The sequence below is a fragment of the Zingiber officinale genome, chromosome 7A, assembly GCF_018446385.1.
Source record: "Zingiber officinale cultivar Zhangliang chromosome 7A, Zo_v1.1, whole genome shotgun sequence".
NCBI classification, from domain to species: domain Eukaryota; kingdom Viridiplantae; phylum Streptophyta; class Magnoliopsida; order Zingiberales; family Zingiberaceae; genus Zingiber; species Zingiber officinale.
This window is the reverse complement of record NC_055998.1, coordinates 131,487,611-131,546,435: the sequence shown is the minus strand read 5'-3', so window position 1 is coordinate 131,546,435 and position 58,825 is coordinate 131,487,611. Positions and strand designations below refer to the sequence as shown.

General features: G+C 38.1%; 5 protein-coding genes across 5 annotated transcripts; 1 reads left to right on the top strand and 4 right to left on the bottom strand.

Moving 5' to 3' along the window:
- Positions 1–3,534: 3,534 nt before the first annotated feature.
- On the bottom strand, positions 3,535–8,457 carry LOC121999730 (CDP-diacylglycerol--serine O-phosphatidyltransferase 1-like). The gene is made up of 9 exons (XM_042554371.1): positions 8,447–8,457; positions 7,018–7,245; positions 6,799–6,858; positions 6,507–6,597; positions 6,066–6,120; positions 5,869–5,948; positions 5,637–5,753; positions 5,066–5,530; positions 3,535–3,695 (listed from the first exon to the last, which is right to left on the bottom strand). Exons 1-8 carry the CDS (start codon positions 8,455–8,457, stop codon positions 5,378–5,380), a joined length of 795 nt encoding a protein of 264 aa, XP_042410305.1. The 3' UTR covers positions 3,535–3,695; positions 5,066–5,377.
- A 3,469-nt stretch (positions 8,458–11,926) lies between these two features.
- LOC122002602 (E3 SUMO-protein ligase MMS21-like) lies at positions 11,927–17,885 on the top strand. The gene is made up of 7 exons (XM_042557827.1): positions 11,927–12,117; positions 12,233–12,304; positions 12,387–12,497; positions 12,601–12,711; positions 16,739–16,878; positions 17,458–17,543; positions 17,616–17,885. The coding sequence occupies exons 1-7, from the start codon at positions 12,019–12,021 to the stop codon at positions 17,747–17,749; spliced, it is 753 nt and encodes a 250-aa protein (XP_042413761.1). The 5' UTR covers positions 11,927–12,018; the 3' UTR covers positions 17,750–17,885.
- Positions 17,886–19,498: 1,613 nt separating this feature from the next.
- LOC122000508 (pentatricopeptide repeat-containing protein At5g46100-like) lies at positions 19,499–21,437 on the bottom strand. Its single transcript, XM_042554892.1, has one exon. The coding sequence runs from the start codon at positions 21,408–21,410 to the stop codon at positions 19,950–19,952; it is 1,461 nt and encodes a 486-aa protein (XP_042410826.1). The 5' UTR covers positions 21,411–21,437; the 3' UTR covers positions 19,499–19,949.
- Positions 21,438–22,327: 890 nt separating this feature from the next.
- Positions 22,328–22,734, bottom strand: LOC122000507 (signaling peptide TAXIMIN 2-like). Its single transcript, XM_042554891.1, has 2 exons — positions 22,634–22,734; positions 22,328–22,507 (listed from the first exon to the last, which is right to left on the bottom strand). Exons 1-2 carry the CDS (start codon positions 22,732–22,734, stop codon positions 22,384–22,386), a joined length of 225 nt encoding a protein of 74 aa, XP_042410825.1. The 3' UTR covers positions 22,328–22,383.
- A 1,793-nt stretch (positions 22,735–24,527) lies between these two features.
- On the bottom strand, positions 24,528–27,095 carry LOC122002601 (uncharacterized protein At4g28440-like). The gene is made up of 2 exons (XM_042557826.1): positions 26,765–27,095; positions 24,528–24,924 (listed from the first exon to the last, which is right to left on the bottom strand). The coding sequence occupies exons 1-2, from the start codon at positions 27,006–27,008 to the stop codon at positions 24,734–24,736; spliced, it is 435 nt and encodes a 144-aa protein (XP_042413760.1). The 5' UTR covers positions 27,009–27,095; the 3' UTR covers positions 24,528–24,733.
- Between the last annotated feature and the right edge of the window lie 31,730 nt (positions 27,096–58,825).

Genomic DNA, 58,825 nt, shown 5'->3' with positions numbered 1-58,825 from the left:
TGGCTTGAGATACTGTTTTACCACTTTTGGCACATCCAAAACAAAAATATTTTTGCTTTCCATCATCTCCCTTTTTACCACCTAATTTGGAAATACCAAAACCAACATTCTGAGCATATAATTTATAAAAATTACGAACTTCATCTTCATATATAAAAGTCATGCCAATCTTAGGAATCATGACTTCATTTAAACTAGATGGAGATAGATCTGTGCTCACATGGTCGTTGTTATCGTTTACCTCATTTGAATCACTTTTTCCTTGATCCATGATTATTTTTCGCCTACATTTATTCAAAAATGGAAGGCAGGTAAGTATTCAACTACATTTATTTGTTTAAAAAATAGAAAACAGATCCAAAAAGTTAAGTATCCAAATGAAAAGTAAGGAATTCCATAAAAGAAAGAAGAATATACATCCAAACACAAAAGTTATAAGAGATGTTTGTCAGCACAGAGCTGTGTTGATATCATGTTTTATTTTAAAAAATTAATAAACCAAACACACAAAACTCTAAAACAAAAACCAAAATCCAAATAGCAAATAGCAAATATCAACCGGATCCATTGTAATAGTCATATCACGGCAGATAGCTTATGAGCTTAGGAAGCACTAATGTTATTGTCACACAAGGAAAAACTAATGGCTGGTTATCTCCATGATACACAGGCAAACAAATTAACGTACAAAGCAAGAATCTTCATCACAATGAATTTTGAATGTATAGAACAATCCCTAATGTCAGCATAGCTCTGCAATGACATACAACAACAACAACAAAAAAACACACAAGGAGAGCCGAGCAGCTAAACAGCAGGAAGGTCCGAATAGCAGAAAATCGAGTCGATTTGGACAAAAATCAGCTAAGGAAAACACCTCATACCTGATTCAGGGCAGATTTAGGGCAGGGGAGAGTTTTCTGCCGAGCGCCGAGAGATTTAGGGCACGGAGCCGGAGAGAAAATGCGACGGCAAGAGGCTTTGCGCCGAGAGCAGAGAGCGGAGGGAAAGAGCGACGGCAAGGAGTCGGAGAGAAAATGCTAGGGCAGGAGGGCCGAGAGCAGCGAGCGGAGGGAAAGAGCGACGGCAGGGAGCGGGGAGAGGAGAAAACCAATTAGGGCAGGAGGGGGAGAGAAAGCGCGAGCCGGGCGAGAAAAGAAACGAGCGGGGCGTGAAAAAAAAAACCAAAGAACGAGCGGGGAGAGAAAAAAAAAACCAAATGTTGACTTTGACCCGCCACTGTCCACGCAGGATGCCACATCGTTCGCGGCGCAAATTCGAGATGCAGTTTCGAGCTGCATATCATTTCTCATATATATAAACACTCATCTATGAAAATTCATGAGCACTTTATGTTAATTTTTTTATAAATAAATATTTCTTTTATTGTAAATACTAAATCATGAGCACCTGGCGTTTAGGATTTATTTTTTTAATTGGAATTAGATATACGACTCTTAAAACTTAGGATAATTGATTTAATCCCATGAAAATTTTTCACATTCTATTAAGATTTAAGGTTTAGTGTTTAGATGAAAAAAAAGTACTTTTTTTTTTTAAAAAAAAAATTAACATTAGATGTTCGTGAGTTGCAAATAAATATATGTGCAAAGTAACAAAACTTTTATAGTGAAATGTTACTCTACACAACCATCTTATAAGTGTTAATTTTTGTTTTAAAAAATAGGGCTTAAGATTTAAGGTTTAATATTTAGGCTAAAGGAAATAAAAATTATAAATAATAATAATAATAATAATAACACTGGATCTTCACAAGTTGCTCATGGATGAGTATACAAGTAACAAAACTTTATATATATAGTGAAATGTTATCTTACACATTCATCCGTTAGCATCTAGTATTAAATTTTTTTAGGACTTAGAGTTTAGCAATTAAGCGAAAGAATGTGATTTTCTTTAAAAAAAAAATAACTAACATGAAGTGTTCACAGGGAGTTCATGGATGAGTACGCAAGATAACAAAACTCATATAGTGAAATGTTATCTTACACACCTATCCGGGAACATCCCGTGAGCACTTAGTGTTAATTTTAAAAAATAAATAAATTTTTTTAGGGCTTAAGGTATAGTATTAAAGCTAAAGGAAGTGAAAATAAAAAAATAAAAAATATTAGGTGCTCATGGATGAGTGTGTAAAGTAATGAAACTCTTTATATATATAAAGAGACACGTTATGCTACACACACCCTAGTGCGCGCCCGCATATGCACCTAAGGGCACCTGTTCACGTGGCAGGATTAATTGTCACCTACGATCAAAATAAACAAGAGAGGGGGGCGTGAATCTAGTTTTAAAATTTTTCATTTCGGTTTTGAAAATTTGTAAAAAAAACTAAGTATGTAGTGAAAAAATTAGGTAATAAAAGCATAGTGAAAAATAAGTACGCAAGTTGATTTTACTTAGTTTGAAGCCTTCAACTACTCTACTCTAAGACTCATGACCCCTTAGACTGTATCAATTAGGTAATCTATTAAATTCTCCTACAAAAAATCTTCAAGCAGAGAGGTCGATTATAGAAATTAGGGGTGTCAAAAATGAACCCGACCCGACGACCCAACCCGAGTCGACCCGAAAAAAATCAGATTCGGGTTGGGCATTTTCGGGTTTGGGTCGGGTTCGGGTTGGAGGGTTGGAGAGTTAAAAATTTTCGAGTTGGGTCGAGTCGGGTTCGGATTGACCCGGGTTGACTTAAATATAAGATTTTGTGGGATTTTTTGAGGTTAAATCAAATTTTATTTTAAAAATTTAGTTATTTTTATGTATATTAATTTCATGTTTGTATAATAATGATGAAGTATTGAGATAAAAGTGAAGAATTATAGAGAAAATAACTCAAAAAAGTCATTTTGAATCTGATTTTCGGGTTATATGGGTCGACTCACTACAAGAAAAAAGCTAATAGACAACGCTTTTAAAGCGTTGTCGTTTTGCCTGAAAAAGCGTTGTTAAAGGCATTGTTGTAAAAAGTCTGCTCAACGACAACGCTTTTAAAACGTTGTCGTTTGTACCAAAGACAACGCTTTAAAAGCGTTGTCGTTTTATGCAGAGGCAACGTTTTACAACGCTTTTAAAGCGTTGTTTTTGGTAGAAAAGACAACGCTTTTGCAACGCTTTAAAAGCGTAGTTATATTTTGCAAAGACAACACTATTACAACGCTTTAAAAGCGTTGTTGTTTTTTACAAAGACAACACTTTTTGCAACGCTTTAAAAGCGTTGTCATTTTAAAGAAAAAAATATAAAAAAATTATTTAAAAATTATTATTTTTATATTTACGAAACTATTAATTTTCTTTTACCATGTCTAGATTCGAATTTTACATATAATCAACTCAGTTAATGATTTCAAACTCATAAAAATAATAGAAATCTGACGTTGAAGTAATATTAATAATTAATTACATGAAAAGCTAGTAAATATCAAAATTTACACTAATTCTGTTTCAAAGTATATAGTGATATTCACATATAAAACAAAAGAGCACAAAAAATCTGTTTTGAACAGCTATAATCTGTTTAGCCAACAATCTGTTTACTGAATACTGAATACTGAAGTAGCCAACAATCTGTTTACTCAAAATAGTACAGTAGTTACTGAATCCATACGCTAGTGTACTGATCAATTACTGAATCCAAACGCTCCTTAGTGTACTGATCTCGGCTGTCCTGTATCCACCTACAAAAGTAGCAATAATATGTTTCAAGTTCATATATGAGCATTACTGATGGCTCTCAAAAGAAACAAAACAATCATCATGACTTTCTACCAAAAGAAACAAAATTTACACTAATCTTAATGAAGATTTTCAGATCCTTGATGTAAAATAGTTTTCAAATTACATGCAGCTATCTGACTGCTTTATTAAACTGATCTCATGCAGCTTGTTCTTTGATCTACTAAGAGGCAAGCACATGATCTCCCAAGTTTACTTCCTCCCTTATAGTGAGATACACTTTGCATTTTGCATAGGAGACCACTACCAAAGGGCTTTTATTACTCAAATCACAATTGCAGTGGTGGTATTCATCCAGATTCTGCAGCTCTTAGCAGGTACACATTGATGTTCTTCTTGTTAATCCTCCCTCAAATCCAATCCGATCCTTGCATTTGAAAGTTACACTTGTTTTTTTTTATTTATGCAGTTTTCTTGATAATGGGTCGATTAATCATAGCGCCTATGATAGTTTGGTTCTTGCTTAGTTACAAACTATGGAACAGGGTAGTTGCAGTTGACCTTATAGAGAAGTTTCTTCGGCGCCAGCAAACACTGATGCCAACAAGATACGCCTACTCTGAACTCATAGCAATCACAAGGCATTTTAGAGAGAAGCTCGGCCAAGGTGGCTTCGGCTTAGTCTTCAAAGGGGAACTTCTAGGGGATCGTTTTGTTGCAGTTAAGATGTTATGCAGTCTTCGAAGAGAGCTTTGATTTATGAGTATATGCCTAATGGCTCACTTGACAAGTACATTTTTGCTCCCAATGGAACTAATGGTCACTTTTTCACCTCAGAAAAACTCATTCAAATAGCAGTTAGTGCAGTTAGTGCTAAAATGAAGATTACTGATGGCTCTTCCTAATGTTTCTATTAGTCTAAATGCCCATTCAAATAGCAGTACTAATAGCAGTACTAATAGCAGAGTGCTAATAGTCTAAACTCATTCAAATAGCAGTACTAATAGATAACAAATATATTTTGTGATTAGACAAGTTGAAATATCAGAGTTGAAGGGGTGAGGGATAGCACGAGATAAAAGAAACTCCAGTTAACATAGTAAAAAATGAATTACGATACATTGACATGACGAAGAGTCATGAAAACACATTAACAATCAGACAATTCCTTCCAAAATAACTAGTTAGGAATCAAACAAACAAGACGGTGAAAACAAGGTAATTTCAGCCTTTATGTTCTTGACATACTTTAAATCACCAAATAATATTACTCAGTACTCACGCAATCCTCAATTAATTTGAAGCTAAAATAAGAGAGATTTTGAGAAACATAAAGAAAATAATAATGTGGAACCGAGAGCCATCTAGTTACCAGTCACCAATAATGAAGGTTCAGACTATCAGGGAGACTTCTGTGACCAACCTAAAAGCGTTCACAATGATGCATTTACTCAGAAACAAAATGGACCACTAAGGCTGCATTTCTAAAAAATTTTAGATGTCAGTTGAAGTACCTGCAAGTATTTACCAATGGGTCATATGGCTATTACTTTTTAGTGATAATGAGCATTGGACAACACAAGTCAGTACTGTCAGACATGCTAGTATGAGACCATATTTCAAAATATGCCACCAAAGCATCAGAGGTAAGGCAAATTTTCATACTTTATGTTCAACACATCATTCAACCATTACTAAAGTAATTATTTTCGCATCCATTTGCAGGTAACAAGAGAGTAACTAAGGTCTCAGCAAACCAATTGCAGATCAAGATGTCCAAAATAATACTATCCCACCAGCACTCATTGAAATTTGGCAACATGTGGCGAAAAGTAAACTGCAATTGTTAGCAAATGAACTTAAAAAAAAACATTATTTAAGTAATTTTTGCAAAAAAAAAAAAAGAAAAAAAAGAAAAAAGAGGTAAAACAATGAAAATGAACCTCCATCAATTCAAAGCCAATTGACAACACCCACAGAAGGGGCTGGTTTCGTATCATTATTGCCTTACCCCACCATCCAAAAATATGAGCAAGAACAAACTCATCAAATAATGTATTCTGCAATAAACTGACACAAATTAGTGATGACAAGATCTAAAAAAGTATAGGTTCCTTGAAAGATCCAAGCAATATAAACTGAATGACAAAAGGTTGATGAATGAAGGAATCATACATAAACATTGAAAAACCTGTTTTTTGGATTCTCTGGGACATAAATACGGCAACCAGCTCCATATGATCTTTCAGGTAATTCTGGAATGCACAAACAAAGATTCTGTTAATTTCTTTATCTATGAATATGCTATTTTCTAGAGGAAACCATAAAGCACCTAAATCAAGTGTTTACCAACTCCCAAATCAAGTGTTTACCAACTCCCAGAGCAGGATGGAGATATTTCATAAACTGCCTAGCATCATCACGATTCTGGAAATGAGAAAAAGAAACCAGAGGAACATTTGTCAAATTCACAGCAGAATTATTAGATGACTTTATTGATTATTTGAGGTCTAGATTCTACCAAAATCACAATAACAGATGAAGCAACAAAAACCTCAGTAGCAAAAAGTTTGAAGAACGAATCTTCTATATGTGAATTTTCATGAGAAATTAAAGCTGATGAAGTATCCAGCATCACATACTATTAGAATTATTACTCTTGGCTCAAATTTTATCCTATTTGAATCAATGGCAACAATTACTAAAGCACAATAAATAGGAAAATGGTTTCCAAAAACAACAAATGGAAAAGAATGAAACTGAATCAGATGCACTTGATAATCATCCTAATTAAAAGATAGAAACACACAAACCTGGAAAAGCAAAAATGTTAGGGCAACAAGGTACACAACAGCCATTCCATGAACTAAGCGCCAAATTGCAGGATGTGGCCTTATAAAAACCCTGAATAAAATAAAGTGTACAAACAAGTGACAATGCCCATAATTTATAGAAAAACTGCATTATTGCAATTCTTGATGGGGAAATTATTCCAGATACAAAGCAACAAATGCTCTTGAATGACCTTGTATAATGCTGAGATACATGCATCTACATCATAAAGTTATAAGTTCTGAGCTCACAAAAATGGAAGCCATAGCTTACGTTGAAGGTGCTTGCAGCAAGGAATAGGCTAAAAAGACAGCAATCATCGCCCAGACACCTCTGCAAGAGAAAGGAATTCAAAGAATAAATCCCTCGGACACAAGAAACCCAAAATCCAGCCAAAAAAGCTCGAAAAAGTGTTCCCTTTGACGAGGAACAGCGCGAAGGGGAGTGGAGAAAAGTGAAGACGCGAGAAATTGGGCATAAAGCAAACTATACCGTTGCGCAAGCCTATGCTGGATTCCTCGGTGTTGATGCTGTAGAGGATGCCCTCGTATCTGATCTCGCTCTTGGAGGTCAAGCTTATGAGGCTCCCGATGTAGGAGTCCGCCGACGCCCCGAATCTGGAGGCCGGAGAGGAGTTTGCTGGAGAGGAGTTTGCCGGAGAGGAGTACTTGGGAGAAGGCCGCGCTAGATGAGGAGTACTTGGGAGAAGGGTTCGGGACTTGAAAATGATCGGAAGATAGAAGTTGGGAGAAGGGTTTGGGTTTTCTACTCCTTACCTAGATCCAACGGTTTGTATTAATCAAGATTTAGATCCAACGGTTTGTATTAATCAAGGTTTAGATGAGATTTTAAACATAGACAACACTTTTTAAAAAGCGTTGTCGTAGACACTAAAAATCAGTCTAATAGACAACGCTTTTTAGAAAGCGTTGTCTTTGATCCGTAAAAATCACTAATAGACAACGATTTTTAGAAAAGCGTTGTCGATTAATAAGAAAATAATGAAATAGACAACGCTTTTCACTAAAAGCGTTGTTAAAAAAAAATAGACAACGTTTTTTATAAAAAGCGTTGTCGTTTAAGTGTTGTAGAATCCCAATTTTCTTGTAGTGACTTTGAGTTGATCGGGTTGGTCGGGTTTAGGTTTAAGTGTTTTGGGTTGAACTTGGGTTCGGGTCGGGTTCGGGTTGGGTTAAAAAAAAAACTCAACCCGACCCAACCCAACCCACCCGAATTGACACCCCTAATAGAAATGAGGAAAGTGTAACAATAAACATTTTCCTATGCAGGTATAATAATAACTGAAAATACACTTTTATTGACACTTCTAGTAGTTATAGTTCATAGCTCGAGGTCGGCGACGCTCTAACTGTAACAGTTGGGTGTAGCAAGGTCGCCTCAAAGCGGTAGCAAAGAGACGATGCAACAGAATGACCAAAGAAGCTTGTTCAGAAGTGACGTGTAAAGAGCTAGTTGAACCCTTCTTGACCTACATTGGAGGCACCTCCAATGGCCTAGGTCACCTCCATTCAAGCTGATCTGATCGAGTTCATTGTTGTTTATTGACCTTGGGGGTGCCTTTAATCCTCTAAGGGTGCCTCCAATCTTATTTGAGGCGCCTCTAATCAATCCAAGGCACATCCAGTGCTTTACTTAGAACGCCTCCAATTAGCCAAGGCACCTCAAGCACTATTCATTAGAAGCTTATTTTTTTGCTATAACTCTTACAAAACATGTCAGTCCTACAAAATAGAGTTAGCATACTAAAATTTATGAATTAGATCCTATTTGGCATGATCAAGATTTAATCTTGGTTTCAACTTAGATTTTCAAAATGAATCTAAGTTAGACCAGTGCCTACAGTCCTATTGAGACTTATCCTCACTGGATCTTTATTCTCGAGTTATTTACCTAACCTTACCTGTTAAACATCTAGTCTTCCAAACTTGTTTAGACTTTCTCTGGTCTTACTTAGTGTCTGATCGACTAAGACTTTCTTGCAACACCAAGTTAGCACAATAGATATAAAATATTAAAGTAAAACAGTGTTAGCAGTATTGAAGATTCGTTGGTCCGGTCGACGATGCACATGCTTGGAGTTCACTCCTCCAAGATTTCTCATTACCTAGGTTTACCGTCCCTTAGGATTTTTCACTGTATAGCTTCACTCACTAAAACTTTTCACGACATAGCTTTGTTGGGGTTGCAATGTTACAAACATAGTCTCACATTGAAAACACATGGGAAAGATCATAGGTTTATAAGAGAAAGATATCTCCATTAGTATGAGATTTTTTGGGTAGAGCCCAAGAGCAAAACTATGAGGGTTTAGGCCCAAAATGGACAATATCATACCATTGTGGAGATATCTAAATTCTTTTTGATCCTATAATTGGTATCAGAGCCAGACTGTCGGAAGGTTGAATCGCCGACTGTGCATAAGAGCTATGGTCTGATTGAGTCATGTGGGTACAATATTGACCTCGAACAAAAAGAAAGTGGGGCTCCTATATTCAGATCGAGATGACTAGACACCAGGCAAGAAGTCCTAGTTGCGGCTAGGCAAGGAAGTCCTAGTAGGTTGGGTGGATCGAGGGGCAGGAAGACCTGGTGGGTCGAGGATCGGATGTGAGAAGCCTGTGGTCCTTTGTTTGAGGGGGGAATTGTTGGGGTTGCAAACATAGTCCCACATTGAAAACACATGGGAAAGATCATGAGTTTATAAGAGAAAGATATTTCCATTGGTATGAAACATTTTGGGAAGAACCCAAAAGCAAAACCATGAGGGTTTAGGCTCAAAGTGGACAATATCATACTATTGTGGAGATATATAATTTCTTTTTGATCCTACAATTAGTATTAGAGCCTTCCGACGATGATTCTGATAAAGAGCAACCTTGGTCTGATACCACTTGTTAGGGTCGTTTTGGTGCTAGAGGGGGGATGAATAGCTCGTCGCGCATTTCGTTGCTTGCTTCTTGGTGATGATGTGCAGCGGAATGAATAAGAAACAAACTTACAATGCTAACACAAGGGATTTACTTGGTATCCACCTCAAGAAGAGTTAACTAATCCAAGGATCCACACGCGACACACACTCCACTAATCAAAACACTCATTCTCGGTCGCAGCCGGAGGCGGAGAAGCCTTGTACAAACTCACACAATAATATACAACATTCACAAGAAGAAAATACAAAAGATACAAATGAAAACGCTTTCTTCTTGCTTACTTGTTGCTTGTTGTTGCCTCTTGAATATTGGAAGTGTGACTATACTTGTCTCCAAGAGCCTTCAAGAACTGGCTGTGAAAGTGTGGAGAAGCTCGTTGAGGTCGCCGCTAAAATCGTTGTTGTCGTTGGAGAGGAACACACGAAGAAGACACTCACCAACGACTATAACCTATGCAACGGTCGGATCCCAATCGATTGAATGACTCTCAATCGATTGGGGAGACTTTGAACCGATCGGCTGATCGATTTAGAGCGCCTCTGTGCTCTCTGGAAAGCGCTTGAATCGATCGCTCAATCGATTCAGCCTCTATCGCGCGATTTCTAACTTCCTAATTATTCGGCTGATCGATTGGAGGCTTCAATCGATCAACTGATCGATTCAGAAGCTCACTATTTGCTCAAAAACTCTCCCAATTGAATGGGGAAGTTTTGATCGATTACCCAATCGATCAAGATAGTTTCTGCATAAAATCACGTCAACCAATCGATTGGATGATCGATTGAACCCCCCCCAATTGATTGGCCAATCAATTGACAAGCAGAAAACTGTGTAGAGCTTGAAACGAGCTTCGTTTCGCATCTGAGATCACCTCATTCCGATATCCGAATCAAAAGTTATAGTCTTCAAAAAGTTTACTATATCTGAACTTCCTAGTTCTATGCCAACTCCCTATTAGACTTACGACCGCTAAGTATTTGGTCAACTTTTGGCCCATCAGGACTTTCTCTTTGCCAACTTCTCGTTAGACTTCTGATCACCAAGTGCGGTCCTCCTTGACCCACTTAGATTTACCGTCTCGTGTCAAGTGTCCTGTCAATCCTTTGACCTACTTGGACTTCTCAATACTATGTGTCCAGTCAACTTTGACCCACCTAGATTTCCACATGTCTGACTTCACTCACCAGGTCTTTCCATCTGCTTAGCTTCACTCACTAGGACTTCCTATCTGCTAGGGTTTTCACTTGGCTTCACTCACTAGGGTTTACACCTGGCTTCACTTACCAGGTCTTTTCATCTGCCTAGCTTCATTCACTAGGACTTCACATCTGTCACCAGGACTTTCACCTAGCTTCAATCACTAGGATTTTCACCTGACTTCACTCACTAGGATTTTCACTCGGTTTCACTCACCAGGATTTTTCCACTGCTCGGCTTCATTCACCGGGACTTTCACCTGCCTGACTTCACTCACCAGGACTTTTCCACTGTCCGGCTTCACTCATCGGGACTTTCACCTGCCTGGTTTCACTCACCAGGACTTTCACCTAGCTTCACCCACTAGGATTTTCCAATTGCCTAGCTTCACTTACTAGGATTTCCCATATGCCTAACCTCCAGTTAGGACTTTCCTAGTTAAGTATCTAGTCAATCCTTTGACCTACTTGACTCTTCTTTATATCTAATTGGTCAGCCTTGACTAGAGGGGAATTGTATCAACTATCTTCCCAAATGGGTGATTGCATCTGCAATCTCCATGTATTGTCAAACATCGAAATCCAAACATCAAGACTCAAGCTTGAGTCAACTCAAACTTAGTCAATCAGATCAACCTTGACCAAAAGGATATTGCACCAATAATCTCCCCCTTTTTGATGTTTGACAATACCTTTTAGTTAGATTAATTCCATATCCTCAACTTTCTTTCATGCCAAAGTATGAATAAGAGTTTTCTTCATTCTCTTTCTTTTCTAGAGGGTAAATTTCCTCTTTAGGTAATGAATACCTATTTAAACCCTATATATATATATAATTTGAATTTTTTTATGTGTTTAATTAATACTATAATTTAACTGATAATCTTAAAATCTTACCCATAATCAAGAGCTTAAAAAATATAAAATTAAAAAAAAAATAGTATTTCACTTATCCTGAATATCGCTTTTTTTAAAATTAAAAAAAAAAAATAGTATTTCACTTCTCCTGAATATCGCTCGCACATGATAGTAAAGTTAGAATCTGTCACTCCAGTACTCTCACACGATTAATCCACGACTATATATATGATGAAGTAAATCGAGAAGCTACAATTAATCAGTACGGAAGAGGATTTTTATTTTCTTAATCTTATCAAAATTCGAACTCTTACATGATAACAATTCTGTTATGCACTAGCCAACTCAACGTTACCTGAAAGGCAAATATCGCCCGCACATGTAACAAGTATATTTATCTCCATTTTGCCCATTTTATAAAGTCGCTTCCCATTGATTTCTGCGCTCTCGCTCTAAAGGAACTCCGGCGAGCGGCAGAGGAAGCGTCTATGGCGACGACATCCACTTCTCGCTCGCACAACTCCACGGCCCCCCGAATAAGAAACGCTGCATCAACCCTCTTTTCCGACAACCAATCCCTCATCTCCGTAAGATCCCACAATCCAATTTTCTCCCGAATTCGTAAACCCTAAACCCTAATTCATGGTCTTCAATGGATATGATGTATGAAGCCTTACTATCTTTTACGTCCCCATCTTTTAGGACATTCGAAAAGCCATAACCATGATGAAGAATGTTGCTGTTGACTTAGAGAAGGAACAACAGTCCGAGAAAGTTGGTTTTTGTCTCCCCACTTCATTATGAGCCTCGTTCCCCTTCATGGCACTGATTCCTTTTCTTATTGGCCTCAATGCAGGTTAAAGAGCTGGAAAATTCCATCTTAGAGCTGCTGGAGACATACGATGATTGTGCTCGTTTCTCGGAGGCGATCCAGACAATTGGCAGCAATTACATACCATCTGAGCAGGTAAATAAAATTTTAGTTTCTTTAAATTGGCTTTGTGTTTTATTGTTTAACCAAGAAATGTGGTTTACTCTCACCCTTTTAATTTTGTTTGGATGGTTTGCAGCCTACTGATTTCAAGAGGTTGCTAGAGGATGAGGTAGCTAAAAGCAAGGAATCTTCTCCTTCAATGCCTCAGAACAATCCATTATATCGTCAGTTCAAGGAAGCCATATGGGTACATTTGTTAATCTAAGTTGAATTTTTCATGGGTTCTTTCTAGTGTTTATTGTAGTTCAGATCTTCGGTCTGACAACAAACTTTTTTGGACTTCCTGATTCGTGTTTTACTTCAAGCCTTTAGTTTTGTGATAAATTTATATTAAGTCTTCTTGAGTGTCCTGTATATTACTGAGAATATAGGTCGCTAGGAAGAATGTGAAGTTTCCACCTGTATGCAGCAGACATTCTGCTTGCTTTCCAGCGTTTTGGATGCAAATTAATTTACCTCGGTCATCTTTTTCAGTATGATCATCATTTTGATGTTATAACAAAGAATTTATTTGGAGGAAAAGGAATAAAACGCAGATGCATTATGTTGCATCCATGGGTGAATAAGGACATGATCTATGTACAATTGGTGTAATATACTAGGACTATCACTTTCTATAGACCTAAAATCTCTGGTATGACCGGACTGCAGAATCTAACTTGAATAAATTCCAAAGCATTAACCTGAATGCTAACAAAACCAAAGCTAATATTTACAATGGGAGATATTTTCAGTCATGGACTGAAGTTTTACTGCAACAAGAATAATTTAATTTCCAGATCATAAATTTAGAGAGCAAGGGTATTCTTAGAAATTGTTTGTTGACTGTTTTACTAGTCATGGGTTGATCATGACTCATTATGAACCTGGATAGGCAATCATGAAAGTCATGGACATTATGTAGCAAAGACGGAGAGATCACATGTCGGTTGACATGCTGATGGAAACCATTGTGCATATTATGGAGTGTTTACATGTTTTGGTATGGTCGTTGGCTATCATTTAGGCAATTTGTAGTCAAAATTGATGTGGATGACGGAAAGATTCTTAGTGTCTAATAAATTGCCCTAAATTTTTGCTGGAAAAAAATTGTAGTTTCCCACACCAGTTAACCATCCAACTTTAAATAGATGGTATTTGGAATGTCAATTTTAGGTTGCACTGCTTGCAATTTGCATTCACATTCAAAGTTGACAGGTAGCCATCCCTACTAGAAATTTCCATGGTCCTACCTTGTAAATTACCATAGACTTTTTTTTTTTTCCATCATGCACATAATTTAAATTAGCCAACAGATTGTTGGATGATGCAAAGATGAAAAATATTGTAAATTACCTTACAGCATCTGGCTTCAACTACTGAGAGTTTTGTGTGACCGAATTCAATGAAACTCTTTAATTTGTTGAACAGGTTAGTCCAGTTTTAATTCATTTTCCCTTTGCCATCCTCCAAGGAGACATAAGCTTTCTTATCTCAATGAAACTAAGGAAATCTTTCTCTCTCTTCTATGACCGAATGCTAATAATTTTCATGTATCCCATCCTGTTGTGTTCCCAACAGTTGGTATCAGTCATTTAATGGGCAGCTCATGTCTATGCTTGGATGATCCCCTTATACCAGCTTGCTTCAATCACTTAAAGAGTTTTATTGAGATAATGCTGGTGTATTTGAAGATCACACAAGAAGAATGATACCAAGAAAAATGCTGCCAAAATTTGCCTTCTGCCCTCCTTTGTTTTAGGCATCTCTGCTCTCTTGCTTTATGCATCTCTAAAAGATCTCTGTTCTTTTCCCCATGTTCTTGTCTCTTCTCCCTCCCAATGCCAACTAGTACAAAATAACCTGTACTCTCTCCCCTTTACCTTAAGTTACAGGAAAAGGAAATAGGCTAACCCTCCTTTGTTTTAGGCATCTCTGCTCTCTTGCTTTATGCATCTCTAAAAGATCTCTGTTCTTTTCCCCATGTTCTTGTCTCTTCTCCCTCCCAATGCCAACTAGTACAAAATAACCTGTACTCTCTCCCCTTTACCTTACTTAAGTTACAGGAAAAGGAAATAGGCTAACACACTTCCTTGTCTCTTGGTCCTTGTTGCAAACTTGTTTGTTTCATTCAAAGTTATCCTCTCTCCTTACATTATTGTTGGTGTGTGTTGCATATGGGTTCCACAACACTCACCCCCTGTATGCCATAATCTCATCTTCTCTAATTTTTGAATCTTGGTCCCCTATTTATCTCTGAAAACTCATTGCACTTTCCCATTCTACATCCCGTGCTTCCTTTCCCTTTCCCTCATCTCCATTTCGTAATCTCTCCCAGACATTTGCATCTTGCTCAATTGAAATTTGGCCATCCCTATCTTTGACATCGTGATCTCTCATCCTGTTTCTCCGTAGTGTTGTGATTCACCTTTTTCTCCCTCTTTGCACAAACCTCATCCCTTATTTGTCGTAATGTACTCCCTTGCTCTCTTGAGACAAACACTTTATCATCCATAGCAGGTTGTGACCATTTCTTCACTCCCAATTTTATTTCTCTCCTTTTCCTTCTCATTGAAGCCCATAATTCCTTCCCTTGCTTTTTTCTTCCCTGTAAACATTATCATTGTAAAGCCACTTCCCCACAACTAAATTGCTGCAAGATGGCATACCCTCTCATGACATTATTAAGATCAAACTCATAACTGAAGTTTGGTGCTTGGGAACAAGCATGCTTTCAATGAGAGGAATGATATTATTTGCATCGCCACGCCACTAATAAGTTTTGACTCTATGTAAGCGTAGGTGTATCCTTATTCTATTTAATTTAGTCCTTGATTGTGTTTTGTTTGGGGCCGTGAGTGTGTCATAATTGGTTCTAATAAATGTAGTGGGTGGACCTGAACCAACGTATCAAGAATGACATTATTTTTTTGGCCATAGATCAAGTTTATAAGAGTTGGCTCTATGTATATGTAATGTAGTACATGAAGGACATCAATCAAGTCTAATCTCAATTAATCCCCTTTATCTTCCTCCAAGAAGATTGAGTTTCTTCACTCAACAAATCCAAAAAGTTCTTGCATGATTCTCTTGAGTGGTAAATGCTAGTTACTGTCACTTGTGGTATCAATTCTAGTTTGCCCCTATGAAATTGCCAATTCTAGTTTGCCCCTAACACAATTTCATATGCCAATAGTAGTTTTTGTGGTTGTTGTTGTTGTGATGCAACTCAAGGTGCGGCTATGAGGCTACTTGTGAAAATGACACTTCCACCAAAATCACATGAAGAAAGCAAATCCGGCAGATTTAGTTCATTTAAGATGCAGAGAGGGTGCTATACCCATCAACAAGATGAAATGATGACATTTAACTTTTCCTTATGAGATGAAATATTCTAGTTGGTTGGCTAGTTATCTTGAAGTGTTGTGTTAATTTTAATTAATTAGATAGTTGAAACTGGAAGGGCTTAAAGAAAGCTTATTGGTGTGTTATGAAAGAGTCTTGACAAAATGAAATTTCTCAAGTTAATGGGATATTTTATCAGCTCACTGTTGACTCAGTTAATACCCTTAGTAACACCATGTCAACCTCATGCCAAAGAATTTTGTCCATGGTTCCAATTCCATGTAGAAAATTAAATCATGGGTCATCTCAAAAGGGAATGTGAAGACTATTATAGCTAAGCAAATCATAAGAGAAGAACATATTTTCTGACTGTAATAAAAAAATACTAAAACTAATGCTTGCCGTTGCACCATATGCGTGAAGTTTATTATCCTGCTATTCTTTTATGAGTGTGTGATCATATTTTCAGCTTGGTATATGAAAAAACTACATGGTTGTGTTGTCTATTTTCATATGATTGAATACCTGCCATAAGTTTTTACTTTAAAACTGGAATAATAAATTTTTGCTTACATATGTTTATGATATTTCCTCTGCATTCATTGTTTATGGTTAAGTTATTTTCTCCTCTATTTACCAATTAGTCTATGAATTTTGGTTTTTGTCATTTCTCAGTTTTTTGTATGAATTAAGCAAGCATGTTTAATTGTGAAAAAAAAATCCTCTTTTTTTTAGTGTGTTTCTATTATTCAAGAGTCATGCATAAATTGTCTTTATTAGTGATGTGAGGGTATGTAGCCAAGAGAAACATGTATTCTTCAATTTTATTTTAGCATGCATTTGGTCGAAAAGTATCGTGGCATTGTTAAATTGTTACATAATTTATGCAGAATGTTCACCATGCTGGTCAACCAATGCCTGGTGAGGAGCAAGAAGATATAGTCATGACCAGTACCCAGAATAATCTATTAAATACGAAGTGCCCTTTGACAGGAAAGCCTGTTATAGAATTGCAGAATCCTGTCCGCTGGTAAAGTAGTGCTTCACTCTTTACCAAAATTTTGTAGTTATGTTTTTATCCAATATAAATTAAAATTTCCTAATTTTTTGTTTGTTAGTAATGAAAGATGAAAACATAACGGTCAAGTGAGATTGTTTCATATGTACAAAGTCATTTTTTTTTCTTTGTGAATGAACAATTATTAAACGGTTCACAAGTTAACTAAAAACAACTATTTTAAGTGAACTTCTTTCTTAAAATGCAGAGCTTGGTTTCCTTGAAAATCATGTTCCTTCTTGAACCGTATTCAATTTGGCATGAGTCCTTATTTGATTAGTTGTGAACTATGAATTTGTGTGCTTTGGAGAATGCAATGTTAGATATGTTAATGCTCAAAAAAACCTTTTAACAGATTTTGTTGATTCAATTGTTCGTGTTCCTTGAATAATGCTTGATGTATATTTATTTATCAAGTGATGAAGAAACTTATGACTAGTCTGTTTCACTTTTTTTTTCTTCTTTTTGTTTCCCAAGCAAAGGGTATGCTATTATTATTATTATTAAAGTCATAAACTGTGTTCTTTCTATCTGTTGTTCTTCATTAAGCAGCATGGATTGCAAGCACATTTATGAGAAGGAACCAGTAATCCACTACATAAGCACAAAGAAACCACATCCTCGATGCCCAGTTGCAGGTAAGTGCCCTATCTGTTGCAGTTGATCTTGCGTTGTTGATCTTTTTGCTCATTGCACCTACACCTTATCAGGTTGCCCAAAAATTCTCCAAGTTGGACGGGTTGTATGCGACGCCTTGCTTACAATAGAAATTGATGAAATGCGTTTGGCATCAGCTACAAACATAAACTCAACAGTGGTAGAAGATTTTACAGAAGTTGACTGAAAATGGCAACACTGCTCCCTGCAACTGTAAGCTTGTTATAATTTGTTAAGTATCTAATATGGTATTGTAAATTTTAACAAATATTTGATACATCAGTCTTAGCTACATGAATACTGTTTGGAATTTCCAAAATCTACATTTTTGTTTGGTTGATCTGAGTCAGAAAAAGGAGCCAAACTTCTGAGGACAAATATCACGAGAAGTTGTAATTTTTCTGGAACTATCAATCCTGGTTCAATTTTTTTAAAATGTCGTTGATCATGTCCCTTGTTTAACTTTTTTTTTTCCCGCTAAATATCCTTTGCTCATATTGAGTTTCCTCCCATCCTTGAACCCTCTCAATCACTTGACATTATCAAATCAGTTTATTTTGAACTCACCAATTTGGTGCTTGCAAGGTTCTAAATTTCATTAGACGCTAGTCGGGTGATAAACTAGCACCTAGCGGCTAGGTCGTTTAGGCAGGGACTAGACGTCGCTAGATGGTTGTCTCGATATCCCTTGATATATGTGTATTGTGGACAATGTTAGGGGTGTCAAAAATGAACCCGATCTGACGACCCAATCCGAGTCGATCCGAAAAAAATCAAGTTCGGGTTGGATATTTTCGGGTTTGGGTTGAAGGGTTGGAGAGTTAAAAATTTTCGGATTGGGTCGGGTCGGGTTGACCTGGGTTGACCCAAGTTGACTTAAATATAGGGTTTAGTGGATTTTTTTGGGATTAAATCAAATTTTATTTTGAAAATTAAGATATTTTTAAGTATATGAATATCATGTTTGTATGATAATGATACAGTATTGAGATAAAAGTGAAGAATTATAAGAAAAATAGTCCAAAAAAAGTCATTTTGAATCGGATTTTCAGGTTATCTGGATTGGGTTCGGGTTGATCGGATTGGTCGGGTTCGGGTATTAGAGCCAAGTTGCGATTCCTGTCTTTTTCGTATTCTGGATTTTTGAGTAATCTGATACCAATTAGTGGTATCAGAGCGGGTTTCGTGATCTGGATTTTTGAGTTGATCTGATACCAATTTAGTGGTATCAGAGCTTGGTTCGAGTCAAAAGTTGAGTTTTGTGTTTTTGAGATTTCGACTCTGTTTCGATTTTGGATTTTCGAGTTAATCTGATACCAATTTAGTGGTATCAGAGCAGGTTTATGATGTCTGTTGTTTTTCGTGTTCTGGATTTTCGAGTTAATTTGATATCAATTTTTGGTATCAGAGCAGGTATACGATGTCTGTTGTTTTTCGTGTTTTGGATTTTTCGAGTTAATCTGATACTAATTTAGTGGTATCAGAGCAGATTTACGATGTTTGTTTTTCGTATTGTGGATTTTCGAGTTAATCTGATACCAAGTAGTGGTATCAGAGTGTGGTTCGAGTCAAATACTGGGCTTTGGTGCTCTTAAGATTTTGATCTTGTTTGGATTTAGGATTTTGTTCTCAAGTTAATCTGATATTAATTTTTGGTATCAGAGCCACAGGTTTACGAGACTTGTTATTGTGTTTTGTATTTCGTGATTTGATTTCTCGATGTGACTTTGTCGATTTTGGAACCAGACAACGGCAGGACATCTCCAAACTATAGGAAGTAAGGTATATCTCTAGAGTTGTTATAACTTTTGGATTCACTACTTAGGTTACTGTTAGATCATTTGAATGTTTATCGGGTGTTTATTAACTTGGTGTAGCAGGATGATACTTAGTGAGATTGTTTACATTTGCAAACGTGGTCGAAGTCAGCCACAGAAAAAACCAGTTGCCAATGATTGTAGACCATTTCATTGACGTTACCCTTTTTCATGGAACCTAAAGGCGCAGCGGGTGGGCCAAACAACTACACTGACCCCTTTCCTTTATGTTGTTGCCACTTATTAGTTCTGTCTGGTGCCAAGCCAGAAATCTCTCTATTAAAAACAGGAAGGTGGAGTTCAAACAAGGCCACCTAATGTAAGGAAGAGGCAACCTCTAAATTGTTCTGGAGAGTAGGAAACAAGATCTTGACATACCAGTCAGAGGATTGTTCTGGAGAGCATTCTCTTCAACACTTTGAAATTAAACATTAAGTGAATGTAGATCACCATATTATCATAAAAAACACAGAATGCAAATCATGATCAGTCGGTCCTACCAAAAATTTTGCCAACTCCCAACTTTTTCACCCTTTTTCAGAAGAATAATAAGTGCAAAATTAAATTACTTCATGGATGCTCATGGGAGGCATACTCCAGGAGCTCATCAAGAACATGCTGAGCTGCTTCCGCGAGCTCTCTTATTTTCCAATAACCACCAACTATAGCACCCCATGCCTCCCTGCTAGGGATGCAGCCCTCAAGCAACATCTCGCCGACAACCGATGCCGCCTTGTGAACATGTTCTCTCTTGCAGGAGCAAATGACAAGCTGGTTAAACGTCTCTGGCTCAGTGGAGATGCCTCTGCTCCTCATGCTCCGGTGCACCTGGAGCGCCCTACTTGAGTCACCCGCAAGACACAGTCCCACGACCACTGCATTGTGAATCCTCACATGGAGGCTCCATGTCACACGGTTCGGCGCGATCCCACTGAGAACCATCTCGTCGAGGTAGTTTGCAGCTTCTTGAGCGCGGCCGGAGTTGCACAGCCCATCTATGAGTTTGCTGCACAATCCGGCATCCGGCTTTCGACCATGCAACCGCATCCTATCCAGAATCTCCAATGCCTGCTGAAGCCTCCCTTCTTTGCACAGGCCGGTAACCAGGGCAGTGTAGGTGATGGCATTTGGCGGGCAGCTTTCCTTCGTCATACGATCGAGTAATGCCAATGCTGTAGTCGACTGCCCTCCTTTGCAGAGACCATCCACCAATGAGGTGTATGTGAATACATTAGGCTGTACCCCTCTGTTGGTCATTTCGTCGAACACCTCCAGTGCATCGGCCAACAAGCCAGAGCGGCATAGACCGTGGATCAAGGTAGTGTAGGTAACCACATTAGGGGGGGATTCATTGCGAATCATCTCTTGGAAGAGCTCTTTGGCCTCGTCGATCCTCCCTTTCTTGCATAGGCCGTCGATGAGAGTGTTGTAGCTGCAAGTATCCGGCGGGCAGCCGCGATCCGGCATTTTGCGGAAGACTCGGAGGGCGGCGTCGACGTCGGCGCCGCTCCCGGGGTCGGTGCAGTGGGCCTTGAGGAGGACGTTGTAGGAAGCGACGGAGGGCGGGACGCCTTCGGCCTTCATGCGCGCAAAGACGCGGCGGGCGAGGTCGAGGCGGTTGTGGGCGACGAGGACGCTGAGGAGTGCGGTGTAGGAGCGGCTGGAGGGACGGAGGAGGAGGAGGCGAGGTGCGTTGCTGAAGAGGCGGAGGGCGTCGAGGGGGCGGCGGTATCGGCCGTGGGCGCGCAGGAGCGCGGCGAAAGCAGGCTCGGGCGGGGCGTGGCCGAGCTCGGAGGGGATGCGGGAGAGGAGGGAGAAGGCGTCGGGGAGGAGGCCTGCGGCGGCGAGGCGGGTGGAGAGGAGGGCGAAGGTGGCGGCGTCGTGGCGGAAGCCGGAGGGGTACTCGGCGGTGGCGGAGTCGAAGACGAGGAGGGCTTTGCGGGGGTCGGGCTCGGCTTGGATCAGACGGATGACCTGCGAGTTGGTGATCTCTTTGGTCCATCGGACGGCCGATGCGCGCCGCCGCGCCATCGCTGCAAATGGTAGCCGAGACTTGGAAATGTTGACGAGGAGGCCTCGGCATTTTATATATAGGAAAGTGATATACATTTTAAAAAACTAATAGATGAATTATAAATTTAAAAAATATTTTAAAACAAATCAAAAGAATATTGAGTGGTAATTTAGGTTCAAAATTATAATGATTAAATTACTTTAAAATAATAATATAATAATTTTTACTAAAATAAATAAAAATGAAATTCCCCCTTTCTTTCTCTCTTATAAACCTCAAATTAGGGAAAAAAAAATCTGATCCATTTTCTGGGTTTTCTTATTTTTATATTTTCCCCCTATTTATGTTTTTTTTTCTAGAGAAGTAATAGTATTCATTAAATTGAAAAAAGACAACCTCTTCTTTTCTTAGCAATTCTCTTATCATTATTCACTAAAATGTCATAATTCTCATAAACTCTATTTATATTATATTCTTCAAAACACACATTCTAATTACATTTTATTCATTTAACAAAATCATTAATTTGAAAATGGACTGACTAAATTTGGAGGTCATCAATCCAATCTCATAAAAATTTTTCATCATCATAATAATAAATCAAAAAGTGTTCAACTCGTTGAGTAAAATTTTTACAATATGTCAAAGTTAAAATTTGAATGTCTAATTAATCATTTGAAGGAACTAATCGTTGCATCGTAGCACGGGGAGCATTAATTGTTTTTCATGAACCACCTTTGAGATTTCGATGATGCCCACCAAGATCATTCCATCTACATCAGCTCTAATTAACCTTGACAAAGATATCAATTTGTTTTTTCATGCAATAGATTAGGGATAATGAATACTTCAATTATACATAAAGATCAATTAAATCACCATTAATTAATTAATTTTTTTCAGGGCCAGTTTCAGAAGAACAAAAAGAGAGAAGAAATATTTACAAATTAGGCTACAAAATACGCGCACACAATTCGTCAATGCTGATAATTAGCAAGGAATTTGCCTGACAAAGCACTGCATCACCGACACCGGCAGCTGAATGAGGTCGACGGCGGCGTTGGCGACGGAGACGCAGCAGCAGCAGCACGGGCACAGGCAGCTGATCACCGACCTGAATGAAGCAAGCGCGCATTGTTGTACAACAATGAGATCGGAAAGGGGAGAGAGAGACGATGTATTGAGTAAAATATTGCGAGGAAAGACCGGAAAAGGGAGAGAGAGAGAGAGAGAGGGGCACCCGACGAGCCAAACGACGGCGCCGACGAGGGACAAGGCGAGGGAGAGGACGGCGAAGGGCAGGCCTAAGAGGAACGCCAAGGGCCGGCAGCAGTCATCCATGGCGACCTCTAGTTGATTGCCTAATTTTTTATGGATTTTAGTTTTTTTTTTGTTTTCAAGATGGAGAAGTTGAATTTGCTTTATTTAGGATGGTTTTCTCCACACCGTTGAATTTAAGAATCTAAATATATCTAATTATAAGATTGGATATCTAATAATAATAATAATAATAATAATAGTAATAATAATAATAGTAATAATAATAATAATAATAATAATAATAATAATAATAATAATCTGATTTCAATTGAGACTTATCAAATAATATTTAATATCATAATTAAAATAATCGAAATTATTATATATTATTACTTTCTTTATTATTATTAATATGTATTAGTATATTTACGGACAAAATATATTAAAAAGGGTAAAAATAACTTTTATTTTAATATTGTAATAGCTATTATGTAGAATATTTTGTATTAAAAAATTATTTATAAACTTGAATACAATTATTTTGAAATAGTCAAAATCATCATAATAGTACTTTAAAGTGATTTTGACTTTTTTATAATAACTTAAAATTTTTAAAAAATAATTTTAAGAATAAATAATATTGATCAAATTAATAATTTTTTAATATATAAGTACTTTATGTATAATATTTTTATCAAATTCAATTAAAAATAATTATTTTATATATTATAATAATAATAGCAAAAGATGCTCGCTCCCAGTGTCCCCGTCAATCCTATTACTAATCTTGAGAATAATTTTTAACATATAAAGAAGGTATTTATCTTAATTATAATAATTATACATATTATAGTTGTTACACTAATTCTAAAATAAAAATATTTTTAGAAATAGAAGGGCTGTTATGACATTTTGAAAAAGAAAAGCCTCCTTTTTATGATTGTGATACTTTTAATTTTTATCCTATATTTATTATAAATATTTTCTCATAATTTTATAATGATAATTAACAATAACAATGAGTGAAATCTCTAAGATTGATTTGAAGCCGGGACTATGATGCAGTAATAAGATATTCAAGTTGTTACCCAAATACTCAAGATTTAATTCTCAACTTTGACGAATTTATAAAAAATTTTACTCCAAATGGAATACGGAATCAAAGAATGCTGGACTTCTTAACCGCCCGCTAGGGGTGAGCAGTCAATCCGTCAAACCGATCAACCCGCTTATATCGACCCGAACCGAACCGAAAAAAAATGATCTGCCGGTTATAGGACCGGATGTAGGGTCCTAATATTACATTATCTGATCTAGTAGGGCCGGATAGTGTTTTATCCCAATAACCGAACTAACCCGATCCGATCACCCCTACTTGTAACAACTAATGTTGATAGGCTGTTACACGTTGTAGTAACTACTGCCGATAAGCTGCTACACGTTGTAATAATTATTTCCGATTAGCTGCTATAACGTGTAATGAGTAATGTCTATTATCATTTTAAAAAATTTTATTTTTTTTTGTTATATTTATATTTATATTTTATATTTCATTGGATATAGGATCGGATATCCAAATAACTGATAACCCGTCGGATATCTGAAACATAAGAACCGCCGGATATAGGGCCGGATGTAGATCCCAATTTTGCATTATCTAATCTAGTAGGGCCGGATAATTTTTTACCCCAATAACCGAACCAACCCGATCCGTGATCACCCCTACCGCCCGCCACAAACACTTTCTGATTTATACTGACTGGCTTTCTGATTTATACTGATAGCAAGTCGAAAACTTTTGTAGGACCAGATATGTCATCCCAAAATTAGTAAATGAGAATAGCTAGGTTTATCAATTTTTTTTTCCTCTAAGATTGATGGGAAGATCTAGTACAAAATTTTGTTTATTTCAGAATCTATCGGTGCGTCATAAAACATCAACTAAAATTTAAAAGAGGCAGTGGGCTAAATTCATTTGGATTCCTACCAGGTGGTGAACGCCCTCAAGTTCATCTGCTTGGAACTTCAACACCAGGATCATTTTCTGCACCAACTGGGATTGATCTCTGAGGTAAAGTTGTCACTCTGTGGCCACGTTTACTAACTCATACTCGATCAGAGACAGATTGTTGTCCTCTTTCACTGTGAAATCAGCAAGCTCAGTCGCCTCAATGCGCCCCCATTTGTCGACAGCTAGCCTCATTGAGCCTTTAAACATGTCGATCTTTGCGTTGCGGAGAATGACTGTGGTGCCTGGCTTCATCGTATCAACTGCAATAAAAGAAACTAAGTTGTTTAGAAAATTTTTATTAACACAACTCTCATATCAATGGGCAACATAAGTTATTTGTTGTCCACAGTTGCTTGAAGAAAATCTTCAGAGATTTGGAAACAAGTTATGAGTTCCCCCAATCCATAATCATATATTACTATCATAGCATCTAAATTTCCTACTTGAAATATACTTTGTCACTTTATGTTTGTTTCAATGAATGCTAAATTACAACCACTATAAAACAGAAATGGGCAAACGACGCATTGTACTATAATCATCACATATTGAAGAAATATAATACCATACATTCACAAATTCTCATATAACATAACAGTCATATCTTCTGGACCCTCCTTTAGTAGTGGCCATTGGCATATATCACTGCCTCCTCCTCAGCATCTACCTCTCTCTTTCTACTTTGTACCTCCGATACCATGATGGACATGTCTTAGACATCCTGGATTGTCGGCCATTATCCTCAGGACCAAGTGTGCTGTCTAATTTGGCCTCAATAAATAATTCAAAAGCTTTGTGACACTTGATAATGTTACACAAACTAAAAATACCGCTACATCTTTTCCAAAGAATGTGTCAAGGAAAGTGATTCATTATAATATATTACTATGTTAGCAGCTTAATCTGTTTCTTACTTTAAATGTCTCTCTATTATCTCTTTATTACCATTCTATGTCAAATAGTGCACCATTGTATTGTAATATATTGAATGAACAGAATATTATTTTTTCCACAAATAATTTTACATGGTGTAGTTGCTTAAATCTGAAGGGAAATTTATATACCAACACTCTTATTTGCTACTTTTTCTATGAACAATTAATTTGGCAAAATACAATATCTTTCAAGGGTGACATGTATGTTCCACTCATTTATGAGGTTTTTACTCAGATAAAAACAATAAATGCAAGTAATAATTCAAATATTTAAGTCCTAATAACACTAAGATCAAAATCTCATCTTCTACTGCGATTTTCTCATCACTCATACACGCCCTAGATGCTTATTGAATTTCAATGACCTGTGTGTATATCCTACACAGTTTTTCATCCAGCATTAGTACTAAAAAAAGTTTTCAATAATTTGATAGAAGGATGAAAAATTGTTGACAACAAAACATTTAATACCTAAACCTCCCCTTTGAATGAATTATCGAAAGATGTGCCTAACTGAAATAACTGGGAATCTCTATAGCTAAAAGAATTTATTTTTGAAAACCTACAAATTACAATCAGATGATGAAAAGTAACCCCATTTCCTCCATTTTCATCCTACTTAATCCGTACATCAAAAGAACATATACATTGTGCATCCTCATCATTAATTTTACACATGTAACAGGTTCAAGTAAGGGCGGAGTTCGCCTCCATGTCTGAATTGGTCACCGTATGATAGATTTACAAAAATGGGCAAGGGTCCATTCCCAATGAAACCAACGGAAATACCCTCCCATGTGGAAGTCTGTTCGGTTTTCTGAATGTGGAGCCAGCCGTGTCAACGTATGACCTTTTGCAAAAAGTAACGCCGAGTTCAAATTCCCATGTATGCAAGATAGACTCTTTTTCAATTTCATGACTAAAAGCATCGGTAACCCAATCGATTACACTACTGGCCATAGTGGAATCCATGAGAACATGCACAAGTTTTGCATCTTAATCAGGCTTCTTCCAGGAACAGATAAATGAAGCATTTTATCTTTTAAAAAAAACAATTTAAGCTTCGTCCAAATTCAACATATATTGCACGGTCATCTTCGGAAAGCAATAGGCTTCGGCAACAAATGAATCAAATCAGAGAGGCCAGAGAGAGGAAAGATCAAACCTTGCTCGTTGCGAGCCGTGAAGACGATGGTACCGGTCTCGTCTCCGATGAGGCACTCAGCGATCCTGGTGGGACGTAGTTGACCTGCAGCGACGGCGGCGCGGCCCTTGTAGACTGTGGTATCGGATTTCAGCACCTTGACGGTGAGGGTATGGCCACTCGTCCCGGGCTTCAGCTGATCCACCTTCGTGAACACCGGCTTCCTCTTTGCGCTGCTCGCTCCTCCTTGCTGCTGCGTCGCCATGACTGCCAAGACCTAACCCTAGACTACTACCCAATCCTCTGAGATTCTCTCGTCCCGATCAATGTGCCAAACACCAACGCGATCTATCGATGACTCCTGGGGACACTGATATGGGCCTCCATGGAAACCGAAGCCCACTCCGGCCCAATAGGGAAGCCTAAATCATTTGGGCCATCATGGATGTTTACTACTAGGGAAAGAAACAAATTCAATCACGTATACCTGTTAATATTTTAAGTTTACATGTGAGTAAACATTTAAGTAAACAGGACGGCGTAAAGGACATTTTTATTATTGAATACTTCATTCCCACAGGGAACAGTAATACGGCCCTGCACAAGTTTCCCACTCCCATTCCCCTTCGCCGTTGTGGTGCGAAGCAGAGCACCCTGTTCGCCCTTCACACCAAATCACACCTCCCATCTCGAGCAGCTCATCCACGTACCAACCGCCCATCTCGCCGCCGCACGGCGACTGATCTCCGGTCGCCGCCGCGTCCCACTCGGCCTGATCCTCCTCCACGAGGCACGCCGTCGTCGTCGAGCGGCTGCCACCGCCCGTCAAAATGTCCTCCATTCTGCAGTCCTCGCACCTCCCGCTGTCATGCATATTCGAGCACTGCTCCGCCACCGAGTCCTCGTCGCCGCCGAGGACCGCGGCGGCGGAGATCTCCGCCTCCAGGGACCGGATCACCGACCCGAGCCGCTCGTCGTCTATGAGCAGGACGCCGCCGATGTCCAGCTCGTCCAGGAACAGTTCCTCCTCCCACGCCGATTCCGCCTCCATGATCTCCATGCAATCAACGAATTAACTGGCAGATGGGAGAGCCAGGCTAATCGCATCGTATATAATGTGGCCGCAGGCGTGAGACCAATTTTCATTTTGCACCCTCCGTAATTTACACACTTCAAAAGCCACCGTTTCAGCAACGCAAGGCACATGGTGATGTTGGGCAGTTGGGTAGTAGATGCGTAGGGCATGCCCTAACTGTTCCGGCACCATGATGAAGTTAATTCATCCCTCCTAAACAACTACCGCTACTTAAAAGTTCCAGCATGATTTAAGATGCACGAAATTAAATTAATCTGTTCACAGAATGTGGCAATGGACCCTCAAGGACAGAGTCATGGCTATCCACATGATGATGAATTATAACTACAAGACACAGCGTAATCATGCATATCAGACACCCAAACACTTGGGCGCATGCAAAGGAACAAGGAATTGAGAGGACGAGGCTTGTCTGATACAGGTAAAACAGTAAGAAGATTAGAAGAGGGAGGGGGACATGAATCCATGCAAAGAGCATGCATCTGTGTGTTTCGTCTGTTCAGAGTAGGCATATGTAGTGTGTGGTCAGGACAAGAGAAGAGAGAGCCTGTGTAGTATGTTCTTTAGTGTTTTTCTGGGATAGCATATGATATCTGCATTATTGAGTATTCTTTCGGGAATTCATTAATTGGAAGAACAGGTACAGAAATTTCTCATAATAAATAAAAGGCAGCAGAGCCGCCAGCCAAGCTTCTTCATCTGTAATGTCAGACACTCTTATTACCCATGGAGCCCCCTACAGGAGGCTGTAGCAGTAGCACCGTGACCGAACTCTGCTCCGTGATTCAGTTTTCTTTTAAGGTAAATAAAAAAAAATTAAAATGGCTCTTTTTTATTAAATAAATGATATTTTTATAATTTTCATCCAAAATAACATGGGCAAAATTGGATATTCAAAAATAAAAATACTTTTGACTAACAAGCAATTTGAATAAAATTACTTCGAGTAGTTTCAGCATCAGTTAAAATAACTTCAACTGAATTAAAATTATTATAATCTAAAGCAAATTTAATTAAATATATATAATGAAAAATGAGATAAAATTGATATAATATAACCTAATTTTCAATTAAATTTGTTAAATTATGATGAAAACGTATCATAAAATAGCAATTTCAATATACCAGATTACTCCCTGCAAAACAAAAGTATTTTTATAATAAAAATAAAATATCAGTATAGTATTTTTTTTTTTCAGCCAAAGGTGACTTCTTAAGATTTCAAGTTTAACCCAAATAAAGAACGGTGAAACAAACCGAAATGTCAATACAAACATTGGACTTGAATATTGTGGGTGACATCAATAAAATGAAAAGGTTGAATTTCGTTTGTTTAAATTTTTTTAATTTTTATTTTGTAAACCAAAGTAGCAACGGAATTAAAAAAATAATAATCACACGAGAATGTAATAAGTTTTACTTGATTTGTAATTCAACAACTACTACTCCAAGATCTACAATTCTTGTATTGGTGTGGGAAATATCCGACGATCGAACTTTAGTTTTGATAATGACAAAGGGATTCAAAGTTAAGATTATTTGTTATCTAATATATTCATGGAGCTTGTAGGAAAGTCCTAAGTGATACTTGGGCAAAAGTCTTAACTGCGGTTAGGCAAGGTGAAAACCCTAGGGGGTGGTAACCTTAGGTCCTCGGGGGTGGTAACCCTAGGTGAAGGAAAAAAAACCTAAGGGGGGGATAACCTTAAGTCCTAGGGGGTGGTAACCCTAGGTGGAGAAAAACCCTAAGGGACGGCAACCTTAGGTCCTAGGGGGTGGTAACCCTAGGTGGAGAAAAACCCTAGGGGGCGGTAACCCTAGGCAGAAAGTCCAGTTGGTCTGGAGGACCAGACTGACATCAGGTAACTCTCCTGAGTGGAGTAGGTGAGGACGCGTTCCCCGTAGAGGGAACAGTAGGCGTCGGGTCGACCTAGGGTTTCCGGTCGGAAATCTGAAGTCAGACCCGAACAGTTCAAAGACTGTCATTTGCTGTCTTTACTATATTTTATGTGTGCTAATATTTGTCTTGCAAGGTAGGTTATTGTTTTGGAGCTAACACATCTTGCAGGTACAAAAAACCAAAGTTAAGCCTAGGATGAACAGTGTCCGAGGCGCCTCCATAGAGCTTGGAGGTGCCTCGGATGCAAGCCGAAGTTAGCTGTCCAGAGGAGCTAGAGGCGCCTCGAACGTAGCTGGAGGTGCCTTGGACCAAGGCTTGAAGGCGCCTTGAAGAGGCTTGAAGGCGCCTTAAACCGGATAAGGTATGACCAGGTCTGTGCCGATCCACGCGTGCGACTCGACGGCCTGGAGGCGCCTTGGACAGGCTTGGAGGCGCCTCCAACACTGTATAAAAGAGGGGTTCGAGCAGCAGCTTATAACAACAACACACGAGTCATCTTCTTGCGACAAATTGCTAACGAGACGATCCGACGAAGCTGCGACTTGATGCCGACGACCCGGAGACTTAATATTATTATTTTCCTTCTGTCGTTGGTGTAAGTTTACTATTTTCCTTGTACTTAACTTGTAATTCATTTTCGATATTATAATTGTTGCCCACCGAAAACGATCAACGATCGCGGGCCTTGGAGTAGGAGTCACTCAAGGCTCCGAACCAAGTAAATCACTTGTGCTCACGTGTGTTGTTTATTTTATTTTCGCTGCGTTATTTCGATCCAACACCTTGATTACTTTCAAATAGACAATTGCTAAAGTTCTTCTCTCCAAAAATTTTGAGAAAAGAACTAAACTCATACAAGAACAAGGAGAATAGTAACAATACTACTATTTTTTTAAATGTAAGTGCAATTAATAAAACAATACTGACAATGAATAGTAGAAGGTTTAGTGTAGTTGTTGGTACCCCCAGGGTGTATCACAGATGGTGGATGCATGATATCTCTGGCATAATGGTCAGGGGTCGATTCTCATGAAATGACGACCAAAGGTTTACCCCACCATGCATATGATGCCTGTGTACCTGCATGTACCTCTCTTCTATATCCGTGGGACCAACACTAGGAGAGTCATTAATGTAATGGATCTACATTTTTTTTAATGTAGTTGTTGGTGAGCCTCTGATCAGTGTTGTAATAGCAGTACTTGCACAAGTAGAAGCAACAGAAGTGAGATGAGATGATTAGGAAAATTGATCTTGAGCCTTAGACCTCGATGTTTCTTTTATAAGCTTCTATCATTCGACTAGTAACTGTTCAGTCGACTGAACTTTTATAAGGTGACTGGTTCCCGCTCCTTTCCTTGTTTGCTCGGATCCGATCTAATCTTTCCCATGAAATTTGAGTTTTCGATCAACTAAATCTCGTTCGGTCAACTAGTGCCCAGGGTTTCTTTCTTTGTGACGATCCGATCATATCTGTAATATTTTTTCAAATGGGGTTCAGTCAACTAATCTCCTAATCAGTCGACTGAAGTAAGCTTTCTCTTTGTAGTGATATGAATTTCTCCGTGCCTATCCACCTAAATCAATCTACTGAACCTCCCTGGTCAATCGACTGAACCGCTCGGCCAACTAGAACTTTATTTTTCTGCAAAATAAAGTTAGTACAATAATAATACAAATAATGATTTTGCAAAATAATTTTAGAAATATATAGTAATGCATGAATAAGATGGATAGTTAGGACTGTCTTGATTTCGACCTAGAAATTTTTATTGGTTTATTGAGTCAGACCAACGCCTAAGATTTGTCCCGACTAGGACATGACCTCACCATTGTTCTTCTCAAAAGCATATCTCAATTTTCTGCCAAACATATGGTCCTCCAGATCTATTTGGGTTTTCTCTACCCAGTGTCTGATCGACTTGATCCAAACTTTCCTACAAAACAAAATTAGCACAATGCAAAACATAATAACAACATTGTATTTCAGTTTACCAAAGACATTGGTTCGGTCGACTGTAAACGTATTGGTCATACTTGGTTGGAGTTCACTTCTCTAAGACTTCTGACTATCTAGCGTTCAATCCTCTAGGTTTTTCCCTTTGCTTGGAGTCTACTCTGTTAGGGTCTTAGATGCCTAGAGGGGGGGTGAATAGCCCCTTAAAAAACTTTAACAAAGATGTCTACAAAAAACTTGTTAGCACAGCGAAAATAGGAAACTAAAACGAAAGGAAATAAACACACTAACACACAGATTTACGAGGTTCGGGGATAACTTGCCCCTACTCCTCGGCGTGTCCGTAAGGTGGACGACTCCTTAATCTTCGGTAGATCGCACCCCGGTAAAATTCCGGCTAGAGATCCTCCTTCTCGGTGGAGTAACCTCTCCACAAAGTCTCAAGAAAAATATATGTTAAAGCACGAGACTTACAGAGCTCGGTGGCAAAGAAGAATGAACGAATGCTTACAACCACGCGAGGATCAGTGGAAACAGGAACTCACAGATCGCAGTTTCTCACTCGAGAGCTCAAGAACAAAGTACACCTCAACGATCAACAGTTTCTATCACTTTCTCTTACTTTCTTGTTGTTCTTTTCTCTCGTTGTTTACGGCTTCTTAAACCCCTGTTCTCCACTGTCACGGATCGTGGTGAATCTGCACAAAATCATCGCTGTAGCCAATCCTCTTCCTGGTCCTCTGAACTCACACCAATGAAATCACAGCCTTCACTGGTGTCTTCTGAGCTCGAATCAATCACCAAGAGTCAAGCGGATCCCAGCAAGATCTCACCAGTAGCCGTTGTTGCCTCAAATGCATTATGCGCCGTGAATCACAGCAGAAAGTTCATTTGTCGTATTCCTCTTATGAACTCAATTTGAAATTATGCTTGGAATGGTACCTGTAATCCTGCAAACTCAAAAGCTAACAGCACAGAGGGTTATTTCACATAAATAAGGCAAAACAAATGCAGTGGAGGAATCGCAGAAACAACGAACAAAACAACTTGTGTGTGGATCGGTCACCAGACCGATCCATGGACCGATCAGGACATATCCTGATCGGTCCACAGCTTGTCTGATCGGTCGTGGAGACCGATCAGACGGCAGGTGGATCGGTCGGCAAACCGATCCCCTGCCTTCTTCTCTTCGCACTACCATCTCCTGATCGGTCTCCAAGACCGATCAGTTTGCACTCAGTGTGCTACAGACCGATCAGATTACACTCAGTATGCTACTGAGTGTTTCTTGATCGGTCACCAGACCGATCAGGAAACTTAGTTTCACTGGATCGGTCTGCCGACCGATCCACTGTCTCATGTACCACTGGATCGGTCTGCCAACCGATCCAATGCGCCATGGAATCATTCTGACCTAATTCGGTCCACAGAATGAGCTCCCGAGCCCTCTCTGACCTAGTCCGGAGAATGAGCTACCGTGCCCTCTCCGACTTCGTCAGGTCCAGAGAACGAGCTACCGAGCCCTCTCTGACCTAGTCCGGAGAACGAGCTACCGAGCCCTCTCCGACTTCGTCAGGTCCAGAGAACGAGCTACCGAGCCATCTCTGACCTAGTCCGGAGAACGAGCTACCGAGCCCTCTCCGACTTCGTCAGATCCAGAGAACGAGCTACCGAGCCCTCTCTGACTTCGCATGCCAAGCTTCCTTCTTGGACTTTTCAACACCAGATGTCCGATCACCCTTGATCCATCTGGATTTTCCCTTGCCTGGCTTCACTCACCAGGACTTGCACCTAGCTTCACTCACTAGGGTTTTCACCTGGCTTCACTCACCAGGATTTCCAATCTGCCTGGCTTCACTCACCAGGACTTTCAATCTGCCTGGCTTCACTCACCAGGACTTTCCAACTGCCTAACATCCCAGTTAGGACTTCCTCAATCAGGTCAACCAAGTCAACCTAGATTAGTAATTAATCTGAGTTAAATATCTGATACAAACTTAAATCAGTGTCAACAGCAAAACAACATCCAGGTCAGACTGTATCAACAATCTCCCCCTTTTTGTTGTTTGACAACACGATTTAAGTTTAGATCAGAAATGCTCATATACCCATAATTTTTAGGGAAATCAGGATCCTCCCCCTAAGACGGATATACCTTAGTTATCTTCTCCCCCTTTTTCATATTGACTCGATGAAGTCAATTCATCACTTAACTTAACTTAGTCGAATAGGTGCGAATTAGGTAAGAGGATTCAAAAAGACTCAAAGTCATCCTCTCCCCTAAAATCAACCTTTCATTCATTTCTAAACTTAGTTATCTTCTCCCCCTTTGTCAAACACCGAAAAGGTGCGAATGGGGTGATAAGACTCAAAAGACTCCCCCTTAACCCATACTGTCTTGCACCTAGAGTTCCCTCTAAGTGTATAATATGACAGTAAGAAAGAGATAATATACAATCAAGTCATGGCATGAGAACAGCATATTAATATGAACTGAAGCATAAGGAAAAACGAGAAATGGATAAATGAATAGCAAAAATATATGAGTAGCATAAGTATCCAGGTCAGACAAAGATATCCAACAAATATCATCCAACATACAGACAGGCAAAATAACACATAGAATGTATCAATCAATTTCCTCAACACGAGGAACATCATCATCCTCCGCGGGAGGCTCGTAACCCTGAGGCGGCATGCTGGAGCTCGAAGGTGGATGGCCCGAGAAATGCTGCGGAGGTGGGTAGTTGGCCATCCAGCCCAGAAGTAGCTGCTGCGTCACCAGCTGCTGACTGCGCAAGTCATCGTAGCGCTGGTCGATCCAAACACGCAGTCCATGGAGCTCAGCAGCCAGTAGCTCATCGTGTCGATTAAAGCGACTCTCTAGCTCGGCGATCTGCCAGCGCAGATCAGGATCGGCCTCTCCATCGTCAGCAGCAGGAGGAGCAGCAACAGGAGCAACCTGTCGTGGAGGTCCCCGTGGTAACTCACCTAGTGCTCTTCCATCCTTCCACCGAACATCCCCATTTTGTCCTATGATTCCAGACTTGGAAAATGCCCGCTTCCCAAGTCTGCAATCCTGTCTGACCATCTTGACTATTCTACCCTTAGAGACATCAATCTGAAGGGTCTCGAGCCAATCTGTAATTATATGCCCATAAGGCATATAAACAGTGGAGCTGCTAGGCTGAGAATAAGAGATGATCGAAGAGTAGATACTCGACATGATATCAAAGTCGAGACGCCGACGCAAACCATAAAGCATAAGACAATGATATGGTCGGATCTCAGATAATGGTTTAGATGTGATAGGTAGAAGGCAGTTCGTGACAATCTTAAAAAGAATGTAGTCTTGAGGAGATAATCTCAAGGCTGCAAAAGTAGGGAAGTCAACATCTAGCTCATCTAGTCCATCCGGTCTTGGGTGTCCAAAGAAATACTCATAGATGGAATCAGGTGAGACATCAAGTGGAGGAGGTAATGACTCTGGTAAATCAGGATAGATGGGAAAAAGATCTCCTGAACACATCCGACAACCTAGATACCCAAAGAATTCTCTGATGGAGAAATCGATAGTTCTTTTAGTGACTCGGGTTTTATAAACACCATCACTGTTCTGATGAAGATTATTATAGAACTCAGAAACTAGGTCAAGGTTGATGTCTCTTTCTAAGTAGACTACCGAGTCAAGTTTATAATAGGCTAAGGTTTCGGATACAGAGGGACAAAATTCATCCATGTACTTTCGATCCACAGATCGACATGGAAGCAGCTTGAATGTCCTCTGTTGAAATGCTTGCTCAAACTGGCGGTTCGGGAATCTTGAAGAAGAAGAAGGTTGAGGTCGGGAGGGTGCCTGGGACTTGGATTTCTCAGGTGACTTAGATTTAGAGGTCCCTTCACCCACTACTTTCTTTCTAAGGGTTATCAAAGTGGTAAAATGGGGCAATGAGTGAGCACCGGAGCCACCAGCACCAAAAAAAACATATATGGTGAGAAATGAAACCGAACTGCCAAAGTTTTAGAGAGGTAGAGAGTTACCTTGGCGCCATTGAACTTTTGGCTAGAGTTTCAGAGTGCTAGAGCTTCAGCTAGGGTTCGGCTAGAGGTCCGCGTGCAACGAGAAGAGAAAGAGTGAGGTGAGGGAAGGAGTCGGCTAGGGTTCTGCGTGAAAGAGGAAAAGAAGAGATCGGGAAGTTTTAATGGTTTACTGATGGGTATACAGTTGATGAAATGATCGGACGGCTGTCCGATCAGGAGAAATCCTGACCGATCAGGGAACGTCCTGATCGGTCAGGGAGTGTTCTGACCGATCAGGGAGCTTCCTGATCGGTCCCTGGACCGATCAGAGGTGGATCAGAGGTAGAGCCTCCTGATCGGTCGTGGAGACCGATCAGGGAGCCTCCTGATCGGTCCCCAGACCGATCATAGGTGCCACAGAGGTGCCACAGTGTGCCAAGCCTCCTGATCGGTCGTGGAGACCGATCAGGGAAGCTCCTGATCGGTCCCCGGACCGATCAGAAGTTGATCAGTAACTGCTGATACGTGCCAGAACCACTGATCGGTCTGCAGACCGATCAGATATCAAAGAACTCTCCTGATCGGTCGTAGAGACCGATCAATGTCTGATAATCAGTGACTTTAGTCTCTGAAATTCGTATCGACAGCTCTGAAACTTGGTTCAACAACTTCCAAGTTCAGAACCTAGGATCTGAAGAGCCCACAGATTATATTCAGTGATACTAATGAATATTTCCTAATGATGAGCTCTAATGATTTTGAATTATCAAGGGCTCGAAAGTTTCAGACACTTCATAACAAATGTGTTGAATCTCAAAGTTTCAAGAGAGAAGTTTGTGTTAGTTGTTTGCTGAAACTATGATTTATAGTGAACCAAGGTAATAAATCTGACTCGGGCTATCGGTTCACGATATATCCTTCCTATGAGTAATTACAAGTTTGTCAAAATATGTCACATTTCTTCACCAACTTGTCCTATTTTCAAACAAAATCAGGAAGGTATCAATCAAGGGTATCAATCAACACATCAACCAGGTTAGATGATTTCTAGACACAGATCCAACCAAGATTCCTTGGTTGGAATATATGAGTAAGATCTAGGAGCCAAATACACATGAATTATGTAATGCCCTTCCCCATACTCAATTTATGTCTCTTCAACCTAATTATTCAAGGGATGCATGATACATTTTGAATAATTTGGTTGATCCTAGCATCTCACCCCATTTCTAGCAAACAAAAATATTTTGTTAAACCTTATAGTTTGTGTGAGATGTCCCCAAGTTGCCCAAATTAATTTTCCAATTTCTCTTGTCATTTTAATGGTCCTTATTGATCATGATGTGGTCAAAATGACTTATTGAGCCAAACACATTCCCAATTCCCTCCTTAAATGACTAAATTCATTTTCCGGAAGGGGTTTGGTGAAAATATCGGCTAAGTTTGACTTTGACTCAACATATGTGAGTGCAATGTCTCCCCTAGCTACGCGATCTCTAATGAAGTGATGACGCACTTCAATGTGTTTGGTCCTAGAATGATAGACTGGATTTTTCGTTAGGTTTATTGTGCTAATGTTGTCACACAACACTTGCACTCCTTTATATGAAAGTCCATAATCTTCTAGAGTGTGAATCATCCACAACAATTGTGACACACTCTCTCCCATGGCAATGTATTCAGCCTCGGTCGTGGAGAGAGCAACACAATGTTGCTTCCGACTTGACCAACTAATCAACGATGAAACTAAAAATTGGCAACCCCCACTAGTGCTTTTCCGATCCAATTTTCATCCAGCATAATCAGAATTGGTACAGCCTATCAAATCAAAAGACTCCGTACGAGGGTACCACAGTCCTACTCTAATTGTGCCCTTGAGATATCTTAGAATTCTCTTAACTGCAGTTAAATGAGATTCCTTGGCACAAACTTGATATCTAGCACACATGCCCACAGCAAAAAGTATGTCCGGTCGACTAGCTGTGAGATATAGAAGACTACCGATCATGCTTCTATATTGCGTTAGATCAACTGGTTTCCCACTCTCATCATTGTCAAGACGAGTGTTTGTCGCCATTGGAGTGGATACTTCCTTAGAGTCACTCATGTTGAATTTTTTGAGCATCTCTTGAGTGTATTTTGTCTGATGGACATAAATTCCATCTCGAGTTTGTTTGATTTCAAGTCCAAGGAAGAATGTCAATTCTCCTACTAGACTCATCTCAAACTCACTTTCCATGTGAGAAATAAATTCATTCAAATAGCCCTTGTTATTTGAGCCACAAATTATGTCATCGACATACACTTGGGCTACAAAAATGTTTTCACCATCTCTACGCAGAAATAGTGTTGGGTCTATTTGGCCTCTTACAAAACCTTTTTCTAGTAAATATGTTGACAACCTTTCGTACCAAGCTCGTGGTGCTTGTTTAAGGCCATAAAGTGCTTTCTTGAGTTTGTACACGTGGTTTGGAGCTTCGGTATTCACAAACCCCGGTGGTTGTTCAACATAGACTTCTTCTTTAATAAAGCCATTTAAGAAGGCAGATTTAACATCCATTTGATAGAGCTTGAAACCTCTATGTGCAGCAAAAGCTAGCATCAAACGAATAGACTCTAATCGGGCCACGGGAGCATAAGTCTCATCATAATCGAAACCTTCGACTTGACTATAGCCCTTGGCTACAGGTCTTGCCTTGTTTCTTACAACTTCTCCATTTTGATTTAACTTATTTTTGAAGACCCATTTAGTTCCAATAATGGTGGTCTTCTTAGGTCTCGGAACTAAGTCTCATACTTGACTCCTTTCAAATTGACCTAATTCGTCTTGCATAGCTATGATCCAATCAGGATCGTGCAATGCTTCATCAACTAGTCTTGGTTCAATCTCTGAGATTAAGGCAACCTCATTGGACTCATTTCTAAAGAATGATCTAGTCCTAACCCCTTGTTGGATGTCTCCCACAATCTGGTCTTGGGGATGACTAGAGGCTAACCTAGACTGCCTTGGTGTTGGCGGTGCCTCATGAGTGGTCTCACTCGGCACAGGCGAGGACTCAGTATCAGGCAACGGGTCTGCCTGAGTTCTTTGTTGCCCTTGCTCATCATCATCAGAGTCAATTTCGACTCTTTCCATGTTTGGATCATTCAAACCTAGCCTTCTAAGTTCGAATTGAATTTCTTCTACATTCCTTGATTGATTATCAGGGATTTCTTCGAAAGCTACATCTGAGGACTCTTCAATCAATTTAGTCCTCTCATTGTTGACTCGATAGGCTTTGCTGGTAAGAGAGTATCCGACCAGTATCCCTTGATCAGCCTTAGCCGTGAACTTCCCAAGATGATCCTTGGTGTTCAAGATAAACACCTTACAACCAAACACCCTAAGATGTTTAATTGTAGGCGGTTTCCCAAACCAAAGTTCATGGGGAGTCTTTCCTAAAAACCTATGTATTAAAACTCGATTTTGCACATAGCAAGCTGTATTCACAGCTTCAGCCCATAAGTAGCTCGGTAGTGAGTACTCATTGAGCATGCTTCGTGCAGCCTCTTGTAGGACTCGGTTCTTTCTCTCCACAACCCCATTTTGCTGTGGGGTCCTTGGAGTAGAGAACTCATGCCTATATCCCTTTTCTTGACAAAACTCTAAAAACCTATGATTTTGAAATTCCCCACCATGATCACTTCTAATGGTTTTAATTATTGTCGATTTTTCATTTTCAGTTCTTCTACAAAAGGAAATAAAAATATCTATGGTTTGATCCTTAGTTTTCAAAAAGAAGGTCCATGTAAACTTAGTAAAGTCATCAATAATCACTAAACAGTATCTACTTCCATTTAATGAAATAACACTACTGCAATCAAACAAATCCATATGTAATAAGTCTAGGGCAGTAGTGGTACTTACAGTGCTTTTACCTTTATGAGGCGCTTTAGTTTGCTTACCCTTCTGACATGCATCACACAATTTGGTCTTTTGGTACTTGATGCTTGGTAAGCCTCGCACTAAACCTTTGTTGACCAGCTTCCGGATATTCTTCATGTTTACATGAGCCAACCTCCTATGCCAAAGCCACGATTCTTCTTCTTTTGACATGAAACACTTAGCAAGAGCATTAGTAGCACTTTTAAAGGAAACTTGATAAATGTTATCTACTCTTGTGCCTACTAGTACCGTGTCAAGTGTGTCAATGTGTTTGACCAGACATTGACTTGAATAAAACTCAATTGTGTAACCCGTATCACACAATTGACTGACACTTAGGAGATTAAAAGTCATCCCCTTGACTAGAAGGACATTCTTGATTTGGAGGCATTCGGATATATGAATGTCTCCAACTCCTATAACCTTAAGACTACCATTATTACCAAAAGACACATTACCTCTATTTTTGTTTTGAATGGTAGAAAATAGTGACTTGTCCCCGGTCATGTGCTTGGAGCATCCACTATCAACAAACCAAGTTGATAGACGCTCCCCCTTTACCAATGCCTACAAGACACGAAAGATAGATGTTTTAGGTACCCAAATCTTGGGACCTAATGCATCTACAATGAAGGACTTAGGCACCCATGCCTTTGTTACCTTCTTCCTAGTCTCATGAACCCTAGAAACATGCGATTTATGAAATTGGGTTCTTGACACTAAAGAAATAAAGCTAGACTCCTTAGGTTGGTATCCTAATCCAACCTTGTTGTAGACCGCCCTTTGGGCATTTAGAATCATGTCTAGGGTCTTAGAGCTAGTTGAGAATTTCTCAAGCATTTTCTTGAGTTTCTCAACCTCACCCTTCAAGGCCTTGTTCTCATCTTCAAGGAGCTCTAGATGTAGGTCATCAACCTCATCTTCCCTAAGAGCTCTCAAGTTCTCTACTTCTTCTTTTAATGATTTATTTTCTGTTTTTGATTTTTTAAGCAAGATAGACAAATGTGTAATAGTCTTATAACATTTTTCTAAGTGAGAAGAGGTTACCTCTTCATCATCCGAAGATGATGAAGCCGCGGCTGAAGTGCTTGAGTCATCACTCTCGGACTCGGACTCCTCCCTTGCCATGAGTGCCAATTGCCGAGTACTCTTCTCCTTCTTCTCTTCCTCCTCCGATGAGCTTGAGGAAGATTCATCCCAAGTGGCCTTGAGAGCTTTCTTCTTCTTGGCTCTTTCCTCCTTCTTTTTGGCCCGTTCCTCCTTCTTGAGTTTTGGACACTCACTCCGGTAGTGGCCTTTCTTGGTACACTCATAGCAAGTAACGTTAGACTTATCAATATTTTGATCTACAGTCTTACCTTTGTATCTCCTGCTTCTTCTCATGATCCTCCTCACAAAATTTGCCATCTCGCTTGATGATGATCCACCTTCATCATCGGACTTGGAGGAGGATGAGGATGAAAGAATCTCTTTCTCCTTCTTCTTTCCTTTCTTTCTTCTCCCATCCTTGCTCTTTTCTCCTGCAACCAAAGCTATACCTTTCTCCTTTTGACCTTTGTTAGCAAGTTCATGAAGTTCCATTTCACAAAAGAATTCATCTAACTTTACAATGGAAAGATCCTTGGAAACCTTGTAGGCATCTACCATAGATGACCACAAGGCATTCCTTGGAAAGGATTTAAGAGCGTACCTTACTAGATCGCGATTCTCCACGCGTTCATCCACGGAATGTAGACCATTGATGATTTCCTTGAACCTCCCATGTAGTTCACTTACCGTTTCATTTTCCTTCATAGTGAGATTTTGTAGTTGATTCAAGAATAGGTCCCTCTTGGCTATCCGAGAATCACGAGTTCCTTCTTGGAGCTCGATAAGCTTGTTCCATAAATCTTTTGCACTCGAGAATGGACCTACCTTGATGAGTTGGTCCTTGGCAATCCCACATTGTAAGGTGACTACTGCCTTGGCATCGGCTTGCCCTTTACGAGTTTGTTCAGTAGACCACCTTGATGAATCGAGTTCCTTACCTTCTTCATCCTTCGGTGGTGTGAATCCTTCCTTGACCGAGAACCACATGGAGATATCAGTCTTGAGGTAATACTCCATGCGGCTCTTCCAATACTGGAAATCTGCTCCATCGAAGAAGGGTGGTCTGTTGGTGTTGAATCCTTCCTTCATGGCCATCTTCTTGCTCCTTAGGATGTTAGTCCAGTTGAAAGAGCACCAGGCTCTGATACCACTTGTTAGGGTCTTAGATGGCTAGAGGGGGGGTGAATAGCCCCTTAAAAAACTTTAACAAAGATGTCTACAAAAAACTTGTTAGCACAGCGGAAATAGGAAACTAAAACGAAAGGAAATAAACACACTAACACACAGATTTACGAGGTTCGGGGATAACTTGCCCTTACTCCTCGGCGTGTCCGTAAGGTGGACGACTCCTTGATCTTCGGTAGATCGCACCCCGGTAAAATTCCGGCTAGAGATCCTCCTTCTCGGTGGAGTAACCTCTCCACAAAGTCTCAAGAAAAATATATGTTAAAGCACGAGACTTACAGAGCTCGGTGGCAAAGAAGAATGAACGAATGCTTACAACCACGCGAGGATCAGTGGAAACAGGAACTCACAGATCGCAGTTTCTCATTCGAGAGCTCAAGAACAAAGCACACCTCAACGATCAACAGTTTCTATCACTTTCTCTTACTTTCTTGTTGTTCTTTTCTCTCGTTGTTTACTGCTTCTTAAACCCCTGTTCTCCGCTGTCACGGATTGTGGTGAATCTGCACAAAATCATCGCTGCAGCCAATCCTCTTCCTGGTCCTCTGAACTCACACCAATGAATTCACAGCCTTCACTGGTGTCTTCTGAGCTCGAATCAATCACCAAGAGTCAAGCGGATCCCAGCAAGATCTCACCAGTAGCCGTTGTTGCCTCAAATGCACTATGCGCCGCGAATCACAGCAGAAAGTTCATTTGTCGTATTCCTCTTATGAACTCAATTTGAAATTATGCTTGGAATGGTACCTGTAATCCTGCAAACTCAAAAGCTAACAGCACAGAGGGTTATTTCACATAAATAAGGCAAAACAAATGCAATGGAGGAATCGCAGAAACAACGAACAAAACAGCTTGTGTGTGGATCGGTCACCAGACCGATCCATGGACCGATCAGGACATATCCTGATCGGTCCACAGCTTGTCTGATCGGTCGTGGAGACCGATCAGACGGCAGGTGGATCGGTCGGCAGACCGATCCCCTGCCTTCTTCTCTTCGCAATACCATTTCCATGCATCCCTGATCGGTCTACAGACCGATCAGATTACACTCAGTATGCTACTGAGTGTTTCCTGATCGGTCACCAGACCGATCAGGAAACTTAGTTTCACTGGATCGGTCTGCCGACCGATCCACTATCTCATGTACCACTGGATCGGTCTGCCGACCGATCCAATGCGCCATGGAATCATTCTGACCTAATTCGGTCCACAGAATGAGCTCCCGAGCCCTCTCTGACCTAGTCCGGAGAACGAGCTACCGTGCCCTCTCCGACTTCGTCAAGTCCAGAGAACGAGCTACCAAGCCCTCTCTGACCTAGTCCGGAGAACGAGCTACCGAGCCCTCTCTGACTTCGTCAGGTCCAGAGAACGAGCTACCGAGCCCTCTCTGACCTAGTCCGGAGAACGAGCTACCGAGCCCTCTCCGACTTCGTCAGGTCCAGAGAACGAGCTACCGAGCCCTCTCTGACTTCGCATGCCAAGCTTCCTTCTTGGACTTTTCAACACCAGATGTCCGATCACCCTTGATCCATCTGGATTTTCCCTTGCCTGGCTTCACTCACCAGGACTTGCACCTAGCTTCACTCACTAGGGTTTTCACCTGGCTTCACTCACCAAGATTTCCAATCTGCCTGGCTTCACTCACCAGGACTTTCAATCTGCCTGACTTCACTCACCAGGACTTTCCAACTGCCTAACATCCCAGTTAGGACTTCCTCAATCAGGTCAACCTAGATTAGTAATTAATCTGAGTTAAATATTTGATACAAACTTAAATCAGTGTCAACAGCAAAACAACATCCAGGTCAGACTGTATCAACATACTCTTCCAAGACTTCTCATTATCTAGGGTTAACTCCTTAGGGTTTTCTCTTTGCTTGGAATTCACTCCTCCAAGACTTCTCACCACCTAAGATTTACTCCCTTAAAATTTTCCTCTTGCCAAAGCATCTGGTCACCTTTAACCTGCTTAAACTTTTTAGTCACTCGGTATACTATTTACTCTTGTTAAACATCTGGTCACCTTGACATTCTTGAACTTGTCAGTCACTTAGTAGACTTCTCACCCTTGTTAGTCATCTAATCAATATTGGCCTGACTAAACTCCCAAACGTTAGGTCTTGTTTGGATAACCCTTAGTCAAACATAACTAGACTTAATTAAACATATTGTTAAACAAACATCCAAATCTTGGAGATCGATTACATCAACAATAACAATATATAAATATTCAATTGTCGAGTTTGAATAAATCTAAGGTATTCGAGGTTGTTTTCAAGCGTGCACTTTGGAAACAATATTATTAAGGAATTCATTGTATACTAAAGGAACATTTGTTTAGTCTGAGTGTATCACCATGGTGGGAGCAAAGAAATTCTTAACGAAAGCGAGTGTACACATCTTGCATTTGTTCTCTAATTTATTAAAAGATTTACGGAGTTCCACGATAGTGGCAATTCCCTGACAAGAGTAGAATTGAAGAAGCAAAATCCTGCAACAATCGACATCAATAATAATAGTTTCTGGACAAAAGCAAAATCAACCAGATTTCCCACCAACAATCTTTAGAAACTCTTTATAATTTCTTAAGGAAATCCGCTTCATAATTTTACTACGGATTTTGTCATGTTGGAAAGGTTCAATGAAGAAAACTTTGAGCATTGGCAAAAGAAATTACATTTCCTACTCACTTCGCTATATGTTATTACCACACTTAAATTGGCAGAAAAAGAAAATAAAATTGTAACACAAACAAGGGTAAGACAAAAATGGGATCAAGACGTTTATGTGTGCAAGGTGCATGAATAATGATGTTTATTCAATTGTGTTCCTTTACTTATTAGTGTCTTTTGACAGTAAAAAGTGAAATCATCATCTCGATGACCTCTCCAAGATGACCCCCCACATTTCTAAGGGAGGTAAATCATGTGAAATTTTACCTAGCAGTAACAACACATGCAAGGAGGATTTAAGACAATCAGCGAGACATTTCACATCCTCTTGAAATCGACCTCAAATTTATTGGCAGCAACAAGAAGTGGGAGCCACTTATTGATGTTTTTTGATATATAATATTTTAAATACTATAAAACATCATTCTGCACAAATAATTTAACATCTTCGTAGTAAAAATCTTTTCTTTCAAAATTATTTACTTTTCAAAGTGTTATTTATATATTATTATAATATAGTAACAATATATAAATATTCAATTGTTAAGTTTAAACAGATCCAAGATATTTGGGGTTATTTTTAAACGCCTTCTTGGAAATAGTATTACTAAGAAATCTATTATATCTCGGAGGAACATCGGCATAATCCGAGTGCATCATAATAGTACGAGTAAATAGATTTTTAAGAAAATGTACACGTTTTGAATTCCTTGACAAAGTAACGTGAAGAAAAATTTTATAATAATCGACAATGGTAACAATAATTTCTTGATAGAAATATAATCGACTAAATTTCCCACTAATAAATTTAAGAAGAATATTTCTGAATTAGCATGCAACATTGTTAAAGAATAAAGATATGATTATGATAGATAATTAATATTTTTTTTTCATCTTTGTTTTAGGTCAGATAGTTTTTTTTAAAGGTACGGTTTACCAAAAATTCAGTCTTTTAATAATTATTTTGAATTTTATCATCTAACTAATATCTTTCACACTTTAATTTTGTATTTTTTTTAAATTTATTACTTTAACGTAGATTGTTTGGTTTTCTATGCTATGAATTGCTAGATTTAAATATGAAAATATTACTATATTTTCAAACAAATGTAAATTTAAGCGTGCTACTTTATTGATTATATTTATACCTTATATATATTTTTATTCTAAATTCTAATAGACGAAATAATTTTCTGGTGGTTAAAGAGTTTAATGAATAATTAAGAGACAATAGGTTTGATTCTTCTCGTAACATTCTTTTTTAGATTTTAGAAAATTGAGATTTTGTGATATCAGTATTCAATATATTCTATATTTAGATTTATTATTTTTTGAATATTATCTAACACTCATAAAAAAATATTTAACTTTAATCATTCAACTAAAATCATATACAATAATAAATAACAATCACTAAAAAAAAGATCTGTATTACTAATGGAAATTTTCGTTGCTATTCAATTGTTATATTAGTTTAGCGACGGAATTACGATGAAGTTATAATAGTCAAGATACATTGCGCCGGAGACAATTTTATCAACGGAATTTACATCCCGTCGCTGGAATAAATTTCCATAACTAAATTTATGGATAGAATTTATAATTCCGTTAGTACATTTAGCAATGGAATTAATGTTTACATCAGTATATTCGACTATGGAATTAGTATTTCAACAGTAATTACTGATGGAGTAACAAACGTAAATATCTTCTGTAATGCTATATACTGACATAATTTTTTAATTCCATCAATAACTACCAACGGAAACGTAAATATCATTGGTAACCTATTCTTTAAAATTTCTTTTAACTATGATACTTACTGATTATTTTCTATCAGCAAAACCGACGGAAACTTTGTTCTATCGGCAAACACCAATGAAACCAAAGTTTCCATCTGCAAACACCGACGAAACCAAATTTTCAGTTGGCAAATACCAACAGAATTCATGGATTCCATCGGCAAATTACGATACTATTATAATTCTATCGATATTGACCGACGGAATACGTGTTTCCATTAAGAATTACCGACAGAAAATAATATTTCGTCGGTAAAATTTAAAAAGAAAATTGCAAATAGCCTTTTATATTCAGAATATACTCTATTTACACTTTGCAAATATATATAAACAATCACAAATTATGACAATACAAACAAAATCCATACATCACAATTATACAATCTATACAATCATATGAACAAACACAATTCATACAAACTAATCATAATCTTACATAAAACAAACTAAATCAAAATTCATACCATGATATAAACTATCCAAATATTCAGAATAAAATATCTAAATCCATACATACATGATACAAATTATCAAAATATTTAGAATAAAATATCTAAATTTATTCCATGATATAAATTCATTTCAAATAATACATTCATATACAATTATATAGATAGTAATATAAAATACTATAGAAAATGTATATATATATATATATATAAACTAATTTTACATATAATAAAAATGAATAAGGGAATATTAAACGGTGATGATGAATATATCAATAGGGACTCTGAGAAAATATAATACAATATTTATAAATGACCCAATTAGAATATTAAAATAAAATAAATATATTTTGTATGGTTTATGTATAATAAATAATAAAAATTAAGTTATAGTTGAACAAACCTCATAATAAACTAATCAACAAGATTTGATGGGTTTTGAGTCTCTTATGACTCAAAACTATGTGGTGTCGGGGTCCAATTAACAATATCTGCTCGCATCTGGCCAAGGCAGCTTCATGACTTGCTTCTCGTTCGACCCTCCTCTATTCCTCAACAACCCTCCTCTACTCCTCAGCGGCCATTCTCTACTGCTTAGAGGTCATTCTCTAATCCATTGAGGCCAGTTGAATGTGTAGTTCTTGATTTTTTCGTCTTAAAGACTGCACCTTAGTATAAGAAAAAGAACTAGCACATTCCCTAGAAGTCCTCAACAATCAAATGTCACTTTGGCCTGGGAGCTAAGGCCATAGAGGATGGAGTTTTTTGTCATTCCACCGACAACATCATAATATATCTCATTTATCATCTTTGTGGATAGAGTTTGTGGCTCTCCCCCTTTGTTGATGGTTGAGATGCCTAAGACACTTTAGTTGTCATTTGATCATGTGTGGGAAAAAAATATTATTAATATCAAATTTGATCACAATTATTAAAGTTAATCATTGTTGATGATTAAATATAATAAAGTTAATAAACTTATTTGTATCACCTAAGATTGAGGATCGACAAATGTATCATCCCTTTTCTTGTGAGTCTTGATAAAGACCTCCAAACAAGTGGATTCGATCTAGAGAGCATTCCTACATACACAAACAAGTTGAGTTAAAATTATACAAGTTTGGTAATAAATTAAAAATTTACTTATATAATTTTAAATTAAACTCACCAAATCCATGACATGCTCTATAATAGATCGGGATATGAAAGTACGCCAAGTAGTTCTGGTGCTCGGGTCACCAGACTCTATATTTCTATTAGCTCAAGCATTTTCAGCATTTGGCTACCACCTTTCTATACTTTAGGTGGCAGTCCATGCAGCCTAAATATCTTATGATATATATGTTGGTCTTGTTCCCTTCTTTTTCATATAGTATTGAAGGTCTATGTACTATTTTGCACAATATATATTCCAAGTGACTATAAATTGTGCCTCATGCCCTTCTTCATATGTATATTTTTCTGTAATTATAAGTTAAAAATTTAGTATATTAAAGGATAAATATATTATACAATACTAAACATATTAAATTTACTTACTACAAATTCTTTATAATAGCATAGCAATCCTTTGTCTCCTAGTTTATATGTCTCCATATAGTACTAGAAGTGCAAACTCTTTCTTTAAATTTTCTGATGATGAATGTTGCTACTCGATGCCCATATGTAGTAAAATTGCATGAAAAAATATTAAGGTATGAGAAATAAATTATAAATAAAGTCATATATTAACTTGAATTACTAATAACAAAAAATACTTACGTCTCCCTAATAACCCTTAGAACTACATGGCCACAGAGTGCTACTACTTGCTCTTCCATGATAACATCTGCAAAATAACATTACAACATATCATAATAAAGTTTACTAACATAATAATATTTGCACCAAGCATTACTGTTCACATGAAAGGGGTGTTTAAATGGTAAAAATTTATGATGATTATCAAACTAAGACACCTTCCCACTGAAAGGTAATGAAAATACATCTGACTCTGTCGTACAACATGAGCATGCCAATTTACAAGTCGTGCTCCATCCTGATAATATTGAGTATGCTGAAAAATCACTGATCACCCATAATAAGGCAGCATGCAATGTAAAATTAGTTTTACTTGCAACATCATAAGTCACCAACACTACATTCCATAATTCATTCAGCTCGGCAATCAGAGATTGCAAGAAAACATCTATCTTTTCTTTACGATTAGTTGGATCAAGAATAAGCACAGTAAGAAACATAAATTCATCTTTCATGTAAATCCATGGCGATAAATTGTATGGTCTTAATATAACTAGCAAAGATGAATATTGGTGTCCCGATTAACCAATGGCTAAAATCCATTTACGAAAAGTTTCAATCTCAAATTACGTGATTCCATTTCAAAGGAGGAAAATATAGTATCAAGATGTTTCCATGTATGAGAATCACAATGATAACACATTATACCTCCTTTGTGCTCATGCTTATGATGACACATCATGTGATAAGCTATAGCAGTAGACGCATATACGCGTTGAAGTATAGCAGTTAACAGGAAGTAATACATCACTTTCTAAGCAATTTTTTTTTTCTTTCCTGGTATGCGAGTATGATACTTATAATGAGGGTGAGTACAAATTCTGCATTCAATCAATTCTCCGTCTTCATTCCAAAATATCATGCAGTTGTTTATACAACAATTTATCTTCTCTATAGGTAAACCTAAAGCTCTAACCAATTTCTTTGTACTATAGAAGTTATCAGTCATTATATTATCAACATGGAGCAACTCTGACATCAATTGACATATGTCATCATAATATCTTTCTAAAAAATGATGTTCTACTTTCATATTTAATAATCTTACAGTAGCTGATGGATGAGAATGACCAGAAAGAATATCTTCCTACATTTCTCTTTCACTAGCCTTTAACATTTCATATAGTTGTTGAAATTCAGGTGTTCGTATTTTATCTATATTGGAATAATCAACTGCATTATTGCATCGTTCAATATCATTAGTTGATGATTCCCCAACAATAGTTGTGTCAGATAATGAATCGCCAGAAGGCCCAATTAATTCATACAAATAAGGCTCTTCATGATAGTACCAGTTGTAGTAATTTGACACAAAATCATTGCTACATATATGTACTTAATAAAAATACACATCACACCTCGACCAATCAGAGAGTAATACGGAGTAAGTCTAACATAATCTTAAGCATCAATGCGAACTTATGGAGCATATATTGTTTGAAGGAATGTATAATGAGCTAAAAATACAAGCATTTTGAAGACATAATTTATCAAAAAAATCTGAAACATAAAAAACCCATGGTACCTTTAGTAGAATGTGAAGGATCGAAAATAATTTAAATATCTCCATAATAGTATGATAATGTCTACTTTGGGCCTAAGCCCTTATGGTTTTGCTCTTGGACTCTACTCTGAAGACCTCATGCCAATGGAGCTATCTTTACTTATAAACTCATGATCTTTTCCAACTATTTTCAATGTGGGACTATTTTTGCATCCTTACAATCCAACAATCCCCCCTCAAATAAAGAACCACAAGGTCTCCCTCAAGTATCGGATCACTCTTGACATGCTCAGGGCATTCCCTTGAGCATCGGGTCACTCTTGACCTGCTCAGGGCCTCCCTCAAGCATCAAGTCACTGACCTACTCAGGGACTCCCCTACTTCGTTCAAGGTTTCACCAACATGATTCGATCTTGGATCATGGCTCTGGCTCATGCTTCTTCAGGTGGTTAGTATGTAAAGAGCGACCTCGCTTTGATACCACTTGTTGGATCGTAAAGATGCTAGGGAGGAGGGGGGTGAATAGAGTTCTTCAAAAATTGTGATTTAAAACAAGCTACGCAGCGGAATAAAGAAAATAAAAACATACACTAACATAAGTAATATTTTACTTAGTTTGGAACCTTCGACTCCTCCTCCTCTAAGACCCACACTCATCGAGTGTTTTCATTGGACAATCACTAATAGTTCGAAAAGTTACAATAATGAAGTACAAGAACTATAATGAAAGGTTAATGTCTGGCTGTTGGTGGAGCGTTCCAACGTTATAGGAGCTTTTTTGGAGTAGCGCACAGGAACGAAAGTTGTAGCAGTTGTTGTTCTGAAGCTATTGGTCAAAAGCTTTTATATATGCCCATTCCAGGCGCCCAGAATCCCTTCAGGTACTTGGACTACTGTTGACGTGGTGATCTCTCATCAAAACTTAATCCGTCAAGTTTATCCACATTCGGGCGCCTGGACCCCCTCCGAACACTTGGATCGTTGACGTGGGTTCAGTTGGTCATCACGCTCCAACTCAAGTTCGGGATGAAATTTTTAGTCTGAGCGCCTCGACCAACTTTGGATGTCTGGGCCGCTTGAGTGCCTAGCCAGGTCGCCTGGGCGAGGCTGGTCTGGGTGCCCGGACCAGCTACGGGATCCCTGAGTCTGGGCGCCCGGACCACCTCCGAGCACACAGACCACTTTTTGTCTCTTTTCTTCCCTGTAAGAAAAAGTTAATCGAAGCATAAAAATCACCTTGCAAAGCAGAGTTAGCATAATACAACAGATAGGAGTAGGAGTAGTAATTAGATTTTGTCTCCTCGAGATCAGAATCTAATCAAGGTCTCAACTTATATTTCCCAAATAGACCTAAGTTGGACCGACACCTACAATTCTCTCAATCGGGAATACATCTTCACTGGATCTCTTCTCCAATTACTTACCTCTACTTACCAACTACAATTGCTTGACTTGTTTTTGACCTACCAGGTCTTTCTGCAATTGTCAGGTCTCTCAGACCCAACTAGATTTCGGTTGGTTGTTAGGTCCCATGGACCCAACCAGACTTTCCGTCAGATATCAGGTCCCGCGGACCTATCTAGACTTCGCACCAGCTATCGGGTTCCACAGACCTAGCTGGATTTCGTTAGGTCATCCAGACTTATCAACTCCTACACATTTGGTAAAGCAATTAGACCACAAACACTCTAACTTTAATTCACTTGTCATTCATCAAAACATGAGTTAGATCATTAGTGCAAATTACACCAACAGAATGTTCTTCATCAGGTATTGTCTTTCCAATCCTAGCCAAAGCTTCCTCTTCAAAGTGTTCTTGTCCTTCTAGTAAAATACTTAGATACTTGTAAATATTACTTTGTATCATCAGTTTTATGTTTTCCAATTCATCTTGAGAAAACTTATTTCTATCAATAAACTTAGCTTGTTCAAATCATCAAGCCATTAAAAAGAAATTAAATGACCATAAATGATTTTAGGATTTCTCGAGAGTAGACTTTTCTAAGCCACTAGAGTGCTGGAAGTAGCAGAATCACTGCAAAAGTTAGAAAAACATAGAGCAAATTAAGATACTTTTTTTTTTTTGCATTTAAAGATTGAAAGGATTAACTCCTAAATTATATGTTGCTTCATTAAGATTTACATGTTTGATCAACAATAAAAAATATTTGTATTCATACAAGAGTAGCTGCTTAAAGGAAAGACATTTCTATTTATGAACATTCATATACTCTTTAGATGGATGTAGGATTAGAGTTGAACATAGAAACTTTATTGAAATTTGTTAATTTAGAAATTATACAAAAGATTAATTAGGTTATATTGAGTAAGAATTATTACTAATCTTGTGAAAGATCGATTTATGCAGAGGTACCTGAAACATACATCTTCTGACAGTGGAGTTCACGGGAGGAAAGTAATCACTTCCTCGGTGGAGATGGCGAGTAGCGACGGTAAGGGAGAGGAGAGGCGGAGGGGCTTAGAGTTAGAGGAGCGGAGCACGCCATGGTGAGGAGCGCCATCAGGACGAAGCAAAGGAAGGCGAAGGTAGATTAGTCTGACCATGAGAGGAGTCTTGTCAACGCTGAGGCTAAGAAGTCGAAGAACGTGAGAGGAGTCACAGTGAAGGGTCGAACGCCTCATTGTTGAGTTGTCGGAGAAACGTCGGGGGTGATGGAGGCGAGTCTTTGACAAAGGAGGAGGGTCTTTGATGAAGGAAGGGAGGGTTTTTTTGGCGATTGGGACTTTATGAAATATTTAGGTGTAAGAAAATTAATATTTTAACCAAAAAAATTATTATTTTTAAACCCAGAAAAGCATAAAAAGACAATGGTCGGAAAAACCATTGTCGTTGCCCTTGTAACAACAGTTAAACACAATGGTTTTAAAAATCCGTTGTCGTAGCCCATCCAAACAACGCTAAAGGATTACGATTTTTCAAAAGTGGTTGTCTTTGTTTAAAAAAAAAAAAAGACAACGATTTTTGTTAAAACCATTGTGAAAGGCTCTAAAACAACGATTTTCCCTCAAAACTGTTATCTTTTAAATGTTGTTAATTAAAGATTTTCTTGTAATGTTTCACGGTATCATTGTCATAGAAGAAGGCTTTATTTCTATATTTGCAATGATTACACATATACCATAACTCGAAACCATTAATATATTCTAGATGACTCTTACCCTCTGTTTGGATGGGGTGACTGAAGGTTCATTAACGGAAGGGGAAGGGAGGAAAAGGGAGGGGAAGTAAAGTATTTATATTTTTCTTGTTTAGGAGGAAGAGAAGGTTTATTAACGTAACATGTGTTACTATGTTTGGGAGGAAAGTAAAGGTAATGAAAGTTAAATATATAAAGTTACAACATTACCCTCACTTTTGTTAAAGACTTACGCATTCAAGAACCTAGTGCATCTTGCATACATTTATTGGTTAAGACTTATGTATTCAAACATTTGTAGCTGATTTGTTAAAGTCGACGTCGACATCGAAGTTGGCGTCGACGTCGAAGTCGGTGTTGAAGTCGATGTCAGCATCAAAGTCAGCGTCGACATTAGTGTTTGCATCGAAATCAGCATCGAAGTCGGCATTAAAGTCGGTGTTGGTGTCAACGTCGACGTCAACAGAGTGCAAGCATCGGATGATGCGAGTCGAGCGGTGCAAGTGTTTTTCATCACAATGCAAAGAATATCTAAAACAATAATTTTTAGAATTAATATAATAAAGTAATGATAAAATTAGAACACAAATTTTTTTAATTTCCCTTACCTTTCCTTACATCCCAAATCGGGATATAAGAAATTCTTTCGTTTCATGGATAAGGAAGTTTAAAGCTTACCCTTCCTTACCTTTCCTTTCTGTAGCTCACTTCCTCCCAAACAGAGTTTCAAGTTTCTTTTCCCCTTCTTTACCCTTCCTCCCCTTCCCTCACCTTCTCCCAAATAGTGCACTAGTAAAGTTCACAAATTGTTCAACTTCAATGATTAAATAATTTCTAATAAATTTATTTTCTAATCGATTATACATTTAAGCTCATATACATTAATACCTAATGAAAATATAATTTGAAGCATTATTAAACTTGTAAAATTTGAATTAAGCTTGTACATTATTAAACTTATAGTATGTATCAAATCATAAAAAACCTAGATTTCAAATCAGACAAATAGTATATATTATCATACATTCAGTATTCAAGAAACCTATAAATCATCGATATAATTTTAAACTATAAAGTCTTTGTAAAGGTCTTATTTGTAATAATTCTATCTTTCATGTTCCAACCAAAGACAATAAGCTCTAAAAATAACATAGATATAAATATACCAACATTAAAATAATAAAATGATTATATCATGTTATAGATCATAATACTAAATTAACTTACATATAAATCCAACCATGTAAAATAACATCGCGGACGACCAAGCTCATGGGCGGCCAAGGAGATAGAGATAACACACACATAGAGAGAGAGAGAGAGAGAGAGAGAGAGAGAGAGAGAAGCATACCTAGATTGGATATATCACTGGAGAGAGAGGACGAGAGAGAGAGAGACGTTGGAGCCAATCGCTGAGATCGCCACTGGAAGAGGAGCCACTGTGAGTGTAAAAAAAATTAGTGGTTCAACCCTAATTTTTATACAGGGTTATCATCGAAATTATTTTTCCGTTGAAGAATTTTGACGGAGTTGTGATTCTATCGGTAATCCTTTCCGATTGAATTGTGATTCTGTCGGAATAATAATTCTATTGGTAGCCTGTGTTCGATGCAAGCATGCTCCTCCCTTTCAGACGGAATATCAATCATGTCAAGGGTTATTGACAGAACCACAATTTTGTAGGAGTTTTCCAATGGAATACCATGATTCTATTGTGATACTCTGACCAAATACAATTCTCTTGGTATTTCCATTTGTATTCTTGGATTTTTTTTTTTTAGTGAATGAAGTTCATTGTGTAATGAGCCGGTAGAAATAAGCTGAGCATATATTAGGAGAAAATAATAAATAAATAAATATAAAATTAAAGTTATAGTAAATTAAAAATGCCGACAAATTACCAAATTAGGTATATGAAATTTCAAAATACTTTAATCATTACTTAAATTTTAAAATTATTAAATCATGTAACCCATATCAATTTTACCCTTCCCTATTTATCTCAATTGATTATTATACTAACAGTCGATTAAAAAAATCTATTTTATATTAAAAAATAACTACTCTTATTATAGTATGTTAAATTAATATTTAAGGGTATAAATATAATCATGAGAACTAAATGAATACGTATGACCTAATTTTATATCATTTCGAGCTCTAATCTATCAAACAATTTTGATTATTTTTTATCAAAATCGATTGATCAATATAGAGAGCTCAGAATGATATTGATTCATATCCTTTGTATTGGTCTAATTTTTCTGATTATATAAAGACCTTCCATCATCAATTTTACATACTATATCCTTTATCTCCGTCCACTTTCAACTATATAACTGTAGTTATTATTAGTCATGTAGCCACCGTTAACTATAATTAATCCTCATCGTTAACCAAATAACTACTATTAACTAAAATTAGTGCCTACTACTAGGTACGTATTTGCCAGTGTCACATATTTTCATTTTTTTGATGATTAATTAATTAATTGTTGTGAAAATATTTTATGATTATTATTATGCAAAACTTAAGTTGCACTATGTAATCAATTTTTCTCCAATCGGTCTATGAAGTCGTACTTCACTAGTCATATTTCTCTTGTAAAATACATCTTCGGGTATTCGGTCTTTTCACAAAATACTCCTTATAATTTATCTATATATATTTTACTGTAGCATCGAAATCCAGTAATGCTGAATCATTTGATATGGACGATATCATCTCTGCTCATTCGTCATGCTCTTTCTTTCATTCTTTCACCCGGTGAAAATTGTAATTATCACTGGGAGGCGTGTGGGAACCACTTAGTGCCACCATCATTTTTTTTCAAACAAAAAAAAAATAAAAAATAATTATTTATAAATTCTCACTTTAAGCTGCCCCAAACCCACTTGCTCACGGCATTCACCATCCACTTCCTGCCACGTGTAACTTGTGTGGTCCCACCATCCACCTTTCTCTGGCGTTCGAACGTTTTAGTACCTTCCCACAACGGCTACTTCACTCCGTTTCCTTCGATAAATACATCCATTCCAATCTCTCCCTCTCTCTCCCTCTTTCCCTACTTTACCGCATCTCTCTCGCTCGATCGATCGATCAATCAATGGCATCGTCATCGATGAAGGTCGCCGTGAAGGCGCCTCTCCTCCTCCTGCTTCTCGCGTCAGTAGCGGCGATCGTAGTCGCGCAGGAAGCTCCTGCTCCGGCGCCTTCACTGGACACCGGATCGGCCTCGGGGCTGCCCCGTTTCATCGCTCTTGTGCTGGCCGCCATGGCCTCCCTTCTCGCCTTCTCTGCTGGATCGATGAATTTATAGGCTGGGCCCATCCTCTCATGGCCCGTGGATCGTAATTAGGAACTGTTCTTAATTAAACGCTGAGACGATCTCATAGATATTTGCCGTAAGATCCCTTGTTAAATTGTGTCGATTCGTTGTTATCTACTTATTCATCGATTCGTGCATGTTCGTTCACTGATTTTGGAGTTGAAGAAGTAATGCAATAAACAAGAGCATTGCTGCAGTTGTAGATCTATATTCCACGGTTTGTAACGCCAGTAGGTAGAAAATAGAGCTGGAGAAACCGATTTTTAAAATGGTATTAAAATTTATTTTAAATTTTAATAAATTTAAAAAAAAAATTTACTAATTCAGCGTACATAAATAAAATATATATATATATATATTTGAAATAGAATTTAAAATGAACTAAAAATAAATTTATAAAATAATTTTTATAAATAAAAGTAAATTCAGATTAGAAAAAGAATCTAATACGAAATAAATTTTATTAGTATAAAAATCTGTTTATAAAATTTTAAACAGAAATAAATTATGTTTTAAATTTATATAAATTAAAAATATATTAAATAATTTTATTTTATTTTAATAACTTAAATCCCTATTTATTAGGGGTGACAATTTTTGACCCGACACGAAAACACGACCCGAACCGAACACGAAAAAATCATGTTAGGGTTGGGTAGTTTCGGGTTCGGGTCGAAATCGGGTCGACCCAATTGACCCAATTAATAAACAGGCCGGGTTCGAGTCAACCTGAAATGACCCAATTATAACCCGTTAACCCGTTTATAATTATAAATTTAAACTAAAATTACAAATTTAAAAAAGTTAAAAATCCTAAACATAGAGATGTGCTATTGATAGCAATGTTGCTATGATTTATCATTTATGATATGAATTTTTAATTTACGTAGATAAATGTTATTTTTAATTTTTAATTTAATATACAAAATTTCTTTATTGAATTCAGGTCATGTTCGGGTCAAACGGGTCAAATGGTCAAACGGGTTAAACGGGTCAACGGGTTAAACGGGTCAAACGGGTTAAACGGGTCAAACGGGTCGGGTTCGGGTCAAGTGAAAATAAACAGATCAGGTTCAGGTTGAATAGTTTGACCCGAATTCATAATCAGGTCGGGTTCAGGTTGTCATTTTCCAACCCGCCAACCTGCCAACCCGAACCCGTCAACCCGAACCGAATTGCCACCCTTACTATTTATGTTTTTCGTGTCTCAGTGTCGACTTGCTGACTTGTTTTCGTTCGTCGCCCAAGACTAAGGTGACGTTTGGTTCTCTCCTAGAAATCGAAATGGGAATGTGTATCATAGTATTATGAAATGAGAATAAGAATGAGAATAAGTATGAACTTGAGTATCATTCTTAAAAATAATATTCGGTTAGTTGAATATTTTCAATCAGAATGAACCTAAATGTCTTATTTTAACCTTAGAGAAAAATAAGAGAAAAAATTAGATGAAAAAGACAGTTGAATGTGAGAGAAACATATGATGAAAGAGAATGTGTGATGGGAAAAAATGAAGAGAGTGAAAGTGTGATGAGAGAAAATGAGAAGAGAGAGCGTGACAGGAGAGATTGAGAAGAGAAAAAGTATGATGAAATAGAAAGTGTGCTGAGAGAGAAAGCGATGAGAAAAAAATGAAGAGAGAGAAACTATGATAAGAGAAAATGGGAGATTGAGGAGAGAAAGTATGATGAGAAAATGTGATAAGAGAGAAAGTGTGATGGGAAAAAATGAAGAGTGGGAAAGTGTGATGAGAGAAAATGAGGAAAAAGAGTGTGATGAAAGAAAATGAAGAGAGAGAAAGGGTGATGAGAGAAAATGTAGATAGAGAGTATGGTAAAAGAGATTGAGGAGAGAGAAAGTATGATCAGAGAAAAAGTAGAATGAAAAAATAAGGAGAGAATGAAGAGAGAGAAAATAATGAGAGAGTGTGATGAGAGAGAATACAGAGATAAAATGATAGAGAATGTGTTATGAGAGAGAATAATGAGAGATAAACTATGTTGAGAGAGAAAGTGTGATGATAGAATGAGGAGAGAGAAAGTATGATGAGAGAGAACAAGGAAAGAGAGTGAAATGAAAGAGAAATTGACTAAGGGTATTTTCGTCCAAAACTTAATTCTCATTCTCATTCCATCAAAATCCAAGAGAGTGGGTAGGTTTCATCCATACTCAAGTTTTTGGATTTCATTCCAAAATC

Excerpts from the sequence above, each read along its gene's own strand:
- LOC121999730 (XM_042554371.1), bottom strand. Across the intron at positions 6,598-6,798 it reads TTGCTGCAAGCACCTTCAAC|GGTTTTTATAAGGCCACATC; the intron begins GTAAGCTATGGC and ends TATTTTATTCAG. Across the intron at positions 6,121-6,506 it reads TAACATTTTTGCTTTTCCAG|AATCGTGATGATGCTAGGCA; the intron begins GTTTGTGTGTTT and ends TCTCATTTCCAG.
- LOC122002602 (XM_042557827.1), top strand. The coding sequence starts at position 12,019 with ATGGCGACGACATCCACTTCTCGCTCGCACAACTCCACGGCCCCCCGA. Across the intron at positions 16,879-17,457 it reads TTGCAGAATCCTGTCCGCTG|CATGGATTGCAAGCACATTT; the intron begins GTAAAGTAGTGC and ends TTCATTAAGCAG. Across the intron at positions 17,544-17,615 it reads TCCTCGATGCCCAGTTGCAG|GTTGCCCAAAAATTCTCCAA; the intron begins GTAAGTGCCCTA and ends ACACCTTATCAG.
- LOC122000508 (XM_042554892.1), bottom strand. The coding sequence starts at position 21,410 with ATGGCGCGGCGGCGCGCATCGGCCGTCCGATGGACCAAAGAGATCACC.
- LOC122000507 (XM_042554891.1), bottom strand. The coding sequence starts at position 22,734 with ATGGATGACTGCTGCCGGCCCTTGGCGTTCCTCTTAGGCCTGCCCTTC. Across the intron at positions 22,508-22,633 it reads GCCGTCGTTTGGCTCGTCGG|GTCGGTGATCAGCTGCCTGT; the intron begins GTGCCCCTCTCT and ends TGCTTCATTCAG.
- LOC122002601 (XM_042557826.1), bottom strand. The coding sequence starts at position 27,008 with ATGGCGACGCAGCAGCAAGGAGGAGCGAGCAGCGCAAAGAGGAAGCCG. Across the intron at positions 24,925-26,764 it reads CACGGCTCGCAACGAGCAAG|TTGATACGATGAAGCCAGGC; the intron begins GTTTGATCTTTC and ends CTTTTATTGCAG.